Genomic DNA, 72089 nt, shown 5'->3' on the forward strand with positions numbered 1-72089 from the left:
ATTTGATTGTTTGTTTATAAGAAAAACTAGAATATTGTTCTTTGCAGCATCAAAGTTGTTACAGTTTCTCAATAAATGCTTGGTATCATATACCGATGGTTACTAAGAAATAACAAGATTATGTCTTTAGTTTTCAGATTGTATCGAAGTCTAAAGTGAGACCGTGCAATTTCATAATAGAGATTGTTAGTTTCCAAATCCTTAATGTCAGAAGGATATGCTTATTGTTTTTTCTTTTTTGTGCTTGCTTATCCTGTTTATATGTATGTCAAGTGTCCATTGTCAATAGATTTCACAAATACGTGAAATGCATTTGTGATGTGTAAAGCTACTTTTCTGCTTATAAATGGGACAAAGGTAGTACAATGATTCTGAGCAATTGAAAAATACATGATAGATACGCATGGATACTCCATCTGGCATCAAAGACTCCATTCCTGCTTGGATCAAATTTTCCGTACAGGCCCCAGGTGAAATACCATACAATGGAATATACTATGATCCACCAGAAGAGGTACATCATCTTATTTTCTGCTATTCTTCATTGGTACGAATTTTATCCTCTTTTTTTAAAAATAATTGGCACGGATCTATTTACACCAATGTGGTTGCTTCTTTGTTGCTTCTATATCATGGGATCTAAAAAGTCTTGTATGCGCATTGGTTGGCTATATATTTTTATAATAATTTAAAATGCATTTGCAGGAAAAGTATGTGTTCCAACACCCTCAACCGAAAGCTCCAAAATCATTGCGCATTTATGAGTCACATGTTGGAATGAGTAGTCCGGTATGAATGCCTCCCATTGATTGTTAATGTTTAATTTTGTAATATTTTCCTTAATGATGATCTATATAAGATGTTTCAAGTTGCACTGGTATTTTGTTTTTGATTAAAAAGAGTTCGTTCATGATATATAATCTAAGATTCTTTTGGGTTAACATAAAAATAATAATTATTTGCAAACTTTTTTTTATGATCCTTTTTGCTTTCTATAAATATGAAGTTTCTTATTCATTGCCTTCATATATTAAATGATATCTTCTCTTGTCCTAGTCACTACAGCATTTGCAAATTCAGACCATCTTATCTCTGAAATATATAATTAGTTACCAAGTCTCTAAGATAGTGGGAATCAAGGATTTAAATCTCGATTGGATATGAGTTTCGGTAAATGGTTAGATTGGGATGACACTAGTATTCTGGGTGTTAATATTGAAATGTACCATCCAATATCAAAGGAAGACATAATAAAAATTATAGGTAGTCTGGTACCAGTCATCATGGTCCAATAACAGTCCATGGTTGGGTCTATACAACTGAAATTTGATTCCTTGATGAGAATAAAAAATGCAATGGATTGTCTTTATACAAGGTTTGTCGTACTGTGACATACCGTTCAGTACGGGCAATATGTATTGATCCAACAAGAGATTGATATGAGCGATGCATCGGTATGCCCCCATGTATCATGTGTTGATACACTTGGTACAGCTCGGTATGTACCATATTGATAGCTGGGCGAAACACCGGTACGGACGGGTAAGGCAAACTATAGTCTTATATACATCTTTCCTTTGGTTATGTGATTGCTATAAGAAATTAATTCAAGATGTAACAGTTTGTAAAGATATTAAGATTGTGAGTTGCATAAAGTTTAATAAAATGAGATCAAATGGGTTGAAATGAATGGACTTTTGGATATATTTACATAGATTTTTTGTTCTGAAGGTTATTATTAGTTTCAACTGCAAGTGTTATTTAGCCATTCTTGATTTGGAACATTATTTTGGTACCTCATGGTGTATACAACATTGTTATCTTCTTCTGTGTTTCAATGAAGTCTTATAATTTTATTAAATGCACAGGACTTTTAGCAAAACTTTGGATCCTCATATCTTTCAAATGAATCAATCTTCATCAAATATAGTATGTTGGTGCATGTATAGTATACCATGTTTCTCAAAGGATGTTCAATTCTCATTATATTTCGTAATTTTGTAACCAGAAATTAGCATTCCCATGTTTAGCTAGTGTATGCATATGAACCTTTTATCATGTCAACTTTCTAACTGAGTCACTATCCTTGGTGCTGCGACATCAATTTCGTTCTAATTAGCTTGAAAGGGCTATTGAATATGCATTTAGCTTTTTATGATGTCTTTTAATTCATGATTTTATAATCTACCTTGATACAAAGATGCCTCTATACCATACCTTCTTATAAATATGCTTCTCAGATATAAAAATTATCAATATTGACATCTATAGACTGAAAAAATCTATTAAAAGAAAGGTTATAAAATTTGCAGTAGCCTATGTACTGTTTGGTTGTTGCTGCAAACATTGTCATCACCTTGCAAGGTAAGCCATTATGCCAACATAGTGGTGCCAGATCAAACAAGGAAAAGAAAATTTTGAATGAGGAAAAGAAAGGAAGAGAGAAAGGTAACAGGGGAGGAAAAAGACGAAAGAAAAGAGAAATCAAGAAATAGTAGAAAAGGTGGGGTGACTTTCCGACCTCTCAAGTGTCCCTTTCATTGAGTGTAGGACAAGGTTCACTATATTGGTCCATATCGATGTATTGTCCGATCGATGGTACGGTATATACGGTTCTGTACCAACGCATCATGTGTCATTATGGCAGGGCATATCAATAGTAAAAAAAAATGGCTGAAAATAACTCCAAGAATTCTTAAAAAATAGAAAAAGTTAGATTAGGGTTTTTAAGTTGAAAATAAATATAAATTTACTATAGTTTTACAAAAATAATCTAAATTAGAAAAGAATAGTGGCATATATCTTTTTTAGACTTTGAGGAGTAGTTTATGGCATGGTTTGCCGTACCGAACAGTACCGCCCGGTACGGGCGGTACGTACCGGTCCGACAAACTTTCGGTACGCGGACCGCCTCTTACCGTTCCGGTACTGTAGCAGTACTGTAGCAATGTAGTACTGCTACAGTGCTCGGCACACCTGGGTGTACCGCTCGGTATACCGTACCGTACCGGTACCGAGCCCGGGTCGAAACGCCGGTACGATACGGTACGGCGAACCTTGGTTTATGGTACATTCCATACCATCTTCTATTGGTATTGAATCTATAAAGAAATTATTTGAATTGTTAGATTATTAGTGAAATAACTTAAACTTTATTATTCAAATGAATCAAGTAATCGATAAATGAATATACTTGATTCTACCACAAAAAAGAACAATAGGACTCCACGAGCGGTGAATCGGAGTCCTCGATTTTATGTATCTGTATATCAATTAGATATGTTTCTCAGACCCAATCCTGAAATTGATCTGATAACATAATATACTATACACCATATGCTATTGATGCATCAAAGTGGTGATGGTCATAGTTTGATCATTATGAATCACATGTGTCCGAGGCGACTCCTAAGACAACTATTATTGTAGCATGCATTGGAGTGAAGGTTGGAGAATGCCGAAACTTCTACTTTTTCCATTGGTTAGTTGCACCGTATCTTAATATCCATCATTGTATTGCTGCTCGGAGAAGAATGACCAACTACCATTGTACTTCTGTTGGTCGTAAGATTCTTTATAATACGACAATTGTGAATTCGACAAGTTCCGCTTTGTGTCTACGTCATGTAGGCTCTGTTGCATCTGCTCAAAGTCATCCACTGCCTTCCCCTTTCCCTTCCGTATATAAACTTAACAAATACCCAGTTGAACTTTATAATCTAAATCTTGGATGTCATGCATAAAATACTGCTCCTTAATCCATGCACCACCCTCAAACTGTGTAGACGACTCCTTGATGCCATTGCATCATCGGTTGAGGCACTATTGTTCATGTTGCTACCATGTCTCCAGACTAAGCGGGTTGTTGAATGCGATTGAAAGGGTGTCTTGTCACCTGACCCGATTCTTTCCAATAGTTTGACTGATTCTACTGCCACCCACCATGTTTTGATCGAGCACAATCTTCCTCCTACTGAGGTTGTGCTTCCTCTTCTTCTATTGCCTTGGTGATAAAATATGAAGGATGTGGAGGATCTTCTATCTCATTAAGTAGAGGATTCTCTTTGTTCTCAGCTGCTTCGACCCACTTTAATAACAATTGTGAATCTTCGTTGTAGTATTGGGGGTCAATGGGATCGATTTCTAGTTCCTCTAGCTCCTTGTCCAGCTCGTCACACTGCAACTTTAGTCGAATGTTGTAGTAGATATATTTTAATTTCTCCAATCATTTATACAATAGTCTGTTGTGGACATTTGTATAAATCAATGCATATGTTAACATGTTGCGAGTTACGCTCATAACCACTCAATGTCATCGCTTGTGAAAATACATGGACAACAACCTTCCTTAAATTTGATGTGTCCCCTCCAAATTATAGCCACCACTCGACTGCAAAAAGATCTAAATAGGATTTTATTAGCATAACAAATAATTAATGTCAATTATAGTTTATAATCAACATTCTAGATTGTGTTTGCTGGTAATATGCACCAGCCTTTTAAATAAACGAGATTATGCTTTAAAAATATGAAACTTTGGCTGTGTTTGCTGGAATCATATAGAAGTTGAACCATCAAGCTATTGCCTTCCCAATGTCTCGCTTCTTTTCTTTTGTTTATACATCGTCAATCCATGTCTGCTTCACTGTTTGTGGAGGATAGGCTTGCAGATTAATATCAATAATATATGGTGCTAACCTCCTTCCAAGTCCTCTGATAAAATCGTGGGTTCTACCCTACCTCATATTATCAATCTGGCCCAATTGAAGGGGGGCAGTTAGCTACCTCATGTTGGTTGACCGTTGAAATCCTTCTGGCGCAGACCCACTATCACTGCCATGCTCCTATTGTGAGTCTGATCATCGATGCCTCATTGCTTCCTCATACATATATTAATGCTCCAGTGATGCACAAATACCAGCTCTAAGATCTTGGTCAATATCATCGCCGTGGCCTCATATTCATCGTAAACCGGTTTATGCATAGGCTTGTAATATTCTTTCTTAGCTTTTTTCTTCTTTTTAATTGTATCTTCCCTTGCCTATTATAACTTGTCTTGAAATGATTTATGGACCTCCGTCAGAAACTTCTTACATTTTGCAACATTGAGATATCCACCGACCAAATACATCTTCACTATGGTGATTCATCTATCCTTGTCGATGTAGTCACAATAAATGCACTATCAATGATGATGGTTCTCGTCTATCTTTTAGGCATGATCCCAAGCATCATCAAATGTCTATTCTTTTTGGTGTCATGTTCCTACCAAGATTGAATCAAATAAGCAAGTTGCGATTAGCCCTAATTTGAAAGAACAAGTTGCGATTATTTGTAATAAACCCTATTTTACCACTATAAATATGTCAATCAACCTATTCGGCATTAAATACATAGAATTGACTCAGTATAGGTCAAATTATGATGAATTCATAATTAAATACACTAATCATAGCATTAAAAACACCAATTACTCCTTAATTAGCCCTCTTTTACCATAATAAACATGCCAAACACTAATAATTATTAAATACATAAAATTGACCCAATAAAGGGTCAAATAATGATACATTTATCATTAAATACACTGATTACAATATTAAAAAACCTAATTAAATCCTAATTAGCCCTATTTAACCACTATAAATATGTTAAACAGCCTAAGAGGCTCTAAATACATAAATTTGATCCAATATAAGTCAAATTACAATGGAATCATCACTAAATATACTAATCCCACATTAACATAGTTAATCACTCTTTAATTATTCCTCTTTCACTACTATAAACATGTCAAACATTCTAACGAACATTAAAGACATTTAATTGACCCAATATGGATCAAATTTTGATTAAACACACTGAAAAATACATTAATCACAGAATTAACATAGTTAATTAATCCCTAATTAGTATTTTTTCACCACTATAAACATGCCCAACACTCTAATATATATTAAAGACATTGAATTGATCTAATATGGATCAAATTTTGATTAAATCATCATTAAAATCATTAATCATAGCATTAAAAAACTTAATTAAAACCTAATTAAATCTATTATAACATCACAAATATGTAAATAATCTTAATATACATGAAATATAAAGATTTGACCAATTAAATGTCTAATTAAAAAAAAGCATTAAATATACTAATCACAATATTAAAGGCCTTAATTGCTCCCTAATTAATACTATTCTATTATCATATAGACCTTAGACAACATATTAGACATTGAGAAAATAGAATAGGCTTAATCATCTCATAAATTATCAAAAATTGAGTAAAAGACGCATATATTTGAGTAGAGAGTTCTTCCTCCAACTTAACTATTAATCCTTCCTAATTTGCCTCCTAAGCTTAATCCAATCCATAAATTACAGCTTTGTGGAGTTCAAGAGACTGCAAATGAGATAATGAGAGAAGTATGTGCGTGAGAAAGTGATTGAGAGAGTAGATGGTTAGAGAGAGTGAAAGGGGAGAGGATGAGAGGTAGAAAGGATCTAAAAACCCTTAGATTTGGTTCAAACAGTCAACTCGACCATTTGAATTCAACAAATCCTAGCCATTGATTGGTTTCGATTGAAATCTGATTGTTATTGACCAGTATAGGTCGATAACAATCAGATTTTGACCGTTCCAATTGGTATAGACCCTGTATCGTGCAATATGGGATTCCTTGTTATGGATTGGTGTCGATCAGTAATTGTCGTATTCCGATTGTCCAATTGGTATAGACCCTGTATCGAGCGATACTAGGTCCCCTGTTATGGACCACTCAATATAGGGTGGTCTGTGTGCCAGTCCCTATCGAACCCATACATACTACCTGTACTGCCTGGTACATGGTGGCACAACGATCCATGGTGTAGGTTATCTGTTGGTCATTCTCTCGGCTTCATCTTAGGCTGGTGCTTGCCTGTTTGAAGAATATCAGTTCAAGCATATTGTTTAATAATTGAACCAACTTAGGTTTAAGAGATAGGGTGGGAGAAGAGGAAGAAACTGAAATGTTGAGCATAGTAAATTTACACATTTTACTCTTAATACTCCCAAATCATGTATCTAATTTCTGTCATCTTCAAAGTATCACTGAGTACAATTGAAATTGATATGTTGTTTAAAATGGTTTGGTATCGTTACTTGCTCTTTTACTTGTAAAGAATGCAGATGGCTCTGGAGGACTTCAGGCTTTTACTTGTAAAATGTAATTAATAATTGATAATTTTTTTCCCTGGTGCTTAGATTACTACTAGGCTTCTTGGATTGAAAAAGACAATATATAATATCAGAATCCTACTCTAGGTTCATATTTTATGAGTTTTTTCTTTTATTCTGATCACTGAAGTTGGAATTCATTTTAAGTGGTCAAATGAATGCTACTTCCTTGAAATAGGATGCAAAATAAGCATCTCGGATTATGGGATTCTGAACTAACAGTTATTATTTTGTCTTTTTAGTTACAACATGAAAAAAATCTTCTTGCTTGCTAATCTATGGACATATGCAGGAGCCCAAGATTAACACGTATACAAGCTTTAGGGATGATGTGCTGCCTCGAATCAAGAGGCTTGGGTACAATGCTGTTCAGATAATGGCCATACAGGAGCACTCGTATTATGCAAGCTTTGGGTACTATTTTTGTGTCTTACATTTTCTATTTCCTCATTTCTTCATATGGTTGCGTATATTGCTTCAAGGAAGAAAATATTAGTTTCAAAATTCAGTGATTGCCAAAACTGACATAATAAAATATCAACCAAATTACCTTGACGCTACCATGTGTTTAGTTAGTCTGGTATTAGTTTATTGGCTATTTATTGCGTTCGTTTTTCTTTTTGTGTAACTTCTTTTTATGTTTGAATGATGACGATTCATGTATGGGATTTTAATGCATGCAGATTTGTTCATCTGGTGTAAAATTCAAGGTCTGCCATACCGAAGCACACCGCCCGTACTGGGCGGTATGTACCGGTCCGAGAGTTACCGGTACGCGGACTGCCCGGAACCGTTACAGTGCTACAGTATTATACTGTAGCATTGCTATAGTGCTACAGTAATATACTGTAGCACTGCTACAGTATAAAAATGTATAAAATTATTCGGTACACCAAGGTGTACCGCTCGGTATGCCTTGATGTACCGCCCGGTACACCGGTACCATACCATACCGAGCCCGGGTCGAAATGCCGGTACGGTACGGTACGACGAACCTTGGTAAAATTGAAACTGTTTTGAAGGAAAGATCAGAGGTCTCCTATCCCCTTCCTTCTAATCCATCTTTTTTAGCTAAATCAATTCTTTAATAATCCTATTTAGTATATACTATATAGAGTTATTGTTAAAATTAGGGTTTATCATTTTGGGTACTGGACCCATCTCGGAGATTTGTTGGACTGGTATATACTGGTCATTGATCGGTGTACCAACACATGGTGCATCGGTAGGAGACCGGTGTTTTAGAGAAAGCGGTGGAGGAGGAAGAAGGAAGGAGGAATAGGAAGACAAAGAGGAAGAGGAAGAGAGACATTCCTGAGAAGTGATCTGGGCAAAGATCGTGTATAGTGGATTGTTAAGTATATCATACTTTTGGTTAAATTGCATATATACAACCGATGCAAGCGAACTATTAGTGGGTGATTGTGGTCCATATCATGCTATTTATATGATTCATTCCGTAAGAGTATATCATGGAAGCGTAAGATTCTGCCAAACATTAACAATTTTTGAATAAAGAACAGTATCATATTTTATAGATGCTATAATTCTGACATTAAATTGAGTTAATTATAGTTTTGAATTATACAGACAAACCTTATAAGCTAAAGATTTTAAAACAAGTAAGAATAAGATTGAATATATGAGATATAATTTTAGTAATACCAAAAGAAGAATTGAGGATATAGTTAAGATAGAGGGAATACTATTTCTAATAAAAATTTTAGGTATCTTATCTTCATTATTTAACATGATAGAGAGGTTAATGAAGACAGTGTTGTATCTGAGTCTACGAGGTGGGAGGTCAATATATTTCTTGTCTCTAGATATAGAAATAGAGGTTATTTTTGTGATGCAAATCCTGGTTCCCAGGTTACAAAGGAGTAAATTTCCACTATACTAAGGCTTGCCCTCTATTAATGAAGATATTATTCATTGAGTAAAATCTGATTAATTACAGTTGAGAGGGGTATCTTTAGATTAAAAAAATTATAAGACATTTGTTAGGTCAGCCATGGATCTGAGTTTTGGAGATAATTAAGAAGCAATATATGTAAAACTTGTATTAATGGATATATGGAGTTACTAGTAAAGATAGAAAAACAAATATTGTCTTTTGTGAACAATTAGGAATATAATAAAATATAGGAAAGATGTCTGTATTAGTATTAATGATGTAATAGCATGGAGAGAGACATAAAAAGAATTTATTAGCAACTATAAATAAAAATTTCAGTGTCTTGATTTAATTAAGGATAATTTTCTATATAGTGTCCAATGGCAGAAAAAATATCTATATAGCTGACCCCAAATCAATATGATATTATGGCTTTTTGTTGTTGTTGTTCTTGTATAATTCTGACACTCAAGATGGTCTTTTTGTCACTGGCTATGATTGTGGGAGACATCAATCTTGGTTGGTCATTTCAATGATGAGTAGCTATTGTCATATAAACGTTATGGATATTCTATATCTAGACATCTAAGCTGCTTTCTTATATCTAGTACAAGTTTGCAATACTGTTTGGTATGACAATATTTACCAGTCCAATAGGTTATTGGTACATGGACCAGGTAAACCAAATGGCACACTCGGTATGGAACGAGTACCTAGCGGTAGAGGTCTTGTATTGCGTACTACGTCCGGTACAGGCTCGGCACAAGCGAGCATTTTTTTGTTGTTCAGCCTTTTTTAGGCTTTTTCCAAAACTCGGTACGCTACACCAAACTTCAAACCGTGATTTAGCATGCAGAAAGCAACAAGATCCCTTTTAATGTTCATTTTCTGTTAAAGAAAAGAACTTTTCCCATTGAAGTTTTTATAATAATCAGAGTATCATGGAGATGACTTACATGAAAGGGGATGGTAAAGCATGGGATCGCCACAGACCATCATAAAGGATGGTATAATCTGCAACTTTAAAGAGGTTATGAATTGAACTGGAATTCTATTTGCATTGGAGATGAGCCCTTTGCTGGTCCAACTTTTGGTATTGTTTATTGAATATTATGCTAATACTAGCTTGTTGTGATGTAGCTTATGATGCACAAATTGCTGTTAATCATATTTTGGCATGAGAGAGTGTTTTATGACATGAAAGAAAACTAGAAAAGTATATATTCATTTCAGTTCAATTTGGCACGAGTGAGTGTTGTATGCCAGAAAGCAATATATTTCTTGTTGCTACTTTTATAGGAACGAAATAAAATTTGAACATCCCTCACACTTCTTTTTTTCCATCTGCAAATGTGGGACAGTGCCATATGGAGTATGGTGTCCTAAGCATATCATGTCTGTGGCTGACCAACAATACTTGGAATTATTTATCAGCTAGAATTTTAGTTCTGCAGTATAGTAGTTGCTAAGGATTCCCTTTTCACCCAGGCTTGAAAAAAGATCTTTTCATTATGCTTATATAAGAGGAAATACCAAGAAGATTGCTAGTTTTTGGTGAGATGACTAGAAACCTGTTCATGCAATACTGATTACTTCAAGCTTGAGTACATATTTGTTTATTGGTTAACACCAGTTGTCTGATTTACCACTAAAGATATTGAAATATATTTCATTATGGGGGATCTTTCTGGAAACATTTAATGCCTGTTCATTGGCCCATCCTAATGCTGAGTTTTTTCTTCCATTGGTGTCTAACAACCACATTCGCATTATTACTTGTTGCAGGTATCATGTTACCAACTTTTTTGCACCCAGCAGCCGTTTCGGAACACCAGATGAACTCAAGTCCTTGATTGACAGAGCTCATGAGCTAGGTCTTCTTGTTCTCATGGATATTGTTCACAGGTGACTCATGAAGTTTTTTTAGTGTAATTTGAAATATTCTATGAACAAAATAAATGGAATGCCATTCGTTTTTGTTCTTTACTCGTATATAACTTGTTGAGACTTACACTTGTGGATGATGTTAATTCTCAGTAAGTACTCGATATGCTCGATATGCATATGCACATTTGCTTGTCTTACCTTCCTTTAGGTTTTTTCCAATAGTATTTTATATTATTCGAATTCTAGAAGCTTAATATGTTTGTTGGCATCACAGTTTTTGCTTATTGATTTGAATTAGATTCTCATATCATTATTGGTGGTAGAATGATGATATGATACTCATGAAGATTAACCTCATTTGATCACTAGTTAAGAGAAAATCTTAAAAGATTCTGAAAGAATTGACTAAATGAAAGGTGTAAAAGTCCTCAAACAAGATGATGATTAACTTTATTGGAGAAGTCCTTGTCCGACAATTTGTTGCTGATGGCAGAATACTTACTGGAGCAGTTTCACAAAGAGCTTAGTTAGTATTTAGTTCTATGGCTTGGCTGGTAGGCACATGCAGAGTAATACATGAATTTATATACTGAATAGCTATACAAATATCAATTTGGCAGAGATTGATGAATTGCATTGAATTAATACTTAATAAGGGATGCTTAAATTGGTTCACCACCTTGTTCTTCTTTCTTCTCTCTCTCTCTCTCTCTCTCTCTCTCTCTCTCTCTCTCTCTTTATATACAAGTTGAGGTTTCGTTCTTTTTCTCTTGTGATGGGATTGTGATTTAAAGGTATAATATATGCTACCATTATTGTTGTAATTCTAAAGGTTTTGATTTTTTTCTTGTAAAAATAATTATCGTTATTGGCTTTTGACCTACTCCAGTGGTTATTTGAGGTTTTGAACCTATATTCTTCCATTGTGCACAGAGAGAAATTAAGAAATTCAGTTAACTATGAAAGTAAATAAAGTAGAAAGTTGGCCCAATTTTAAACTTAGCCAACTTTTGAGCATATTATACCAAGGATTGTCATCTCATGCCAATTGACAATGTCAGTCTTGGTACTGATTGATATGTACCGATCTGTATCATTTTTGTGAAATTCACTAAAAAATAGTCGAAATCTAAAAATTTAAAAACTTATTTTGACCTTAATCCTAATTGAGTCAATTTTGATTCAATTTCAATAAGAATAAAGTGCACATAAGGATAAGATAACGAATTTATCTTTTATGGATCGTTGAGGAACAATTTTGCCAAATGTTCCTTCATTTCCTTCGTTGATCTTGAATCATATATGAGTTCATATGCTATATTATGTGTCAAAATTTTATAATTTTAATAAATTAAGTAATAAACGGAAGCAGCTTGTACTTGCTTCTACTACCAAAATGAATGGCTGTACTCTACAATTGATGGATTGGAATCCTCAATTTTATGAATTTGTGTATTGATATGGTGTGTCTGTTGGATCCAATCTTGAAACTACTCATATAACATAGTGTATTGGTAAATTATATGTCATCAATGTATCACCGTGGTAATAATTATTGTCTGATTATCATGAATGACACATGTCCGAGGAGCCTCCTCGAACATCGGAACTTGTAGTGGTGGGGAGGTTGGAGTATATCAAAACTTCTACTAACACTGTTGATCTATTTCTTTTTATCGTAAGAATGATTGGTCAAATACAAATAAGATCAACTATCATTGTATATATATTGGTCATAGGATCCTCTATTATATGAAGGTTGCGAATTCAGTGAGCTCTTATTTGTGTCTAGATCATAGAGACTTTGTCACATCTGTTTGAAGTCGTTAACTGCCCTCTCCTTTCCTTTACCTTTGTGACTATAAACAATATGTGTGGATCCTCAGGCTTTATGATTTGTATCTTGTGTGACGTGTAAAATGCCTGAGATTAAGCAGACAGAACCATTAATTGGCCATTGTCGATCGAGGCACTACTGTTGACATCACTATTATCTTTACAAACCTCACGAAGTGCCGTGTGGAGGTGTCTCATCATTAGACTAAAATAATTGCTTGTTGATTCAGATCGCTAGATGTTATTGCCTCCCCCTTCGCTTTTGTATGCTACGCGGTTGACTGTAATTGTTGGGTATCTTAACCTCGACTAGACTGACTTGAGATTGTCCAATCACCAAGTTCTGACCAAGGGGGATCTTTCTCATATTGGGATATTTTTCTTCTTTTATAACCTTGGTGATAAAATGAGATGAATGTGGGGTCTCTTGCCTCATCAAGTATATAGGATCCCCTAGGTTCTCTATTGCTTCGATCCATTCCAACATTGATTGAGAATCTTTGTTGTGGAACTAGAAGTTAAAGAGATCAATCTCCAGCTTCTTTGATTCCTCATCAAGCTTGGCACATTGCACACCATAGCCTTAGATGCGGTGCACATATACAAGCTTCTCCAATTGTGTATGTAATAGCATATTTTGGACCTTAGTGTGAATCGAGGACCAATTACTCTCAATGCTGTAGTTTGTGAAAGCACACACGCTGTAGGCTTTCTTAGATCGAGTGTGGACCCTCCAAATGGTAGCCACCACTCTGTCACATCCTTAGTTAGAATTGCCTAACGCGTGTGACACCCAAGTGATATTCATTTGTAAGGGTCATCCTAAACCTTAACCTCGTGTAGTTCACAAAGGACTTATATAGAGAAAAAAAGGTCAGAAAAGTGAATGTATGGGTAATATACCATCGTCATATATAAAAGGACAAGATAACTGAGATCGCAAGTACCATCAAGAAACTAGCTTTTATTGGGCACAAAATGCTCTCGAAACTAGATTAAATGGTTGCATACAAAGGTGAAAGCCCAATGTTAATACTTTTGTTGTATAGAAAGTAGGCACACTAAAGATGTTGTACCACCCCTTAAACATATAACCAAGGCTCCATCCATCCCAAGGGTTCCAAGGTACTGAGACAGTTGATGTTTCGCACCATAAGGCCATCAGCCAGAAGGCCTGGTGCTATTCGAGGGTTCTAGGGTGTTGAGATAGTAGATGTTTCACATATTAAGACTGTTATGCAAAAATCAGCCCATGACACATGAGAATAGGATTGTTTTGGCTAATTTACCCTCCATGCGGCATCACACAGCCATAAATGTTTTCAAGGTTTATGACAAAAACATGAAACAAAAAATTGACAATAAATCAAAATAGGACCGGTGATGGTACTTTATACCTCGTACATGTTAACTATGATAAAACACTCGAAAACATCATGGACATATTGTCATGGACTTAGCTGGTTTTGCCTAAGTCATGCGGCACCCTTGCATGTCCGTCCACAAAGGTCAGCCTCCCCGAAGCCTCTCATGGTCCCTTAGGACCTACAAAACAGAAAACGGGTTAGAGAAGAGGCCTCACTCGGGATCCACAAGCAAACATTTCTGAAAACACTTCATAGACAATGCAAATTACAAATAGACTTTATAAGCTCTGAACGGTTGCACAACAAAGGGTCAAAATGGTCCACTATAGACCAAATATCTCTCACAAGTGTCTACATAACACGACCTTTATTTACAAGCCTAAGAAGGCCACCAAACCCAACTAAAATGGGGTTGTTAAGCCTTCAACCATTCCTCTATATGCTGTGCAAAGCATGAACAAACAGAAAGACATGGACATACATTAGTACTACATCAAACATCCTATTTAGAACTTTCACTGTGACATTCTCCCCCACTTGTTCCTTCGACGTCCTCGTCGAACCCTTTTGCCGACACTGCAACTCCTCGCCTTTGCTGAGTCTTTAATCTTCTGCTCTAGCTGTAATGCGCCTCTTGGCTCCCAACTGCTCTCCGCTGCTGTTGTTGAGTAGTCGAACTTTTGATCCGCTACACTGTTTCAACTCGCCAATAACTTTGACTCTAGTGTAGGGTTGGCTGAGTTGTGTTGATCCTTGTTGATTCCTGCGGATCCTCCAAATGAAGGAAAAGACCATCCTTATTATTCGCCAGTCTCTCAAATACCACATACTGCTTGAACTGGGTGGATGCTTGTTGGAGCTTTAACGAGCATCGCCTCACAAACTTTCGAAGTTTTGGGTCCTTCCTCCACAAAATGTCCATCGACTCTTCTTTCATTTAGTTGTCACTTCCAAGTAAATTCGCATCACTTTCGCTTTCGATTGGCATTCTGTTGGGAAATGAAGTGGATAATCTACTCTCAGTAGCACTGATCACCATTGGTGAGGATTTGATAACTATTGTCTTTCATTCATTTCGAAGGGTCTTTGAACCTGTGCAGCGCTCCTCTGTTGGATATATTAGCGAATTGGGGTACTTGGTTTCACCCATTCTTTTAAGAGTTGAGAAGGCAATGGTTACTTGACTTCGCCCGCCTCCTCAAGGGTTGTACTCCATGCATCGAGCTGGTTACTGACCTTCGCCTGCTCTTTGCTCACATTTCTGAAGCACTTGAAGTGTTTGCACTCCTTGCATTGAGTTAGCTACTATGATTCACCTTCTGAATGCCATCGAACTTCTGGAATGCAAGAAGTTTTCACCCCAACTTGAAGTAATTCTTTAATAGATTTGGTCGCCTCTGGGATTGTATCGTCTTCTCCATCAACCCTGCCGCCTACTCCACTGAGTAGCAAAGGTACAACACCGCGTACTGCCTGCTTCGTTCCTTGGTCGTGCATTCTTGCATGACCCGAAGCCCTTCACTTTAGGCTATCTTGATGAGAAACTCATTGACACCGGTCTTATGAAGTTCCTTGGCCTCTGCCCTTTAGCCTTGTCTCGGTACTTGGAGTTTGCCTCTGCATGCTCCACCTCCTCGACCCCATTTCACGGAAGTCTCGCCTCTGTGGTACCATGGCGCTACCATGCCCATGGCCATACTATCCGTCGCCTCGCATCTACATCCCTTTTCTTCACGATCAGTAGATATGTCTCTGTGACACTCCTCCGAGTCAACCTCCATTCTAACTGATGCTTGATTTTGGGTAGCTAAGTCCCTCTAGACTTGTCGCGCTTCCTCGCCCCTTTCGACCCCCTACTTCAACACTTCTGTGTTCTCCAAGCAGCTCCATTTGGTCGATGGAAAGACAAACTGCAACTCCCATGCATGGCCTCTACCATCACGTTGTAGGGTTTGCACTGATTCTGTTCTCCTTAGCTTCCTTGGTTGCAACGTTCGCTTACTCGGCCTTGTCCTCTGACTTGTCGGGCTCCCTTAAGCGAATATGGGCTCTGGAGCAGTCCAACTCTCCAACTGTTTCGTTCATACTTCTGCATGATCAAGTCCCTCCCATAAGACTCGTACTTGCATTCGAACTTTTCCCTTGGTGGGACACAACCTCCATATGCTGATGACCAAGGCTTTCATACGATGCAAAATTCGATACACGCATGGAAGACCAGCCTCTGCGGTACCATGGCCTTCACTCCTTGAATCCATAGCCCTTCTTGCTGTCGTGTTGTTCATCGAAGTGGAGCTTCCAGTAGCTCCCGATCATACCCCCATATGATCTAGTCCCTCACGGGACTATATCGTGTGTATCGCATTGCCACGAACTGTTCCACCACGATCCGCTGCACCATATCGCCTCCTGGTGACATCTCTATTGCATTCTGATCCTTATGGGATGAACTCGAATTGTGATCCCTCCATGTGTGGCCTTTGCCAATACATCGCAGGGTCTCTTTCACCTTCGATTTTGTTCGCTCCTTTGACAATCGACCTTCATCCACTCACTCTTGGGTCACACCTAGATGAAGCACTGCTCTAAGACAGTCCCTCGCCTAGTAGCTCCCGAAGTCCACCGACTTCGCTGCAATTAGTGCACCATTGTTTGGATCCTGGGCCTCTGCCCTTGCCAGCACAATCTCCGCTACGCACCGCTTCCTGCCTGACAACTTGATTGGCAACACTGTGGCATATTCTTCAAGAGTACCCGCCTCCGCGTCCTCTTGCCCCGTGCCAAGGCCGTTTGAACCCAACTTCGCCTCCGCAAGTTGAGTCACCTTAGTTTCTCCATCAAATGCTTCTCTGAGATAAGGTGCATGTGCCCAGAAGCTTCCTTCGTCTTTGGCACCATGCAAGATGAGTCCGCTCCGTCAGAATGAAGGACCCATGGAACAACATGATCTTGCTCTTGCCTCTGCAAGAGTTCATTTCCTTGACCTCTGTCCAAGGAAAGCTCTGTGCCTTCACGCCATGTTCCATCTTCTATGCTGGCTCCCTTCATGCGGCTTGGGTACTTCGCCAAGTTACACCCAAGTTGCTCCGCTCCTCGTTTTTGTATTGAATTGATGGTGGCCCTCGCGCCCACCATTCCACGGGTCAGCCCTCCCTTGAGTCCGATCTCCATATCGACTCCAAGTGTGCCTTCATTTGTGTTGCATTGGGTCGCTTCCCCACTTGATCTCGCAATGCATCCACCAATGCATTCTCTCAAGTGAGATCATGCGATGACTCCTCGCCGCTTGCTCGGTCCATTGAGCTTCGTGGAGTTGTTATTTGTTGAGGTACTCCTCAACATGTGCAGTCTGTTGCACATGATTCTCCCTCTGGAGAAACCGGGATCTATCCCTCCTGGATAACTGTCCCGTTGGAGCAACATCTCTCTTCGCTTCTTTCTCTCTTAAAGTTTCGGAGACCACCATCCCCTTCAGACTACTCCGATTTACTGAACAAACTATGCATTATTCTGCCTCCTGCAAATGCACTTGCTAGATTGCGACTCCACGTCAATATAGCTCTCGCTGTACCACTTAAGGCCTAGCAACATGCTGAACTCGCTGCACACTTCAGCCTCCTACGGACATATCCTTCAAATGCCGAAGAGAAAGTTTCAATGCTCCATGGCACCGAGTTTCGATCGCCTTGGGATGGCCGCGAACATTCCATTGTCCGCATACAAGCCCATTTATGAGTACCGAATTCTTCGAGTTAGAATTTCCCTCACCTCTATGAGCTTTGCACAACTCTTTCGGTCGCTAAGCAACTCATTCCACCTTGCATGGTCTCATCCTTTACCAAGCGCCTCGCTTGCCTTGAGCACCATCAAGTATAGTTGTCAACGTTGAGTCGTAGCTTAAACTCAGCGATCCCAACCTTTGTGCGCTCCGCATTCTTCCAAGCTTGCTTATTCTCATGGTGCCTCTTGCGCGAAGGGTTGGCCATTCCTTTGAATGCAAATCTCAGATGCCCGCTCCTTCGAGCGACTCCTTTCCCTACATCTCCATGCCCGTTTTCCCCCAAATGGTCGCGCGTGCTGACTATCCTCAACGCAGCCCCGTTAGGTCCCCCACGTTTGCATGCCAAGTGTTTCTATGAGTGCTTTTCTCGCTCTGATACCATCTGTCACGGACTTAGCTGGTTGAGAGGATATTACGGGGACATACTACTATGGATGTAGCCAATCACCCAAAGGTAAGGAGATGATAGTTGTTGACTTTTAATTAAATGATGCGGAGCTCCAATGCATAGGTGGGTTAGTTCAATTGGGTCTACCTAAATTCCTCGGGTTGTACTCCTTGCTCTGAGTTAGTTACTTGACTTCGCCCAATCTTTATCATCACACTTGGAAAATTGCAAGTGTTACTCGAACCTATGTTGGTTTCCTCTCTTGTATAGTGCTTATATAGAGGATTTGGCTATGCCTCTAGGATTGTCTATGCCCTATTTGCGGCCATAATTGTGCTCTTTCCTCCATAACACAAGTTTAGTTAGCACTCGGAAGTAGGGTTTTTGATTTCGTACTGTACAACCTGGTATGGGCTATACGTACCAGTCCTTAGCAGACTGGCACGCGAGCCACCCGCTACTAGGCGGTATCAGATTTTTGGCCCCGTATCGAGCGATACGAGGTTGTACTGAGCAGTAATGGTCGAAACCGATCATTATCAATTGATAACGGTTTTTCAACGGTCAATTTGACTGTGTATCCTAAAGAGTTTTTAAACCTTTTCTTCCCCCCTCTTTCAATCCATTTCACTCTCACTCTCTTAAACTTTCTCAAATTCATTTTTACTCACAATCTCTCTTTTATTATCATATTTTACTCTCCTAAACTCAATAAAGCAATGATTTATGGATTTAATCAAATTTAAGAGTCTAATTTGGGAGGATTAAGAGGAAAAATATTTTAATTAAGAGATATATATTCACAACCATCGTATTATGGAAAGAATCTTATGGCCAACAATAGTACGGTGATAGTTGGTCATGCTTCTCCGAGCAACAATATGATACAGAGCAGCAAATCAGTAGCAAAAGCAGAAGTTCTGACATTCACCAATATGCCTTAGGAGCCACCTCGGACACATCAGATTCACGACGATCAACCTACGACCATCACCACATTAATGCACCAATGACATATGGTGTATCAATACACTATGTCATGGGATCAATTGCAGGATTGGGTCCGACGAATATATCATATTGATATACAAATGCATAGGATTGAGGACCTCGATCCATCACCTATGGAGGCCCATCGTTCGTTTTGGTAGTAGAATCAGGTATATCTACACATGTGATTACTTAATTCATAAAGTTTATGTTGTATACAAAATAATCTAATAATTCAAATAATTTTTTTGCAGATAATTCAATATTAACGGAAAGACGATCCGGAATGGACCGAAATTACGAACCTTGCACAAGGCTACTCCTCAAAGCTCGAAAAAGATATGTAATACTCTTTTTACCTAATTTACATTGGTTTTGCTAAAACTATACTAAATGTATATTTATTTCTAACATAAAAAACCTTATTATAACTTTTTTAATATTTTTTAGGTATTTTCGGAGGGTTGTACTGTACCATGTAAAGCTTGGTACACCGGTATGGTATGAGATTAAAAACCTTGGTCGGAAGACCTATTGCTATGGTACCATTCCTCAGATGTTTATGACCTTCTGTTTGACGCTTTCTCGACCAAGTTTTGATTAGGTTACCAAGTCCTTTCTAAACTCGAGGTCATCGCAATGCCTTGCCTCTACTTATCAGTTGCTTAGGAAGCATTTCCCTTCTGATCTTCCACTAATCTGCTAATTAGACTATAACTTTTTGATATAGTCATCACCATTCGCTTTTTGTAGGGCTCCTGCCAACACTGATTCTTTAGTCGTTTCTTGACATTGATGATCGTTGGCTCGGTCTCACTCCTTGAAAGCACCAGGACACCCATGAGCGAAGATAAGTTCTGGAGTAGTCAGTTATCTAGTAGCTTGTTTAAGAGGTCATAGAGATTCTCCCACTATAGAAATAATGCTAAAGGGGATGGTTGATTGTATCTTCGACTCTTCTAAGTTTCAATTGCCATTTGTTAGGACTCTAGCTAGGAGAGTCCTAATTGAGAGGGACATTCATGTAAAACTGTTAGGACTTTAGCTAGGAGAGTCCTAATTGAGAGGGACATTCTGTTAGGACTCTAGCTAGGAGAGTCCTAATTGAGAGGGACATTCTGTTAGGACTCTAGTTAGGAGAGTCCTAATTGAGAGGGACATTCATGTAGGAGGTTTTTTCTTAGAGAAGAATTAGGAGTTGTAAGGGAATAGGAGTCTTGAGTAGGAGTCCTATTAGGAGTTGGTTAGAAGTAAGAGTCTTAAGTAGGAGTCCTATTAGGAGTTAGGGTTTAGAAGCCCTATAAATAGCCATGTATTCCTCCTCTTTTCTCAAGCAATAGATGAATCTTTTCTGCAGCCTTTGAGCAGCAACTTGGAGGGAGGAACCCCTATAGAGTTCCAAGGAGGCCGATCCCCTAAAGAGATCAACCCCAAGTTTAGAATCTGCAAGGGTTCTAACACCTGGTATCAGAGCAGCATTCTTGGCGTCTCGTTGCCCTTCCACAGCCATCCATCAACCCTCCACAACCGTCCAAAGCAATTCCCACAATTGCTTAAAAGATCATCGCCGAATTCCGCCATCATCTCCACCACCACGGATCATCCTTTGATCTCCCCGTGAATTGCAACAGGTTCTGGTTTTCTACCTTGCTGCTTCTGTAATTTAGTTATCTTTATTTGAAAATCCCAAAAAAATTATTCCTATATTGCTGCATAACTTTTCGTCATAAAGTTTTCATCTCTACGACGAAAGATACATTGCAGAATTCCAACCGTATACCACTGTCTGTTTGATCTTGCTACTATGTTTTTTCTACCCAAATCTCCACGAAATTTTATGACATCTTTGACACTTCCTAACAGCAGATTTCCCTTTGGTTTTGTCAAAAAATTCTCAATATAAACCATTGATATTTTACATCTAATCTGCTATACTTGAAAATCTGCACCGTAAAATTTCAGCCGCATAGCACTGATTGTTTGATCTTGATACTACGTTGTTTCTATCCAAATCTCTACGAAATTTTTATGATAGCTTTGACACTTCCTAATAGTGGATTTCCCTTTGGTTTCATCAAAAAATTCTCAATATAAACTTCTGATCTTTTACGTCCAATCTGCTATACTTAAAAATCTATGCTGCAGAAAATTTCAGCCGCATATTGTTGCCTTAACCCATCTATTTGCAATCTTTTTTGAATGAAATTTCTTATACACTTTATAGATCATCTTGGCTTCCATCTAAGATTGATCTATTGAGGAATTCATCTCTAAAACCGATTTTTGTGTTGCTATAAATTTTCATCGTAAACTGCTGAAATTTTTCGACGAGAATTCTGCTATCGCAACTTGCACCAATTTCCTTGCTGTTATACTGACGAAATTTTCTTGATTAAATTAGTCATCCTTGCTGTCATATAAACTGTGATTTTTCTATCAATTCCCTCCTCAATTCTCTCAAGTTTTTGGTGGAAATTACGTCGAGAAACCGCTGTTTCTTCGACGACAATTCTGCTCTTACAAGACAGCACATACTTGCTGCAACTTCCACTGATTTCTCTCAAACCTTTGCTGCCATCTACCACAGATCCAAAACTTTCATCCACATCCCTAAAACTTCACCAAACCACACCCTCAAATTGCACCCAAAACAGCCACAAAACAAGCCTAAATCGTAGCCTACATCCACCGATCTACCAACCCTTTCGACCATCACTTCTCTCAACCTATACATGCCTTTAACCTGACAACAAAAGAGAGATCTTAACATCATAGATTTGGAGGCATATACTATGGCATCTAAGGAGGCAATCGATGCTAAATTTGAAGCCTTGGAGGCGCGAATGGAGGATAAGATTCGGACGCTCTTTACCGAACTCAGATTGGGCCGACTACTAAGCCCGAAAAAATCATATCACGGAGAGAGCTTTGCCCAATCGCACCAGGCCCGAAGAGATGAGTTCCAAGGGAGGGGAGGCTCTATGATCGATCCCAACTATCCACGCATAAGGGTGGACTTCCCTAGATGGGAAGAAGGAGACCCGATTGGTTGGATCTTGCACGCGGAGCGATATTTTCGGTACCACAAAACCGCGGATGCATCTATGGTGAAAATTGCAGCTATACATCTTGAAGGGGATGCTATACAGTGGTTTGATTGGTTTGAACATACTTATGGAGTCCTTTCATGGCAACAATTCAAAGAAGGACTGCTGATCCGCTTCAGACCAACCGATTACAAGAATATTGATGGACAACTAGCAAAGATCTGACAAACCTCCACCATTCAGGAGTACCAAACCAGGTTTGAAAGGTTATCTAATCAAACTCTTGATTGGTCTCAAAAACAGCTATTGAGGACTTTTATTGAGGGCTTGAAGCCGGAGATCCGAGGAGAAGTTAAAGCGCGACAACCGTACACGCTTATGGCAGCCATCTCTTTCGCACGACATCAAGAGGAGCAATTGAACCATGAAGCTCGAAGGACTAGGGTCACTCCTCAACCAGTAATATTGAAGCCCTTAGCCCCCCCTACTGTTGACCGAGTCCCTGCACCAAAAAGGTTGACAAGAGAAGAGCTTCAGGAGCGATCTGCGAAGGGGTTATGTTGGCATTGCGACGAGCCGTGGAGCCATGAGCATCGCTGTAGTAAAGGGAGACTTTTTATCATTGAACCAGTAGAAGAAGAGGTCATTGAACATCCAGAAGAGGTCATTGAACATCCAGAAGAGAGCATTGAACATAAAGAAGAAGATGCAGAAGAAGCGCCACAACCGACCGAAGTTACAGTACATGCACTAGCCGGCTACTCAAACCCGCAAATGATGAAAGTTGGAGGCCTTCTCAAACAACAACTGATCACTGTTTTCATCGACACGGGCAGCACTAATAATATCCTAAACAGTAAGGTTGCTATCCGAATGGCATTACCTATCGAGAATCGTTGCAGGTTTGATGTTAAGGTCACCGATAGACGGATTTTGAAGTGTGATCGTAGGCGCCCGCAGGAGAAACTATTGCTGCAGGACCAAGAGATAATTGCAGATTTCTTCCTTCTCCCTCTTGATGATCATGAGGCCATGCTCAGAATTAAATGGTTGACAACATTAGGTGATTTTTCTTGGAATTTTATGAAACTAATTATGAAATTTTACAGTAAGGAGAAACAGGTGATACTGCACGGGAAACGTGGGGGCGACGTAACGATGATTTGCACACAACAAATGAAGAAGGTTTTGCATAAAGCATGCAGTGGCTTTTTGGTACAACTTGAGCAGCAAACTAAGGGAGAGCCAACAAAATTGGAAGATCCAAATCTACTTCCTTTGCTTGCTGAATTTTCAGATATATTTGACGAACTACGCAACCTACCTCTTACCCGTCGGCATGATCATTGTATAACGATTCTTCCAGGCCAATCTCCAGCAAATGCTCAGCCATATCAGTATCCACATCTCCAGAAGGATGAAATAGAAAGAATTGTAAAAGAGATACTCAAAACAGGAGTTATTCGGTCATGTTGTAGCCCCTACTCTTCACCGGTGCTCCTCATACGAAAGAAGGATGGAATATGGCGATTATGTGTTGATTACCGAACTCTCAATGGCATAACCATCAAGGATAAATACCCTATTCCAGTAGTAGATGAGTTGCATGATGAAAGGGAGCACAAATCTTCACAAAGCTGGACCTTCGATCTGGGTATCATCAAATACGAGTATGCGAAGAAGACATACCGAAAATCACCTTTTGAACACACAATAACCACTATGAATTTTTGCTTTCTTCAAAAGAAGGTGGAATATCTTGGGCATATCATATTAGAGGAAGGTGTGGCAGTAGACCCCTTCAAAATTGGAGCAATGCAAAATTGGCTGACCCCGAGGAACATAAAATTGCTACATGGCTTTCTGGGTTTAACAGGCTACTACTACAAGTTCGTGAAAAACTATGGAGAGATCAGTGCACCACTTCCTTTATGAAAAAAGATGTCTTCCAATGGTCGGACAGAGCCTCCGTTGCCTTCGACAAACTTAAGGCAGCCATGACGACGACGCCGGTGCTAACACTACCAGATTTCAACCAACCCTTCATTATTGAGGCCGACGCATCTGGAGTCGGAATTGAAGCAATTCTCATGCAAGATGGTCGACCACTCGCATACACTAGCAAGGCATTATCTCCCTCCCATCAAAATAAGTCAACATATGATAAGGAGATGCTCGCCATTGTGCGCGCAGCAACGAGGTGGAGACCCTACTTGATTGGTCGACGATTTCAAATTAAAATCGACCATAAAAGCCTCAAGTACTTTTTGGAGCGAAAGATATCATCTCTTGAGCAGCAAAACTGGGTAACAAAACTTCTTGGATTTGATTATGAAATAACTTACAAAAAGGGGAAAGAGAATCTTCTTGCAGATGCGCTTTCGCAGCTACCCGAGCAAGCTGAAGTTTTGGCCATTTCACTTCCGACCAGCGACTTCCTTGAGGATATTAAGATGGAATGGCAGGAATATTTAGAGACTAGTAAGATTATAAAAAAATTGGAGGAAGCACCAAGCTCCATAGCTCATTACAATTGGGACTCAAAAGAATTACACTATAAGAGTACTAAATTGAAAAGGAGTATGGCATATCACTCACAAACCGACGGCCAGACAGAAGTTGTAAATAGGTGCTTGGAGATAGCCCAAAGCCACCCACCAAATATGACTACCCAAGGAGGACTTCAGACTCAGCCAAGTGCCATTATTGATCGACGGATTATGACTCGACGACGACGATCCACTACTGAATTGCTAATACAGTGGGTAAACCTACTAACAGAAGATGCCACTTTGGAGAACTATGATGACTTGAAGATCAAATTCCCAAAATTCATAAATCGTCAGCCTCGAGGACAAGGCTGATTTGAAGAGGGCGGGTTTGTTAGGACTCTAGCTAGGAGAGTCCTAATTGAGAGGGACATTCATGTAAAACTGTTAGGACTTTAGCTAGGAGAGTCCTAATTGAGAGGGACATTCTGTTAGGACTCTAGCTAGGAGAGTCCTAATTGAGAGGGACATTCTGTTAGGACTCTAGTTAGGAGAGTCCTAATTGAGAGGGACATTCATGTAGGAGGTTTTTTCTTAGAGAAGAATTAGGAGTTGTAAGGGAATAGGAGTCTGAGTAGGAGTCCTATTAGGAGTTGGTTAGAAGTAAGAGTCTTAAGTAGGAGTCCTATTAGGAGTTAGGGTTTAGAAGCCCTATAAATAGCCATGTATTCCTCCTCTTTTCTCAAGCAATAGATGAATCTTTTCTGCAGCCTTTGAGCAGCAACTTGGAGGGAGGAACCCCTATAGAGTTCCAAGGAGGCCGATCCCCTAAAGAGATCAACCCCAAGTTTAGAATCTGCAAGGGTTCTAACACCATTCCACCTTATAGCCTCATAGAAAGGGCTTTGACAACTGATTTATCAACACACTGACATACTCTTCAAGAGCATTCATTGCAACATTGAGGTCGTTTAACTCTAATTGTATCGTTGTGGTCTGAGTCAGGGCTTTCTACCTCGATTCTTTCATCACTTGCATTGTTGAGAGTAAGCCTTTTGACTCCAACTACAACCTTCAAAGCTATCTTTAATAGTGTCGCTATGCTTGAGAGTCATCATCCATAAAAAAAGAGAGTGCACGAACGACATGGATGCTGCTTTCGCCTCCTGCATGAATTCCATCGGAAGAATGATGAAGAAATCGTCCAAGGGAAGCGCTATGAAGTTAGTGCTCAAGCTCAAATTTCTAATATAGATGTCGACTCCCTTTGCCAATCCAGAAATAGGCTTTGCCTACAAATTGATTGCCTTTATGCAGCTCAAACTCTTTGTCGACTTTAATCCTGATTGCTTTGCTTCTTGGTTTATTATGAAATTGTGTGTTCCTCTCATGCCCACCAATGCACACTGCTTTCCCATTCAGTTTTATGTACACAAACATCAATAGGTTCTTATTCGCCTTCACCTCCTTTAGTGTTGCGTTTGACTTCTCTCCCACTTGACCTTATAGGGCATTCAACAATTGCACTTGCCAATGCGGTATTGTTGTGGTGATCCTTCTTTGGCCTCCACTTAGGCTTTTCTTAGAATTCACCTCGTAATGCATTTAGCAAATGCACAACTCTCATTCGAGGTCTTAGTAATGAGTCATTGCTACTCGAATACGACCTATTCGAGTCAGAAGATTTTTCCTCCGCTTAGCCCTTCTCTAACTAAAAAGAAGCTCTAAGGGCATTGAGTGCCTCTTTTTGTTGCAGGCATTTCATTATTGGATGTTGTCCACCACACAAGACATTTGCTGGATAGGACGTTCCTTCTGCATCCATGGTTTGTTAGAACAGATATTTCATTTTGGAAGAGTCTTATGTATTTTAGTAGTAGGCTTTTAAGTTACTTGTAGAGAATACATTATGAATTTTGAACAAGTCGGAAGCTGCAACTTGTAGGAAACATTGTCTACTTTGTCGATGATTAGGAAGAGCCCTTCGTATTTGCGCACCAGTCCCTTGTCCACTTTCTGCCTAAAGAACCAAAGAGATACTAGTTGGAGCTTCACTAGTAATTCATTGACTTTGAACTCCAGTGGTCGCCTTCCCAAATTTTCCCACTTCATCTTTTTGGTCGTTTCTCCAAGTATGTTCATGTAATATCTATGTTTTGTGTTTTGATGTCATTCCTTTGTATAACGATATGCTAATGGACTATTGGTATAACCGATTGCTAAAGTGTAAGGAGTTGATGGTTGTTGTTTGATAATGATTTCGAAGGGGCTCTTGTGTGACGTAGAGCTCCGCTACAAGTTATAAAACAATTGGGCTATAAAGTGTTTTCTGAAATGTTTGCTTGTGGATCCCGAGTGAGGCACTTTCTCTAACCCATTTTCTCTTTTATAGGTCCTAAGGGACCATGAGAGGTTTCAGGGAGGCTGACCTTTACGGACGGATACGCAAGGGTGTCGCACAACTTAGGCAAAACCGCCTAAGTCCGTGACAGTAGTGCCGGTGATATTACTCCAGGAGTGAGTTTACTCATTTAGTTTGGTCATCCGTTTAGAGATGGAGACTTGTGGAGAAGTATAACTTGGATCCCAACAACTTGGTCCAAAACTGTTCCAAGAACCGTGCATATCGATTACTGAATATATTTGTACAAAACTCCCTAATACTTCATCACATTCTTCTTCATCAGCTTGGTCATGTCCTCCACTAACTAGTGTAGGGGAGCAGCAATGAATGTTTCATACTTTAAGAATCGATCGACCACCACATGTATCAATCCTAGTCCCTCTACTTTGATAAGCTTGATATGAAGTCTAAAGAAATGAACTTGAGAGGTGACTATTCTGGTCCATGGTACTACAGGTCCTCTTGAGGATGTCTTAGGCACATGATTTTGATTTTGTATAATCTCTTTCATATCTTTAGCCCTAACAATTTTGTAGATTTAATTCTGAACTTCTATTGGTAACTTTTTTATTTAGAACTCTTTTATGAACTGATGAGCCCCATGATTGGTGCTTAATTCCTTCTCCCTTTCATACCTCTTCCTATGCCATAATGCCTCTTTTACTAATTCGTATTGCTCTTCTCACGAACATCCACTTGGATGCATAGCTTGCATGAGTACTCACATGACACGAGCCGGCAATTCCTTATTGTATGGACTTTCTATCATCCGTTAATCTTTCGACTCGGATCTCTAGTTGGGATTCTAACCCTACTTGTGTGGACTACCCCTAGGAATCGTTCCCTGCTTTCATAGAGCTCTAACAACTTTTGATTGACAATGTTAGAGTGCAGCGCCAACTCAGCCAATCCTTCTTTGGTGTTTCAATGTCATTCAGGTTTCCCTTTTGGTTGTGCCTCTTTTGCATGAGAGAACTCTTGCTCTGTGGAAATATCGCTACAAATGTCACATTCCTTTTGAGTGGCTTTGCTCTTTTTCGTGAGAGTCCTCATCTGCTTCTTCGAAATGGTCACACATTGTTGCTGCTCCTCTTGTACAAAAGTGCTAGTTTTGCACGCTGACCTGCCATAACAATTCAATATTTGTTTAACCCGGTCCGATACCACTTCGTCACATCCTTAGCTAGGACTGCCTATGGTGTACGTGCAAGCAATATTTGTTCGTAAAGGTCAGCCTAGACCTTAACCTTGTGTAGTCCACAAAGGACTGACATAGAGAAGAAAAGATTAAAAAGATGAATGTGTGGATGATATGTCGCCAAACGCATACAAAAAAGGTAAGATAATTGAAATTGAGATCAGCATAGAGCAACCAGCTTTTATTAGGCCCAAAAGATTCCAAAACGGACTAAATGGTTGCACACAAAGGGGATTGAGGGTAGGTGTAGTACACAAAGGGGGCTGAATGGCTCCACACAAGGGGGGTTCTGAAGGTGAAAGTAGGTGCACACAAAGGGGGTTCTAAAGGTTGATCAATCACATGGTAACAGTTGATATGGACCAATATATTCATAATATAGGTATATTTAATTTCGACTTCGTTTTGAATATGAATAATCAGTATTTGTAATTTTAACATTTGTTTGCAACATATTACCTAAACCATGATAGGGTAGCCATATTGTTTTGTTATACTATGGATCTTGGTAAGACACAAACTTATTTGAATGTGTACTCAAATGATAATTAAAGATTTGCTATGCTAATAATCTGAATAATTATTTTTTGCAGTCGAGTGGTGGCTACAATTTAGATGGTCTGCACCCAATCAAAAATAGGTTGCGGTTAGCGTGCTTTTACAAACGATGACAATGAGTGGATGTGAACTTGTCAATGTTTTCCTTGATTCACACTATGGTTTGCAATAGGTTATCATATAGACGGTTGAAGAAGCTTGTATATGTATACTATAATATATGTCTATTATATAGATGGTGTGTCATGCTCGACAAGGAGTTAGAGACTGATTGCTTTGATTTCTAGTTCTACGATGAAGATTCTCAACCAATATTGGAGTGGGTCGAAGTAGAAGAGAACCTAGGAGATCCTTTGCTTGATGAGGTAGGAATTATCATGTCTATCTTGTTTTATCCTTGAGGTTATAAAGGAAGAGGAACAATGTCTCAATAGGAGGAAGATCTTCTTGGTTAGAATGTAGTAGTTGGACAACCTCGAGCCAGTCTAATTGAGGTCATGGCACCCGACAAGCATAGTTGTCTGCCCAACGTGCAAAGGCGAAAGGGAAGGAAATAGCATTGACCAATCCTTTGAAAAGGATTGACGAGCAAAAATTTTAGTCTAGTGACCAAACACCTTAATCACAATCATTGCTCTACGAGGTCCATAGAGATAGTAGCAATGTTAATGATAGTGCCTTAACCGATGATTGTCCTATCTACTCAACCTCAAGGTGGGGTATAGATGGAGAAACATTCTACATATGCTACCTAAGGTACATATCACGAAGCTCAAGGAACCACGCATAATATTTATAGTCACAACCAAGGATTGAAATTTCGTATTATACCAAAATTTTTGGACTTATTCGGTGCGGTACGATACTATATACCGAGCGGTATATTTTGGTATATCGCTCGGTATATATATATATATATATATATATATATATATATATATACAATTATATATATATATATATAAAATTCAGTAAACCACTCGGTTTACCTCTATGTGCGTGTGACGTCACCTCTCTTCTCGGGTGACGTCGTAGAAAAAAAAATGCAACGTCACCTCCCTTCTTGGGCAACTTCGCAGATTAAAAAAAAAATTGTGATGTCGCCTGAGGCTATGTCGTCTCCCTTCTTAGGCGACGTTGCCGAGGCGACATCGCAGGTTAAAAAAAAAATTGTGATGTCACCTCGCACTTCTCGGGCGACGTCGCAGATAAAAACAAAACAAATTGCAAGCGATGTTGCCCGAGAAGAGAAGAAAAAAAAAATCTTCGCCTCTCTCCGCCCCGTGACGTCGATGCCTCTTCTCTGGCGTGCGGATGAGAAGTCGCCGACAGACGAGAAGGAGAGCGGCGATCTCCAGGTTCTCCCTTTTTTTTCCTATTTCTTTCTTCCCCTTCTCCCTCTTCTTTCTTCTCCCTCGGTCACCGTCGACGATAATGCCTCAATCGACGACGATAACGCCTCAATCAACGGTACCGCTGGGTAGCGGGCGGTCCGTGTATCGATCTACTAACGGACTGGTACGTACCGCCTGGCAAGGTTCGCCGTACCATACCGTACCGGCGTTTCGACCCGGGCTCGGTACGGTACGGTGTACCGAGTGGTACACCTAATTTCACCGATTTAACCCTCCGAAAATACTTAAAAATTAAAAAAAAGTTAGGATAGAGTTTTCAAGTTACAAATATATATAGTAATAGTATAAGTTTAGCAAAATCAATGTAAATTAGCTAAGAATAGTATCACATATCTTTTTCGGGCTTTGAGGTAGTCTTGTTCGAGGTTCGTATTTCAGCTCGTTATAGATTGAAATATATACAGAAAAATCAGTTGAATTGTTAGACTATTTTATTACAATATAAACTCTAAAATTCAAATGAATTAAATAATCATATATCTAGATATACCTGATTGTTAATTCTACCACCAAAAGGAACGACGGGCCTCTACGGGTGGTGGATCGGGGTCCTCGATCCGATACATATCAATATGATACGATTGTTGGACCCAATCATGAAATTGATCCTATGACATAGTGTATTGATACACCGTATGCCATTGATGCATCAATGTGGTGCTGATCGTAGATTGATCGTCATGAATCATATTTGTCCGAGGCATCTCTTGAGGCATATATTGGTGTTGTTCTGTATCATGCTGTTGCTCATAAAAGGATGACCAATTATCACCATACTGTTGTTGCCCGTATGATTCTCCATAATACGATGGCTGTGAATACGATGAGTCTCTTTCTATGTCTATATCATGTATGCTCTGTCGTATTTGTTCATATTCATCCACTGCCATCCCCTTCCCCTTCCCCTTCTGCGCATAAACTTGACCAGTACCTTGTCGAGTTCCATGATCTGAATCTTGAGTGGCATGTGTAAAATATTGCTCCTCGGTCCATTCACCACCCTCAAGTTGTGTAGACGAGACCAACGACTGCCCGGCATCACCGCCATCATCTGTCGAGGCACTGCTGTCCGTGTTGCTGTCATGTCTCTGGATCGAGCGAGAAAGAGAATGTGATTGTGAAGGTGTCTCGTCGCCCGACTCGATTCTTTCCAACGATGCAACTAATGCTACTGCCTTCCCCTTTGCCTTTGCACGTTGGGCGGACGAGTGTGACCATTGGGTATCGGTAGTTCCTCGAGCAGTTTGACTCCTACCATGTTATAATCCAGGGGGATTTTTCACCTGTTGGGGTTATGCTTCTTCTTCTTCTATTGCCTCGGTGATAAAACGTGAAGGACGCTGAGGATCTCCCGCCTCATCAAGTATAGGATCCTCTTGGTTCTCTGCTGCTTCAACCCAATCTAACATTGGCTCTGAATCTTCGTTGTAGAATTGGAGGTCAATGAGATCAATATTTGATTCTTCTGGCTCCTTATCCAACTCAGCACATCGTAATTTTAGCCGCATGTTATAATGGACATATACTAGTTTCTCTAACTGTCTGTAGGAGAGTCTGTTGCGGACCTTCGTATGAATCAATGCAAACGTTGACCAATTACGTTCGTAACCACTAGATGTTGTTGTCTGTGAAAGTACACGAACGACAACCTTCCTTAAATGTGGTGCATCGCCTCCAAATTGTAGCCACCACTCGATTGTAAAAAGATATAAATAAGATTTTATTAGCATAACAAATAATTAACATTAAATATAATTGATAATCAATATGTATAACTTTTCCTCACCAGGATCCATAGTGTAACGGCATGATACAGCTACAACGTCGGAGAATGAACCAACTGTTTCTCGAAATAATCGACCCTCCATAAGAGCATCGGCTGCCTCGGTAGTGTTTGGCAAGAGCCGATATATAACATTTCGTAGTGTCGTTAGGAAATTATTTTACGTTCCGAGAGCATATCGATATTGAATTGTCGGGTTTAGATAATACGCTGCAAAATATAATTTTGTTAGTATGATTTTTTATTATCTAAATAATAATAAATTAAATTATTCTGAATATGAATTTACCTGCATTATGGATATCTTGATCCATATGAACTTCGGTCCGACGATCAATGATTCGTACATATTGGTCGGCCTTAAAATCATCTTTGAATGCTTTCCTGACCTCCTCTCTTGTTGAAATCAGCATATATTTAAGATACGGCATTTGTGGACGCTTGTCCATATCGACCTTACAAAAGACAATATAAAGTGGTTCCACACCTTTTATGATTTCTGCTATAGTCTCCCAAAATCTAGAGGAAAGAATGGTCTTTTCTATCTTCTTTCCATCACTCAATTTCGAATATCTGGATTCAGACTACTCTTGTGAGCTAGCCATTGCCTTCAAGCCATGCCTTTTTTGCTGTAATGACTTTAATGCAATAAAATTGGTAGCAAGCCAAGTAATTCTAGGTCGAAGTATCTCACCTTTTACATACTTTTGCATTAATGTGTGGACCCAATGATGATTATATATAAACTTTGTAATTGATTGTGCTCGAGCTACACATTTCTTGACCGCATCCAACTCACCAATATCCTTCAGCATTAGATCTATGCAATGAGCTGCACATGGAGTCCAAAACAAAGTTTTTCTTTTTTCCATCAATTGCAAACCGGCCTTTTTGAAATTCGCTCTATTGTTGGTTATTATTTGGACATCATACTGTGGTCCAATCTCCTCTATCATAGTGTCCATCAAGCTCTCAATGTAGTTTGCATCTTGGATCTTTTCAGAAGCATTAACAGACTTATGAAACACCACTCTTCTATTGCAATAAATAAGAAAGTTGATGATACTCATTCTTGTTGGTCCTGTCCAACTGTCACACATCAATGTCACCCTATATTCGTCTCATTGCCTCTTGAAGGATTTGATCCAATCCTTTAGTTCTGCCACCTCCTCATCTAAGTACACGCCGTAAATCTCCTTCAGTGTTGGAGGTTGGATCCCCGTGCTAGACTTTTGAATAGAGGAGATCATGCTCTGATAATATGGACCTTGGGCTGTGTTGGCTGGAATCCTATGAAAGTTGAACCATTTTAAGATTGCCTTCCCAATATCCCGTGTTTTTTCTTTTGTGTATGCATCGTCAATCCGTGTCTGTTTCGCTGTTTGTGGGGGATAGGCTTGCGGATCAATATCAACAATATCTGGTGCGGACCTCCTGCCAAGACCTCTCATAAAACCACGGAGTCCACCATACCTCATGCTACTAGTTCGGCCTAACTGAGAAGGAGTAGTTGGTTGCCTCATGCTGGTTGGCCTCTGGATTCCACTACCACTGCCATGCTCTAATTGTGAGTCAGGTCGTCGATGCCTCATTGCTTCATCGACCGTATACTGATGCTCCAATGATGCACGAATTCCAACTGTAAGATTCGGGTCGACTTTATCGCCGCAACCCTCATACTTATCATAAACTGGTTCCTGTGTAGCCCTATGATATTCTTCCTCAACTCTTGCCTTCTTTTTTAATGTATTTTCCTTTGCTTGTTTAAGCTTGCTTTGAAATAATTTACGGATCTCCGTTGGAACATTCTTGCATTTTGCAACATCAGGATACCCACTAGCCAAATGCATTTTCACTCGAGTTATTCCTCCTCCTTTGCCAATGTAGTCACAATAAATACATTGCCAATGATGACGGTTTCCATCTAGCTTTCGGGCATGAACCCATGCATCATCATGTGGTTGTTCCTTTGGTGCCATGATCATACCAAATTTAAATCAAATAAACTATAAAGTATAAACATATTAAATTGACCAAATATCGATCATAAATCACTAATCACAACATTAAGTAATTTTATTAAAACATAACTAATCATATTTTATTATCATAAATATGTTACATGCATAAAAGAAGTATTAAAATAATTAGATACACTAATTACACAATTAATATAGTTAATTTTTCACTAATTACTTCTCTTTCAACACTATAAACATGACAAACACCCTAATAGATATTAAAGAAATTGGATTCACATAAAATCGAACAAATTTCGATTAAATCATTATTAAAATGACTAATTATAGTATTAAATAACTTTAATAAAACATAATTAAACTTATTTTACCATCATATATATGTTAAACACATAAAAGAAACGTTAAATATGTAATTTTAATCCAATATGATTCAAATTATGATAAAATTATCATTTATCTACACTAATTATACGATTAATATAGTTAATTTTTCACTAATTATTTCTCTTTCACCACTATAAACATGACAAATACCCTAATAGGTATTAAAGACATTAAATTGATATAAAATCAAACAAATTTCGATTAAATCATCATTAAAATGACTAATCGTAGCATTAAATAACTTTAATAAAACTTAATTAAACTTATTTTACTATCGTAAATATTATTCAATATTTACTATGCATGAAAAACACTAATCATAATCTTAAATATCTTAATTACTCTCTAATTAAATAAAACGAATACATACCTCTTGATTAGAAAGTTCTTCTTCTTAATCTTCCTAAATTAACCTCGATTGAATTCACAAATCGTTGCTTTATAGAGTTTAGGAGAGAAAAAAAAAGTTTGAGAGAGAGTTTAAGAGAGTATAATGAAATATGGGAGAGAAGATTGGTTTAAATAGGAGGACACATACCGAGTGGTGTCGGGCGGTAACGGTCGATCGTTACCGCCCGATATTACTTCGTATCGTCCGATACGAGTTTTTTTTGGTGTACCGCCCGGTAGCGGGCGGTCCGCGTACCAGTCGCCTGTCGGACTGGTACGTACCGCCCGTACCGGGTGGTACGGTTCGGTATGGCAGATCTTGCCGCCTGGTACGAGCGGTATCATTTGGTATTGTAGACCTTGGTCACAATGATAGAGGAAAGGGGAAGGCAATCGATGACTTTGAGTAGATGCAAAAGTCTCTATAATGTAAACACAAATAGGAGTCCGTCGTATTCAAAGCCTTTATATTATAGAGGATCCTATAACCAACCAACAAATATGTAGTGATAGTTGGTCATTCTTTTTTAGACTGATCTTATGATACTCAACCTCCTCACCCTTGCCATAGTCATACTTGCCTTAGGAGGCTCCTCGAGCACTTGCCATTCATACGAGGAGACAAATGACATACGGTTTACCAGCACACCATGTCATGGGAGTGGTTTCAAGTTTCAAGGTTGGATCCATAGTCGTACCATATATATATACATATATACATATATATATATATACATGGTTTGCAGTACCGGTCCGTACCGCCCGGTACGAGCGGTACGTACCGGTCCGACAGGCTTCCGGTACACGGACCGCCTGTTACCGGTCCGGTACTGTAGCGGTACTGTAGCACTGCTACAGTGCTCGGCACGCTTGAATATACCGCTCGGGACACCTGGGTGTACCGAGCGATATACCGTACCGTACCGGTACCGAGCCCAGATCGAAACTCCGGTACGATACGGTATTGCGAACCTTGTATATATATATATATATACATATATATATATGCAAATTCATATTATTAAGGATCCTGATCCATCGACTATGGAGTACGTTGTTTATTTTGGTGGTTGAAGTAGGTACAAACAAGTTGCTTTTGTTTATTACTTAATTTGCTGAAATCGTAATGTTTTGACAAATAATCGAACATCTCAACTCGTATCTTTGTAGATGATTCAAAATCAATAGAAGAATGAAGGAACTCGTATCTTTGTAGATGATTCAAAATCAATAGAAGAATGAAGGAACGTACAGAAGTTGCTTCCGTTTGTTACTTAATTTGTTGAAATAGTGAAGTTTTGACACAATCTCATATCTCAACTCATATCTTTGTAGATGATTCAAAATCAATGGAAGAAACAAAAGAATGTGCAAGTTGCTCCTCAACAATCCAAAAAACATAAATTCTCTTTCTCATCCTTGTTTGCACCTTTTTAAATTTAAATTGCATTAAATTTTGATTAAAAGGGTTAAAATAGGATTTTTTTTATATTTTTCAGGTAATTTTTTTGGCCATTTTCTGGCAAATTTCTTGGAAATTGATACGTACTAACATACCTATATATGGTACATTAGTATTGATCAGTATGTACCAATCTAGGCCAGGACTGGTACCAATTTCCAAGAAATTTGATCAGTTTGCACCTTTTTAAATTTAAATTGCATTAAATTTTGATTAAAAGGGTTAAAATAGGATTTTTTTTATATTTTTCAGGTAATTTTTTTGGCCATTTTCTGGCAAATTTCTTGGAAATTGATACGTACTAACATACCTATATATGGTACATTAGTATTGATCAGTATGTACCAATCTAGGCCAGGACTGGTACCAATTTCCAAGAAATTTGATCAGTTTGCACCTTTTTAAATTTAAATTGCATTAAATTTTGATTAAAAGGGTTAAAATAGGATTTTTTTTATATTTTTCAGGTAATTTTTTTGGCCATTTTCTGGCAAATTTCTTGGAAATTGATACGTACTAACATACCTATATATGGTACATTAGTATTGATCAGTATGTACCAATCTAGGCCAGGACTGGTACCAATTTCCAAGAAATTTGATCAGTTTGCACCTTTTTAAATTTAAATTGCATTAAATTTTGATTAAAAGGGTTAAAATAGGATTTTTTTTATATTTTTCAGGTAATTTTTTTGGCCATTTTCTGGCAAATTTCTTGGAAATTGATACGTACTAACATACCTATATATGGTACATTAGTATTGATCAGTATGTACCAATCTAGGCCAGGACTGGTACCAATTTCCAAGAAATTTGATCAGTTTGCACCTTTTTAAATTTAAATTGCATTAAATTTTGATTAAAAGGGTTAAAATAGGATTTTTTTATATTTTTCAGGTAATTTTTTTGGCCATTTTCTGGCAAATTTCTTGGAAATTGATACGTACTAACATACCTATATATGGTACATTAGTATTGATCAGTATGTACCAATCCAAGCCAGGACTGGTACCGCACGTTGGCATCGGACGACGATTCTTGTGTAATATTACCATGTACTGGTCCAAGTTAGGATTGGCAACAACGGTCGACACAAGACAATAATCCTTCTGTAATATTACCTAGAATGTAACACCGATTATATTTTTACATTTTGAATAAGTTTGAAAATGCATGATAAGTGAAATGCATTGGTTGATATTTTGTATCATGATCATCAATTTATTTGTGGATTTTGAGCTCAACATTTCCTTGGTTATTTAAAGAACCTGTTTTGCCAACACTAGAAGATTATCTGACTTCTAAGAAATAAAGGGCCCAAGGTAATAGATATGTTCCTTTTTCTTGTTTTCTATGGAGTTTTAGCTGGAAATTCAATCCATCCGTGCACACGATTTCCATGGATAAGTAACTTTCATGGATTCCTTATGTTTTAGCTGGTTATTTGGATTTTACTCCTACGATTCTGTGTAATTTCTGTTTACTTAAATTTGACTTTCCTAGAATATGCTTTCAGGCTACGATTGAGAATATAACCTACCATCACATTGAAAAAGATTCTCAACTTTGTTGATTGAGATAACTGCTACCTGTTTTTTGTTCCACTGGAGTTATTTTCATATATTACAAAAGGCTGTCCCAGATCTTTTATCCAATCCTTATACTTGGATTATGGTTGGTGAATGAGAGTGTTGACTGCATTCTATTTGCTTGGTGCTTGAACCTTTCTGTTTGTTGTTTTCGTGCCCAGACATGATCATGCATGGTATGCCGATATGACTTATTTATCAATCTAAAAGAACTTTGGGATCTATTATTTGGGTACAAAGTGAACCCATATACATGTACATGTATTTGCAAATTTCTTTCATTTGTCTATCTTTGCAAGTATGCATGCATGTACCAACATAGAATGTATGGCATAAGCACAACTTTATATTTTAAATCCTTGTTTGTGATTCAGTTTAGAAAATAAACTGTACCTTCTAAACTTATTCAGTCTTATTTCCAGTCATGCATCAAAACAATGTACTTGATGGACTGAATCAATTTGATGGCACTGACACACATTATTTCCATTCTGGCCCACGGGGCCATCACTGGATGTGGGATTCTCGCCTTTTCAACTATGGGAGTTGGGAAGTATGGAAATGTTTCGATTCTAGACACCTATGTTACTTCTTTAAATTGAAAAAAATTCACCTTATTATCTTCCTTCCTCTAGGTTTTAAGATTTCTATTATCCAATGCGAGATGGTGGCTGGAGGAGTATAAGTTTGATGGCTTTAGATTTGATGGTGTGACCTCAATGATGTACACTCATCATGGACTTGCGGTTAGTTATTCTGTCAATTGTGGAAAATACTGCTTTCCATACAAGATGATTATGTTTCATTTTCTTTATGTTATGATTCTGTACATTTTGAGATAATGTTGATGTTTAAAGTTACATTTTACATATATGCATAATTCAGGAAATATGGTTTACAGCCTACTAAACGTCACTAAGTTTCTTAGGAACTAAATTTTTGTATCTATCTCTGTATAATTAGGAAAAGTTCTAGCCAGGAGTGCTCTGATATATGAATTATTTTTAACATTTATTTCTATTGTATTGTTGCTCTTGTATTCCCTGCTTATTACAGGTAGGCTTTACTGGGAATTACAGTGAATACTTTGGGTATGCTACTGATGTGGATGCAGTGGCCTTCTTGATGCTGGTAAATGACATGATACATGGGCTTTACCCAGAGGCTGTTACTATTGGTGAAGATGTAAGTGGAACTTCTGTTTATTTGGTACTTGTACTGACATGAAAAAGTTATATGAAAAGTGAACAGTGATATCTTTGAAATATGAAGCTTAAATTCCATTGGTTATCTTTGAAATATGAAAAGTGACACTGAGTCCTTAAATTTGACCCAACTCGTAAATAAAAAAGAGTATCCTAGTGCATGAGGAGAATTTTCTTGTATTTGTCCTTTGGAAATAGGAGATGTTCTATAGTTTCCTAGTTGAAGAATGGGATATTTAGATGGTGGATGAAAGTAATTTGCAAGTATTTTCATTAGATAGTTTAATGGAATAAGGTTGTTGGTACATTCAAGATACTTGAACTAGACATGTATTTTAGTGTTATGAAGTAGGAAGAAGTGGAAACCAGTTGATGGGCTTTTACTACTGAGTTTTCACAATCCCTATGGTGTGAGATTTAAGTCGTAAAAAACCTCTGTATAAGTTAATTCTAATGTTAGATCAAAGTAGATAGATATGACATCTTGAAATCCATTGCAGTATCAGGTGGAGACGAGTGTATATACGTATGTAGGTCCTTTTGTGGTTACATAAGCAGTTCATTTTTTTCAAAAGGGCAGCCCAGTACATGAGGCTGCGACCACTGTGGCTTCAGAAGGTTGGAAGTACATACCTTACCTCACATACTCAAGAGGCTATTTTCATTATATCCATTCTATTCCCTAAATACCCTTATAGCAACAGGATCATGGAAAGGTGAATGCCAGTACCTTTTGTCAATCAAGTAAAATAGTATTTAGTGTACTGTTTTCCATTTGTAAAGCTTGACTGTAAATTTGAATTCTTGAAACATTATTATTTTTTGTAGAAAAGGGCCTGTTAATAATAATATCTATTTTTATTTGGAAACTTAAGCTGTTTTAGGATGTTATGGCCTTATGGGTATTGAGGAATTTGAGCTTACTCTTATAATGCAGCAATGGTTGGAAGAAAAAGAACTTTGACCTTACATGGCAATGGTTGGAAGAAAAAAATTTTGGTACTTGTGGAATAATTGAATATCACAGATTAATTCTAATGCATCTAAGGAGTTGTTATGGTCATCCAAGATTAATCAGGCCTCAGTTTCATTAGAATTCTTCCATTCTTTAACAGTTTCCTACTTTTCAAGAATCCTCAGAGTCATACTATATTTTTGTTTTTTACCTAAAAGATCTGACATGCTGTCTACATCTGTTCTGGAATCCCAGCGGAAGTCCATTATCTTAATATTTAGATAATCAGCTTTATGCCATTCTCACATGAGAAGCCCTATATTGTTGCAAATGGTCATTGTTTGGAGCTCATTGATCCCACATCATTCACAGAGGCATAATATGATGCCTCTTTAGATTGAAGGAACTTAAATCTGAAATTTAAAACTCAGGCTGATAAATTGTGAAAGATGGATGCAGGACTGCTCTTAAATCACAGATTATTTTCCATTTTAGAGTGATGTGTCTGAATCTCATGGTATGTTGCTGAAGATGTAGAAGCTCTGGATGAAGAGGATTCTGAATAGGAATAGATGCTGACATAGGTGAAGGTTTAGGAATTGATCAAACGGGATGATTTTGTGACAAATGAAGAAATTGGAGTTCAAAAGATCAAGTCAGTGCAAGGGTTCATCATCAATGGATATCGTTAATGAAGTTCACATGATTTGTGGATCAATTTTACAGATTCTTTAGTCAGCAATATCCAACACTTACTATCACTCATAAAGGTATATTAAGTCAAAATTCAAGAAATCTGATGCATTCAATGGAGTATCAACCCAAGGAACCCTTTAATGGACTCTCATCACAATTTTGTAGTTGAAAGTTTCACAGGGAATTTCAACTTGAAACAATTTGAGAGACACACATCTTCACAGGGAATTTCTCAACTATTTCTCTTTTCTATTTGTCCTTTTGGCCTTATGTCTTTCTCTATATTCTCTCTTTAGCATATGTTTTTTATCTCTACTTTCACTTCCTCTCATCCTAGGAGCTTTGTTTTGCTGCTTTTCTATAGAACCTTGTACCTGCTTTAGATTATTTGTTATTCTTACCCATCTCTTGCCATTTATTTTTAAGCAGCAAATGGCTCTATGCTGCTTTTACACCATACCATACCTATGTTGTGCTAAATACTGAGGTGGTTGCAGCAGTTTTTTATTTTTAGCTAATGACGAATAAATTCTCTCACTAGGACTAATACTTCTTGGTGGTTGGCCAGACTGGAACGGTATTGATTGGCATACTGGTATTGATATGGCTGGTATTGGTTGGTGCCACCTGGGCTAGAGAGAGAGACAGGAGGGGAGGATGCTGCGGCAAAGCTAATGAGAGGGGGAGGTGGAGGCAGCAAGATGGAGAAATTTGTTGATAGAAGAGGGAAAGAGAGAGAAGGGAAGAAAAAAGAAGTGTTGACAGCTGTGTAATTGCTAAAAAAAATAAGTACCAGTGTCAGACAACAGGCTTACCACCTGCTGAAGTTTGGTACCAATGATGCTACCATTCTATAAGTTTGGAATGGTAAGCTTACTGGGCAGTGAGTAAAATTTCGAATTTGGCTAGGTGAAATCACATGTTTCACATACTGGTCTCAGGACATACTGATTAACCATTGGACTGATAAATATTGGTCCATATCGATTGGTCCAAACTTGAATCTATTCCATTAATCATGCTCTGGATGCATTAGCTAGACTGACTGGACTTGTCTGTCCAAGTCATGGTTCTTCATCTAGTCATTGAGAAACATATGCACTATTATTTTCTTATATTTATTTTGTTTTTTTCATGTTACTTGGGCAATCTTGTGGATATGCTAAATCATATGCAATTCTGATTTAAGACCATTCATGATATCTTTGGTGATTTATATACTTTTATTTAAGGTTCTAAATATTGTACCATACCGGTATACCGATCAGCTGTCTGTATGGTACGTATTGAGTTGTACCGAGTGTACCAACACACGGTATACTCAAGTGTACTGATGTACCACCCATACCGGTCCTCTATCAGATTGGTATGTACTACCTGTAACGAGTGGTATGGTATGATATTGCTAACCATGCTTTTATTCATAATTTAGTGAACACATGTACTATTTTTATTTAGAATTGCATAGTATTTGCATTCATTGTAACAATTTACTTAAATAGGTTAGTGGAATGCCAACTTTCTGCATCCCTGTTCAAGATGGTGGTGTTGGATTTGAGTATCGCCTTCATATGGCTATTCCAGATAAATGGATTGAAATGATGAAGTAAGTTGGTTGTGGAATTCTCTATTTAAAGACATTTGTTTATTAAGTTTGACGTTCAAGTGTTTACCTATAGTTGAGTATAAGAAAAATAATTCTTAGCATTGTTACTTCATGCTCAATTTCTCTACCCTGTTAATTTGTTAGTTGATACTGGACATTGTTGGGCTTCAAGAATAGCTTACTTCGAATCAAGTAATTTGATTCATGAAGCAGCTTAAAAGACAAATGATGGGTTATATTAAAAGACTTCACATGATGTATACATAAATTTGAAATAAAAACTAGGCAAGGTCCTCCAACCACATACACATGTTCAGCAAAACATTTTCTCTTCATGGGAGGAATAAAACTTTCTTTGTCTTCTTTAGTTGAATAATATTTTTAACATTATGGATCAATCTTTCTTGTACCCAAATAGCTTTCCAACACATGTTATACACAAATCTGAGAATGAAGCTGACTAATTTATCTTAAGAAAAGTTCACACCACAGAATGCAATAATGTTTGACAAAGGCATTGTATTTAATGTTAACACAATTATAACGTACTTACATTCACTAGCTACTAGTGTTAACTATTCAGCAATCTTTAATTCTCAAAGTCATTCCAATATGCTATATACCATATAAACTCTAGCGACTCAAATTTATACCTAGTCTTATTTTTCTGATGACTAAGATTTTGACAAGTTCAACATATGTATATGTGGACTGAAAGGGACTTCTGTTGGTGATTTTTCAGGTTAAAGGATGAAGATTGGAAGATGGGTGAAATTGTTCACAATCTCACTAATAGGAGATGGCTAGAGAAATGTGTGGCTTATGCTGAAAGCCATGACCAAGCTCTTGTTGGTGACAAGACCATCGCATTTTGGTTAATGGACAAGGTTCTTAATAGTCTTTTTCAGCAATATTGTATCATGTGTATTTTGAAAATTTGAACATAATGCATAACCAAGGTTCATCATACTGTGGCATACCGTTTGGTACGAGTGGTACATACCGGTCCAACAGGGGATCAGTACGGGAGATACATTGGAGCACCCGCACCCCCATGTACTATGTATTGGTATATTTGTACAGATCGGTATGTATCGTACCGACAGCTGGTTGGTACATCAGTATAGACGGGTAAGACGAATCATGGGTATAACAAGGACAATTTTTTTTTCCCCTGATATTAACTTGTTTTGTCTGGTTATATAACCAACTTTAGTTTATTAAAAACTTTAAATAGCGGTATGGTCCAACTGCCCCTTGGTCACCAATAAATGACTGTATAGGCTTAGTTAAGATGTCTCTTGAGCTTTTAGGAATTTTCAAAGCTGCAAAACATTGAAAGTGACAAAAATAGTAGTTAGTGCACTTGCCAATGTTTCATTAACATGCAAAGGTATAAATTCTTCCCAATACTTTAAATGTTATTTTACTCTGATTTCTGCATTTTTGATGTCATGATTTCGTTGGTGGTAAGTAGTGGACATTTTGTGACACTAAACTGAAAGTAACCTGACCAAAAATTGGCTAACTTCATCCCTTTTTAAGGTTGAGAAATTATTTGTTTTCTTTATCAGCATGAAATTTATTTGAACATCATTCTTGTGATGAACATTATGTAATCTGTCACTATGTGATGCAATTACTGTATTGTTTTTTGTTAAAATTTTCTGTATGTCACATCATACACATCATGATTTGATGCTCAAGTTCTTTATAGTATCTTGAAAGATTTCTTATTTCAGTTGTTTAACAGTTAAAGATAGTCCGTGATAATTCGTAACTTTTCTTGTTACTTTATAAAGTTGATTTCAAAATTATTTGTAATTTAACAACTAAACTGCTTCTGGTTTTTACAGTGATTATTTGTAGTTGAAGGCTGCTCTTAACTTTGATTATTTATATTAGTTAAACTCTTCATTTCATATGTGTTCATATCTTATCTTCAAGTAATAATCTCTGACATGGCGTTCTTCTTTCCAAATTGTGTTATTAATCCATGAAGCATTTCTAAGACTAGGTGACTTGTATGGCAAACTTTTCTTCTTGATAATATCTAATTTCATTCATCACTTGAGACAAACTCTACATACTCTAAATGCATTTTCCTTTATTTTTGGCAATTAAATAAAACATTATACTGCCACACATAAAATGATACAATCATGTCCCCAAGTCAAGGCTTCAAATCTTGGTACTGAATGGGTACTGGTCCTTGGATTGTTGGTGTATGGTTACCATGTATCACTACACACTTATTTGTCAGTACGAGTCCAGTTAAGGGATGAGTGGTAAATTAAAGAATAGAGAAAGAGACAGAGAGAAGAGTGGAGGAGAGTTGATGGAGGTAGGGGAGGACATAGAGAAGGAAGAAGAGAGAAGCAGAGAAAGAGATGGAGAGAGAGAGAGAAAGAGAGAGGAAAAGAAAAACGAAAAAAAGAATTGACAGTTGTGACTGCTATCATATTTAAAAAGAAAAAAGAATTGGAGCCAAACACCTCATGCCCTTCAGTACTGATCTCTTTATCGCCTGGTAAACTTGGTATAGTGAGCTTAATGAGTGATACAGCATATACCAGGCTGAATTGGACAAAATCATCCAGTCCGCATCCAATAGGCTACATACCTACTGGTACAGGCAGTATTTTAAACCATGCCCCAAACAAAAACAAGAAAAGCAGGGGTATTATCATCTCTACACAAGACTCTACCTTAATCTCTATCAGCAAAAAAAAAAGGTTGTTACATATACAATTATAAACAATCAACTAACAAGTAGAATATATTGGTATCAAACAACCATCAAAAGAAACCTGTGTGCTATACAAACTGTTCAGGAGAAGCCAACATGTAGAACAACACTGCCATGGCTATTTATATGTTAAAGGTTAGTTCCTTTCTTTCTGAATAAAGTAATTTACTTTTGTTGATTATGATCATGCAATATTGTCCTAAAGTCAAAAAAGAACAAGAGAATATTCAATACTTATTTTGAAGTACAAAATCCAAAAAATGTTGTACTGGCAACAATTTTATATATCTTTATTCTTTTTTCTGTACTTGTTAATTGTGAGCTGCTCATATTGTAAATCTTTTATTCTTCTTCTTGTTCTTGTTAGTGGGTGCATTATCTTTCACTATACTCTGTTAATTGAACAGCAGAAACAAAAGTCTGAAATTATCTTTATCGGCAATACAAAGCTGCGGTGAAATTATCTTTATGGACTGAGTTCCCCTGTCATTGCTTATGTAGGATATGTATGACTTTATGGCACTGGATAGACCATCAACTCCCAGGATTGATCGTGGAATTGCTCTGCACAAAATGATTAGACTAGTCACAATGGGTTTGGGTGGTGAAGGATATCTAAACTTCATGGGAAATGAATTTGGGCATCCAGGTACAATATGTCATGTTATGCTTAAATTATTCTAAATTTTGACCTTCATTGGCATTATTTTATTTATTAATTAAATTGTTGGCACACAGACTATTGACATGATTTTTCTTGTTAATTTCAATTTTTTTTCTTTTGCTAGAATGGATAGATTTTCCAAGAGGTGATCAACATCTTCCAAATGGGGCAGTGATACCAGGGAACAATTATAGTTATGATAAATGTCGTCGTATGTTTGATTTAGTAAGTTAGGAAGATGATGTTATTTATTTTTATTTCTATTCATGGTAGTTTATTGTGACTAGTTTGACACAAGGAAGTGGATCAAGATTTGGTAAAACTGACAAACTTAACAAGGGGAGATAGACCATGTCATGTCAATATGTTCTAGTTGGAGGTAACAGTCATTGGCCACAAATTGTGTGGTCTGTTATTACTGTAATTTCAATCATAAATGAAAATACTAGTTTGTTTTCACATATATGCATGAAGCTATGCTTTGAAAATTTCTCATCTGCCGATCTGTTGCTAACTGGATTCTCTTGAGTCTTGATTCCACTGATTGCAAAATGTCAAATCTTATAGTTTGTTACTTTTGTATCTATCAGGAAAAAACCCAATTTTGTCATGATACATCTATTTGCTTTGTCATACTTAAATATATAGCTGAATCTGATGTTACCTTTAACATAAGATCCTAGATATATGCTCTTAAAGTTTTACTTAGATATCAATTTGATGGATGCATATGATGGTTTCTCTATAAGTTACGTTAAATATGTGAGATGTCATCTAAACTCTAAAATGTTTCACTTGGAGGAAGTTAGCAGATCATATCGATTTACATTGTTTTTTTTATTGGTAGTGAGCAGGTATTGTTGGTTAATGCAGGCAGCTCTTTATACTGTTTCACCATCTTGTGAATTTACCTTGAAAATTAGTTTCCTATAGCATCTCCATATGTTAAAAAACAATTTAGAGCATTTTTTAAATTTATTTAAATTCATTATTTTTAATACTCACTTGTGTTCTGTACACAAATTTTGTCAGATTGCCCTGTTATAGTATCTGATCACTTATCATCCTTTTTAATTCTAGGGAGATGCAGATTATCTCAGGTATCGAGGAATGCACGAATTTGATCAAGCAATGCAACATCTTGAGGAGCAATATGGCGTATGTTTCCTTCTTTTTTTTTTTTTTTTTGCGGGTAGAATCTTTACAATCCTGTGGCAATGATTAGCTGGTTAAGGAAGATCCATATTGTTAACTATAAAAAAATATTTAGATATCAGCCAAAATATATTCTTATTTTGCAAACTTATTAAAATTTAATCTGTTATCACTTTCCTTTTCAAGTTTCACAATGATTTTAATGATATATGAATTTACTAAATTAGGGTAGAATATCATATCATAATCTTTCTGAGACATTAGAAAATGCCACAGATGATGTATTTTAGTTGAGCAAAAATTTGGACTGAATAATTACGTGGCATGAAATGAACAACAGATAGTCATTCATCAGAGAAAAAATTTCAATATGAACATTTTAGACTTTGATTGCAGTATTAAAATTGTGACTGTTGCTTTTTCTCCAATGTAGATCCATGGGCATTTTGTCTCAAAATTATTCACCAGAAAATATGCATAAGTCCTTTTTTTGTCATGGAAGGATATTTTTACATGTGGATGTTGTTTAAAGTGGATGTGTATTGCAGTTCATGACATCAGAGCACCAATATATTTCACGGAAAGATGAGGGGGATAAGATGATTATTTTTGAACGAGGGAATTTGGTATTTGTTTTCAATTTTCATTGGAGTAATAGCTATTTCAACTACCAAGTTGGTTGCTTAAAGCCTGGAAAATTCAAGGTATGTCAACCTTCACAAAATGCCTTCCTATGAAAAGCTACGTCTATTGTTTGGACTTCATATTTTATTTTGACAAGGCTCTTTTAGCATCAAGTTGCACGGGCTTGTTAGATCCTACTTGATATTTATGGCTTCCTTTTAGGAAGCAGTCTCTACGTGCAAAGGATAAGACTGCACATGGTGACACCCCATGCTGCCCTCATATTTTACATGTGAATTCTTGGATGCTGATTACTAGTTTTTACCTCATATTTACTTGTTGCTTTGCAACTAATTATGTCTGCTAAGTATGAGGTCCCATGGGTCTTCTCCCTCTGGTGTAAATATTGCAACTGCAGTGTAACTTCAGTTGTAAAGAAAGAGTTGTTTGTGATTCATTGCTCATCAGGCTATTTAAACCCATATTATCCATGTACAACTGCTAGGGTTGCCCATGGTGCCCAAAACTGATTACACAGTTCAGAACTCATCTGGCTTCCTCAGAAAAAGGTTGGAAATTTTCAGAAAATTCAAAGAATTCATAAAATGATTGAAGTTTAAAGAAGTAATACAAAGGTGAGGGTTTTAATATTTTAGTATCTTTTGCTGGCTACAAGATGTTGGCGTGGTGTGTGTGCCATCACAATTGATAGTTAGGCCAATTTCAATGACATGGTTCATGAACATGTTATTAGTGGTTCTTGTCCTAGCATTACCGATCCATATAATTCTCAGATGTTCCTCTACACTGAAGTGCTAATCTAACAACTCTGTGGCGACCAATACTACAACCTAAAGATTAAAGAGTTCTTCATCATAAACTTGAGCCTCAACAGTTAGAGCCTAAAATAGGATGTCATCCTAATCAGAAAATAGAATGTAGCTTCATATTAAGAAAAGGAAGATTAGTTGTAATTAAGAACCTAAGAAAATGTTCTGAATTTATTTCACATTAGGGTTTAAATAAGTGCTTGGGTGCTCACCTAAGCGCTTGGGTAAGGTGAGGTGAGGCCTGAGCCCCTCAAAGCTCGACTAAGCAATGCGGTTCAGTGAAGCATCACCTGGTCGCTCACTTGAATCTAGAGGCATTAGGCACCTCGGGCGAGCACGCTGTTAAAACAAATCACTCAAACCAGACTATCAAGTCTGGTTCAACTGAACAGTAGCTTAGTTAGTTCAATTGAACCAACTAAGCTATATAACATTACTAAACTTGTGCATACAACCCCCCCCCCCCCTCGCGACCCCTAGCCCAGTGATTTAAAAAGCGCTATGTCACGGACAAACTTCTAAACAAGATGTTTGATGTAATGCTTATGTACAACATGTAGAGGGGCGGCCCAAGGCTTAATAGTCTCATTTTAGTTGGGTTGGTGGTCTCTTTAGGCTTGTAAATAAAGGTTGTGTCATGTGGACACGTGCGAGAGATTTTCGGTCTGTAATGGACCATTTTACCCTTTGTTGTGCAACTGTTCAGAGCTTGTAAAGTCTGTTTGTAATTTGCATTGTCTATGAAATGTTTTTCGGAGATGTTTGCTTGTGGATCCCGATTGAGACGTTTTCTCTAACCCGTTCTCTCTTTCGTGGGTCCTAAGGGACATGGGAGACTTCGGGGAGGCTGACCTTTGCGGACGGACACGCAAGGGTGCCGCACGACTTAGGCAAAACCAGCTAAGTCAGTGACAACTAGGCGCCAAAAGGTGCCAAGGTTAAAAAACGCTCGAGGCATTAGGCGCTCGCCCGAGCGAAGTGAGGCGCTAAAATATAAAAATATAAAATATAATTAATAAATATAATTATTTAAAATTTTAAATAAAAATATGCTATTAAATTAAGAAAATCTAAGGTACAAAATCACAATGTCACATTAATAAAAAGTTTCAAAATTCAAAACAAAAAAAATTTACATCAAAGTCATTCATTATAATCAATATTATCGTCATTTTCACACAAATAATCGTTATTGAATTCATCCTCTTGTCACTCTTCTTCATCAAAATATGTTTCATTCTTTATGTCTTTAACAATAAGAGCCGAGCTTGATGCTTTTGTACTCATTTTTCTCTTTGTCATTTGTCTTGTATATGTTTGTAATTCTCTAGCACTTGAAGCTCTTGCCACATCTCCCCATATCAATCTATCATCTTAAAATACAAGCTCGTCTTCAGCATCTTGCAAGTTAGCACCCATTTCTCCCATCAACCACTCATTTGAATCATTAATATCTTGCAATGAGATTTGATCAATTCTATTTTACAAATCATAACGAACCTTCAAAGCTTGATTATACTTTATGTAAACAAGATCGTGTAATCGTTGATGTTCCAACCGATTTCTTCTCTTTGAGTGAATCTGTCATGTCGTATAATTTAAAAATATATTAATACATCTATCTAAATTAATTAATTAATTAAAATAAAAATATTTAGTGATCCTTATATGCTAAAAAACGTTCTAATTTCGTTTACAACCCGAAGCACTACATGTCAAAGTAAGTACTTTGATAGCAAATTACTGTAAGTTCGGGATGGAATTTCCAAATTTATGTTATTATTAGCAATAACATAGTAATATAATATAGATGAAATTAATTATATCAAATTATTAATACCTGGAGACGTAGTCCTGAATCGAACGACCATTGGAATTCCAAAAAGACATTTGATATTTTTATATAAAGAAAATTCACGAATAATCTTATCTTGCACCTCAAGGCTGGGAACTAATCTTGCAATGCACTGATATAATCCATCCAAAACTCTGCATCAAACCCAACAGATTTAATCTTATAAAAAAATTCAAGGTTCAAATAATATCCTGCTGCATGTAAGGGATGATAAAGTTGACAATTCCATCTTTCGTCAATGATTGTAAAAATTTTCTCATATTTTTCTTCATTTTCATTAAAAGATCTTTTAATCATCTCCTTTTCTCTATCCATAGCCTCATAAATATATCTTATTGCAGGCTTATTTTCATTATCCACTAACCGAAGGACTCGAACAAGAGGGTCCATTATTTTTAATATATAAACTACATGATTCCAAAAGGATGACATTAATATGATATCAGTAGCCCTATTGTCTTTTGCTTCTTTTGTCCATTTGCTTATCACCTATTTCTCAAAGGTAAACATGTTTCTTAGATTATGTTTTTGACGATGCATGCTCTGTAATGTCAAGAATGAAGTAGCAAATCGGGTGACACCATATCTCACTAATTCTTTGTTCCCTGTAAATTCTCTCATCGTATTCAAAGCCCTAATATGATTATAAAAAAATCCAACAACAAAAATTACCCTTTCTAAAGTTTTCTTGATGTCTAAGATCTTTTCAATATCCTCCAATATTAAATCAATACAATGTGCTGCACATGCAGTCCAATATAAGTGTTGTCTTTTTGTTTCAAGCAATTTACTTGAGACAAAGGATAACAAAAATGATAAGAGTTAAGAGTTTAACATATTTAATTGAAGATAAAATAATTAAAAAATTCAGCCCTAATATGATTATAAAGAAATCTAATAACAAAAATTGCCCAACCTAAGATTTTCTTGATGTCTAAGATCTTTCCAATATCTTTCAACATTAAATCAATACAATGTGCTATACATGGAGTCCAATATAAGTGTTGCCTTTTTGTTTCAAGCAATTTACCTGAGACAAAGGATAACAAAAATGATAAGACTTAAAAGTTTAACACATTTAATTGAAGAAAAAATAATTAAAAAAATTCAAAAGATGAATATTACCGGCTAATACATAGTTGCTTCCATTGTCGGCTATGATTTGAACGATATTTTGTTTTCCAATTTCTTCCACGAAGTTGTCAAGTAAATCATAAAAGATAAAGCATCTATTGACTTTATAAACATAGTCCCTAAAGAACAATTAACCATAAAATTAATTATACTCCTACGCCTCCTGTCAGTCTAAACATCTGATATAATAGAGCAACCATGTGTTGCCCATGATTTTTTATGACCCTTTAGTAAGTCATTTGGATAATTCAACTATTTTTACAACAATGAAACTCGCATCTCAGAATAACTTGAAGGTTTTAATCTCGCACCATATCTTCCAATAGCTTCAATCATTTCCTTAAAACTGTCTAAACGAGTTGTACTAAGGGGAAGACCAACCTGATAGAAGAAGTGAGCAATATGTTGAATTGTTCTTCCTCTTATTTCTTTATCACAAGCATCACTTATATTTGTTTGTCTAAATTTTGAGCCTCTTGCTTGCCCTTGTTGCTTCTGTGATCCTTGAAACATATATAGATCCATCGGTCCTTTTTTACCCTTCTTAGTACTCATAATGTCTTTTCCTTTTTTGTCGTATATTTTTCTCCCACTTAGGTTAAATACTCACAGAATAATCTTCTTCTTTATCCCTGAGATGTTCAACATTGTCTTCTGGTAAATTCTCGTAAGATTCATTCTTTTGCGTCTTCTTTTCATTCATATAACTCAGCAACTCTTCTTTTACCTCAAGTGGACACTTTTTGTAAGTTGTTGCATTCTTGAAATTTCCTACTAGATGTTTTGCACGAAAAATACCTCCTCTAGTAGTCTTGTCGCAGAACATGCAAGTCACTTAGGATCTTTCGGATCCTTTAGATAATTATACTTCCATGCAGGATCTTTTTTTGATGTCATTGGAGACTCTATTGAGTTACTCTGCACACTTGTCATTTATTCTGAAACCTAACAATAATTTCAAATAAATAAAAATTAACAGTATTAAAATCAAAATAATATATTATTAATCTAATAAATACAAATACTGTTACAGTATACTGTTAATAGTATACTTTCGAAAGAGAAGAGAATCGAAAGAGAAGAGAAGCGAAAGAGAAGAGAAGAGTGTAAGGGAAGATCGAGGGTGCTAATTGAGAAAAGCGGGAGCGGCAACGGCGAGCGATGACAATGGCAGCGGTAGCAGTGAGTAGCGGGAGCGACGACAATAGCAGCGACAGCAGGGAGCAGCGGTAGCGGGAGTGGGAGCGGCGACAGTGGCAACGGTTAAAGTGAGCAGCGGTAGCGGCAGCGGCAGTGAGAGTGGAGAGCGGCGACGGTGGCAACAACAGCGAGCAGCGGGAGCGGTGATAACGACAATAGTAGCATGAACGATGAGCAGGGTTAGGGTTGGGGAAGTCGCGTTGATATCGGTGATTTAATTGAACCAACTAAAGTACTGGAGACCAAACCAGACCTAAAATGTTGGTTCGATCGCTTGGTTTAACCCAGGCGCTCGGTCGCCCGAAGCGCCTGGGCTCGGGCCCGCGCCCAGGCGGCGCCTCTTTGAAGCGCGCCACTTGGAAATGAAGCGAGGCGCTTGGGCCTCGCCTCGCCTCGCCTTGCCCGAGCGCCTAGGCGAGCACCCGAGCGCCTATTGAAATCACTGCCCTAGCCATAAACCCTACTTTGTGCGCAACTATTGCCTCCATCATCGCTTCCTTTGCCATTGCCTCTATCGCTAATGCATAGGATTGACCGTTCCTCTATCGCTGACGAACGGGTCCGAAGGTCTAGCTTTCGTGCGTAGTTCCCTCAGTCGTCGCTGCTTCCATGTGCAGCTCCTTCCACCATCGAGGGAGAGGACCGTAGCTTCCTCCATCATCGACGGACATATATGAAGCTTCCTCTACCCATGATGTCATCATTCGCAGCTTCCATCATCGCTGCTGTCATCATCTAAAGCTTTATCTGTCACTGTTGCTATCATCCATTACTTCCTCTATCATCGCTGCTATTGTCGTACATAGTTTCCTTCGCCATCGTTGTTCGAAAGTTCCTCCATCACTACCACCCTCTCCTTCCCCACTTTCCACTATCGGTGACTCTTTCTCCCCTCTAACTATTGTTAGTAGTAGATTGTTAACTACTATTATCATATAATAGCCCTTATTTAGATTTTAACACTATTAGTTTCAAAATTCAAATTATTTAGAACTGTTATTAGGGTTTTATGATTAATGGTAAGTGTATATAGCAATTCAGAAGATTCATTAGAAAATTCAAGAAATGATCCTGCTTGAAAATATAATTATTTAAAGAATCCTAAAGATCCTAATGTAGTTACTTGTATCTTTTATGATAAGACCACTAGAGATGGTATTTTCTATGCAAAGCAGCATCAAGGAACTTCAAGAATGCATAAGCATGCAAGAAGTGTCCACCTGATGTAAAAAAAAGTTATTGGCTTATATGATTGAAAAAACGATGCAAAGAAATGAATCTAATGAGATTTTTCCCAAAGATAATGTTGAACATATTAGAGACGATGAAGAAGAAGATTACTTAGAAAGTGTCAATACAAGTGGGGAAAAGAGTATATAACAAAAAAAAAAAGAAGTCATGATTGTTAAGAAAGGTAAAAAGAGACCGATAAAATTATATATGTATCAAGGGTCATAAAAACAAGAAGGTTAAGTAGGAGCAAAACTAAGATAAACAAATATAAATGATGCTTGTGATAAGGAAATAAGGGGAAGAACAGTTTAGTATATTGCTCACTTCTTCTATCAGATTGGTCTTTCCCTTAGTACTTGTTATTTGAAAAATTTTAAAGAGATGATTGAAGTTATTGAAAGAGATGATGGTGGATTAAAACCTCCAAGTTATTATGAGTTACGAGTTATATTACTAGAAGAAGAGTTGGATTATACAAATGGCTTATTAAAGGGCCACAAAGAAATATAGGAGTTGGTCGACAAATTTGTGAAAAAAATTAGTGAATAAAATATCGTCTAAGTTATAACCGACAATAGAAGCAATTATGTGCTAGCTGGTAAGATTTATCTTTTGAATTTTTTAATCTTTTAATTGCTCTCTCTTTAATTTGAATGGAAGAACTCCTATGTCTTATCAGTTTTGTTATCTTTTGTCTTAAATAAATTACTTGAAGTAAAAAGATATCATCTATATTAGATTCCATGTGCAGCACATTGCATTGATTTAAGTTTGAAGGATATTAGAAAGATTCCTATCATCAAGAAGACTTTAGAAAGGGTAATCTTTATCGTTAAGTTTTTTTATAATCATATTAGGACTTTAAATATGATGAAAGAATTCATAGGTAGCAAGGAATTGGTAAGATATGGTGTCACTCGATTTACTACTTGACATTATAGAGCATGCATCGTCAAAATCATATCTTGAAAAACATATTTACCTCGGAGAAATGGGTGATAAGCAAATGGATAAAAGAAGCAAAAGGTAAGAGGACCAGTGGTATCAACTTAATGTCGTCCTTTTGAAATTTTATAGTTTATGCATTAAAAGTAATGGACCCTCTTGTTTGAGTTTTTCGGTTGACAGATAATGAAAAGAAACTTATGATGAGATATATTTATGAGGTAATGAAAAGTCGATCCCAATGTCTTTTGATGAAATAAAAAATAATATAAAAATAATTTATAATTATTGTCGATTATATATGCAGCTGGACAGCATATAACCAATGTCTAGTTCTGCTGCAGTTATTGCTATATAATCTTAGGACAATGTGCTAAACCTTGGTCTGACGCTAAATATAAATGCTGTCATAAAAGGTGTAACTAAAATTTAATTTATTTACTTATATGTACCTTTTGATTTGCCTGCATTATTAATTGTGATAATATGATCAAACTTCATTATCTCGATGTTGATTAAAGGCCGATTCTCTTGTTATATGAACAAATGTAGTTCCCTTCCTAGCATCTAGTGTGCCCGTTATATTCCAGCTGGCATGATGCAGCAGGAGACTTAGGTTGATTGGCACAAGCCATGTGCATGGCATAGATATGTTGGCATACACCCTTCGGTCTTGTCAACAGGGAGCTATGTGCTAGCATGGTTTGGCACAGTTGTGACATGCAAACCTTGATGCAGAGCTATAACCATATTAAGGAACTTTGTTTCGCCTGGTCCAGTTCCTGTCAATCGATATTTACCAAGGAAAAGTCCCATTTCGGACAGTCCAGTCCTTTCGGTTAATTAAAAAAAAGGATCTTTTAGTTTAAGAGTCTGAATCAGGAGCCCTCTGGTCCCCTGGTCACGCAAACATCGTCTTCCACCATCGACCTACTGCCCTGTATTTCTCCTCTCCTTCTGCTCTTCCTGCTGCCTTCTCTTCTTTCTTCCTCTCCCCTCTCCGTCCCCCTCCCAGCATATTTGGTACTGTGATCCGGGATATGTTATGTAGGTAGCTGGAATGGATTGGACCCAATACCGATCTGGCCATGGGTCCGGCACCCGAAATTGGATCTTTGAACCATATAATTAATTATATGGCTTGTTAATGTTTCACTGTAAACCTCTTTTCTTGTTATGAACTCGCTATTGGAACATATTTTATCTGCTTTATGAATTCTGTACTAATTTGGTTTTGGATTCATTGTCAATTTTTGGTGAGTGCATTTGTTTATGATCTCTCTGGAAGTTCTGATTATGATGATGGCCTTCCCAAGTCTAGATTTTGGTTCATTAATGCAATTGGTGCATGTGGTAATGAATTAATTGAGTGAACCTTCAGGTGGTTTTGGATTCCGACGATAAACTGTTTGGTGGATTCAATCGAATTGATCACACAGCAGAGTACTTCAGCACTGTAAGACTTTCGCTTATAGGCTGTTTTTTCGTGAACTCTGAGGATTTTTCAAGAATGGCCTTCAGCATCGTTTTTGGACATGCAGGAAGGGTTATTCGACAACAGGCCTCGCTCTTTCTTGGTGTATGCGCCAAGTCGAACTGCGGTAGTTTATGCTCTTTCTGAGGACTGAAGGAAGACAAGCTGCAGTGAAATGCCAAACAAAGCCATTTTTATCTATTAGTTAAGCAAACTGCTGCAGTGAAAAATGCAATTGCTGGTGATGTGTTTGGTCGTTTCCTGCATCCCAAATTGGAGCTTAAATGGCATACTTAATCACGATGATCGAGAAACTAACGTTCCAGGATAGATTGCGACGTTGGGCTGGAACAACCATTATATTCTCGATTGCTCTTTGTGCCTCTTAGCGGCATCAATTAACCGGCTGCTGATGTCACCTCGGCAGCATGTATATGGTATCCTCCTTTCTCCTTTTTCGTTCGTATTAATGAAAACCGTTGCCTACGAGGGTTTCTACTTTCTCCATTGGTTTATATGTACAAAAAATTAGGGTAAAGTTGTCTGTGAACTTGAAGTTATTCAAGAATGACCACAGGAGGTCCAGTAAGAAAGATAACTTTATTCAGAAAGAAAAAAGGCTGGGATTTTGTACTAACTTAAGAATCGCCATGCTGATAGATCTCTGAGGCTTTCTTCTATATATGCGGAGGTCTCCCGGCAGCGGTCCCCAGAGTCAGTCCTATTTGTTTGGGATCCATGTGAGTTAAAGAGCCTAGAAATAAATATAGCGAGTGGAAGAGTAATTAATATTATTTGTTCATAAAAGACTAAATGGATGGAAAAAAAAAAAAAAGTAAAGCAGAGGAGGAAGTGTGGCTTTTCCATCGACATGGTTCTCCTCCTCCTATGGATGGTCATGAGGTTTTTGATGCATTGTTTTCCCTGAGACGCGAGAATTGGTGAGTGCAAGATGTAATGTGCGGCTTTTCTCGTCCTGAGGTGGAATGGACGCAGTTGCGGATAGGCTATGGCAAGATGGACTATATAGCAAGGCAGTTGCGGACCCGATAGGCTATGGGAGAAGCTGGACCGAACGATAGGGACAGTGTGAAGTCAACTAACACTTCTTTTCATCTAATGCGCACAGCATGTAACGTATTAATGTATATAGCGTTCACAAGTATAGTAAACTCACCATTTGCTTTAAGAATTGAGTGGCAACGATACTTGGTTGGAATTGGAGTTTGGGCCTGTGTGAAGTCTTAACTAATACTGATTTCGTAGTTCATCTAGTGCAAAGAGATTGGTCATACTAAATCTAAAATTTGATATGCTATAAAAGTTTAAGATAAAAAAGTGTAAATAATATCATACATAAAAGATCTTAAGAATAATATGGTAGATGTGAAGAGGTTTGGTAATAAAATTTTACTGCTAAAATTTGTTATAGGTAAAGAGATTTTAAATGTTGTAAGTGTAACTTGAAAGATGAACAAATCAAAAAAGAACTTCAGAAAAAGTCAAATGATGTCATTCAAGCAATACCTATAATTGATAAAAATATATAACTAGAGGATATTTGAATAGTTAAGTATAAAAAATTTATGTGGAACGGTTATGGAAAAAGAAATGATGAGGGCTGACATGATGAAGTTAGATAAAATTATATGCAAGAATTGTAAAGTTGTATGTGGTCAAAACTTAAGGAATCAATAGTATTAGATATAGAAAATGATTGAAGAAAAAGATAATGAAAAAAGGTATTAGAACTAGATGATGAAATCTTTAAAAATATAAGGAATTTTTTACAAAAAGATAACTTTAGAATTTAGATAAGATAATATTAATATTATTTAGAGATAGATAGCTGGAAACTGATGCCAAATAATTGAGATTAGGTGTTTGTTGTTGTAATAGACTTTGATATTCGAACAAATGTTGATAATGGTAGCAATTTCGCTATATTTGGATATAATTGTATCGGTCAAACATTTATATTATGCCGCTCGGGTATGGAACTATAAACCCACCCAACTCCCCACCCTCTCTTTGGTACTTGTAACAAGGAACGAGGCTACTTGTTTCGTTTCACTTCTGAAGAGGATGTCGTGAGAGTCTTTAATGCAGGAACCATGATCCTTCAGTAGTGATCGGCTACATCTCCTTCCCGTAGAAATCAGACTTTCGGCTTCTCTTGGAACGATTTCAGATTGCTCTTGTGTAGGTTAGGTCGAAATATCATGGTTACCATTCGAATACTGGAAATTGGGAATATGAATTACCTTGTCCAGGTCATCGGCCCTCGGAATGAATGTTGGTGGACGGTAGATGGAAGGCTCTTCAGATAAGGTTTATGAGGGGAGGGATACCTCTGCGTCAGGACCATCTAACGGCATGGGAGCAACTGTAACAATGGCAATCCCTGAGGCTACCCGGGACACCGATGAGAACTTGTATAGCCGTGGATCTGTTCGCCGGAAAACCGCCTCCGATGGCGCCACCGAGCTCAAATGGAATAGGATGGAAGGCATGGGAAGAACGGAGACACGTGAGTTTACTGTTCCACTGGATGCTAAGGTTATTGCGTCAGCATTAATGGCCGCTAGCAAAGCTGATGCCTCAACTGCTAGACAACCTCCTCCTGCTGCTGCTGCTGCAGCAGCAGCAGATGTGCAGCGGAGAAAAAGGCTCAAGCCGAAGCAATGGACCCACCGCACCAGTCAACGAGCGTCTTGGACCGGTCGATGAACCGCATGCTGGCTTCTACGTGCCACTAGGTGAGGAGGAGCTCATGGTCCAATGAACCGGATGGTTCAGATGAAGCAACAACCGGTGGGATTCAGTCGGAAGGTCTTTGATAACCTTGGCCAGATGAGAAACCACGAAGCGGAAGCAGCAAGAACTCGTCTTTGGAGGACTCAGGCCTTCGATCAGAGAACTCAAAGGCCTTGCGAAGCCCGCTGAGAAGACGCAGCCCCTCCTGCAAGCGATGCAATTGGAAGAACACCTCCCGCCTCACAGCGATGGATTCTGCGACGAAGCAGATGACACTAACGAAGGAGACGATCAAACCCTTCAGGAATTCCTCAAGGGAAAGCACAAATTAGTCTGCAAGACGGACTCAAATTTAACTCCAACCTGATCAGGACCAAACATCCTAGAATTCTACCGAAGCAAGCTATGCTGAAGCGACAAATTATGCATATCCCGCATTAGTCTAATCAGTGGTTTTTCTTAATTGGAATTGTAGGGGGCTAGGAGAAAACTAGTTAGGGATTAGACTGCCAATCTAATATACCAGTTACGAGTGCTTCATTCTTTTATATCAGATTTATAGATCTAAAAGTTTCAGCACAGACAATCTTCAGGAGTGATAGCCAACCTTAGGGTAATTAAGTATCGATCATCTACTCTCGATTTCACAAGAGAAATATCTCATGTGTTCTTACTCAAGCAAATCTCTAGTTAGGATCTTCGGATTAAGAGAGAAAGAAGTTCTCCGGAAGAATCCGATTAGGACGAGGCTCAAGTAGATTCCGTATAGGCATCAAAACACCATGCTTAGTATATAATCTCTGGAATATTAGATAGATGAATTACTACAAATACACGGTAACTAAGGGTAGATATGTCCAATAGATTATATCCCCTTGTATTATCTGGGGACTATGTGTTGAGAAATCTTATGCGACATCACATGAACAGTAGAAGAATAAAAAATAAAATAGGTTCCAAAAAATTTAATATCGGATTGTCATGTAAAGATTGGTGCGTAAAAAATCGTAAAATTAAAAATTGCGTAACACGTGTGAGATGATTTATATATAGGAGATCGTATATCTCCAAAATCGTAAATCTAAATCTCTGGATGAAAGAGGTCGGATATCCTCCTCTTTAATGGTGATTCACAAAATAGATGACGTGACGATGCTCCTCTTTCACATCATGATCTTTCCTCTCATTTACGCACCATAAGACTATGCTAAGATTAAAAATGGGTTGGCCCTTCTTGTTGTCCATACACCCCAAATAGGGCTGTCGGTTGAGGAGGAGAGGAAGGGAGCAGAATAGGAGGCGACAACCAAAAGGAGACTAGCCTATGCCCCTTTAGTTCCCTCCTATTTATAGAGGTGCCTATCAAGTTAACCCTAATAGATCCTGCCCTATTGAGTATTGGATTTCTATCCAACTACTCAAGCCTCTTGAATTAATGGATCTTTATCAAATAATCACTATTTGGGCTTATTGGGTCTCACCCAAAGGATTCAATAATATAGGGGCTTATTGAATATCCAATAAGATAAAGACTCGACGAATATCTGATATCCATACCTCTATTCTGTTAGGACCGAAATTGATACTAAGAGAGGGGGTGAATTAGTGCTTTCAATAAAATTATTGGTTTAAAATAATTTTGTTTGATAAAGTCGTATCATAAAGATGTTTAACTTGAAAACGTTCGTAAATATAATAAGTAAGTAAACAAGTAAATCAATTAGCAATATAAACGAAAAACATGAAGGAAATGTAAACTGATTTTATAGTGGTTCGGTCGTCGTGACCTACGCCCACCCCCGATTCCTCTTCACTCGAGGCTACTGGCTTTCACCATCGATTTTCTTTCCAATGAGCGAAGATTAACTACCCTTACAACTCTTTCTCCTTTTCATAGGTTTAGGAGATAACCTTTACAAGCCTCTCTTTTTTAGACCTCACTCCTCCCTTAGAAACCTTCTAACTCTAAGAGGAAGAGACTCACTAACTTTAGAGAGATTACAATACCTTTTTTTTAAGTATACTTTTCCTCTTTTTCTACTCAATTTCGTGCTCTTCCAAGAAGAAATAACTAGGGTATTTATAGACCCCAAATGACTTCAAAAATAGAGTAAAAAAAGGTCTCATCCTGGGTTTCCTAGGTCCTAGCAGTACCACTGCTTATGTTGGGCGGTACCATCACCTGACACTGGGCGGCACCACTGCGCAGTTTGGCAGTACATGTTAGGATCAATAGGGCACTTGGGGGGGAGGGTTTGAATTAGTGCAGTGATAAAAATTATGGTTACGATTCCAAATCTTTCCAAGTTGATAAAAACATAATGAAGAAATCATATAGAGAAGATGTCAACGTGAAGTAAATAAATAATGCAGAGTGCAGCTAAGTAATGAAAGCAAGCAGTAAGGAAAGAACATACCGGATTTATAGTAGTTCGATCATTGTGACCTACGTCCACTTCCGATTCCTCCTCTGTTAAGGTCACCGGTATCCACTAATGGTCTTCCTTCAATAGGCGAAGACCAACCACTTTCTTATTACACTTTCTCCTTTTTCTGGTTTAGGAGGCAACCCTTATAAACCTCACACCTTACTTGAATGATCATAAGACTTAGAAAGGGAGGAGGATACTTAGCACTTTTACAACACTTTTATACCCTAACATTTCAAGATTTTGTTCACACTTTTGTTACTACCTCATGCAGAAAAGAGTTGGCTATTTATAGGCCCTAATGGCTTCAAAATTAAAGTAAAAAATTGTTTCATCCTAGGTTTCCGGTGTATTAGTGGTATCACTACCTAACACTCTAACACTGGGCGGTACCATCACCTAGTCTGACGGTACTACCGCTTGACAAAGCCTTGGAGATTGGGCTTTGACGGTACTACCGCTTGACAAGGCAGTACCACTACATAGCAGCATTAACTACCGATAGTACCACCGCCCATACCACCTAGGAGGCTGAGCCTCAAGGGGTTCCACCGCCCACCTTGGATAGTGCCTGTTAGGATCGAGTCAGCAATAAAAGGGTGGGGGTGAATTAGTGTAGCGGTAAAATTATATTGAGTTAGAAATTTCATTCGATAAAATTGTTTTGACAAAATGAGTTTAACTTGAAAGTGTACGGAAGTGTAGTAAAAGTAAGAATTCAGTTTGCAATATAAGGAAAATGCATGAAGGAAATACAAACTAGATTTTTATAGTGGTTTGGTTGTCGTGACCTACATCCACTCTCGAATCCTCTTTACTCGAGGCCACCGGCTTCTACTACCGATCTTCTTTTAATGGGCGAAGATCAACTACTCTTTTACACCCATCTTCTCCTTTTCATAAGTTTAGGAGACAACTTTCTACAAGCACTCACTTCTCCATAAACATAATTCTAAACTTTGAACTAGAGAAAGAGATCTCTCAAATGATTGCTATAGTGCTTTCCCACTTTTAAGCTCTCAATGCTTGTGTATATTAACCAAGGATGAGAGTGGTATTTATAGGCTTCAAGTGCATTCAAACTTAGAGCCTAAAATATCTTATCCCCAGTTTTCGGGGTACTAGCGATACCACCGCCTGTGCTACGCAGTACCATCGCCTATAGCATAGACACTAGGCAGTACCATCGCCCAGACTAGTGGTACAACCACCTAGACTGATAGTACCACCGCTTGACACAGTCTCGAAGATTGTGCCATCGACGATTCCACATGTTGGGTCATTGTTTGGGCCTTTAACTTGGCCCAAGAAAGCCTATATTTGGGCCCAATTGGACCCTATTTAAGTTGGCCCAATTTCAACCCAATTACGCCTAAAACCTACTTCGATCTAGACAATTATTACAAAGCTTGTATCAAATATTGTCCGGCATATCATTGGTTCATCGACACTTCGTTCGATTCTTCGGCGCATTGTCCTCTCTTACAGTCTATTGGTCAATCGGCTAGTTGACCTCCAAAACTTCGATTTCCTTAGCATAATTTTCGCTCTTATTGGCCCAAAGCCCGATCCCATGCCCCGAGGCCTTCTATCGATACGTCGATCGATCCTCCGGCTCGATGTCTAATCTTCTAACATATTCCACTCTAGCCCAACATGATTCTTCCTACCTTAATTGTCTCTCTCTGATCGAAGCTTCTTATGTCACTCAAAATGCAGATCAGATAAATACTATCAATTAGTTTCATCATCAAAATATGAGATTCAATAGTGCCACCGCTTGGCATGGCTCCAAGTGGTTGAGTGGGCCATCCATCCGGCCCAACTCAGCCCTGTTTTGGGCCCTAACTGAGTTAGTGGGATTATCTCACAATCCTAACTCAAGCTAAGTTTTAACTATGACAATTAAAGTATTAACTAAGTAATTTTTGTTTGGTATGCCAATTGTTCTTCCGGCGAAGTCTCGATGAACTTTTGGTGAACTCTCGACAAGCTTTTAGCGAACCCCCAATGAATTCTTGGCGAACTCCCGAAGAACTCTCAATAAACTCCCGATGAACTCTCGGTGAGCTCCCGATGAACTCTCGGCGAGCTTCTAGCATATCGTCCGAATCTTCGATGTATCATCTGATCTTTGACTCCGACCCAATATCTACTTTATGCCTTATTTATTATCGTAGTTAATCGTGCAATACTCTTCTCAACATATGGATTAGATCAATAATTTATCAATTGATTTCATCATCAAAATCTGAGATTTAACAATCTTCCCTTTGATGATGACAACTAATTTATGACGGAATTAACCTTAACTCCCCCTATCTATATGCCAAAATGAGATAAACCAAACTTGAATTTAAAAAAGGAATCATGACCTTTGAATTCAAGTGAAACAATTTTTATCACTAAGATCAAATGCAATATATCGAAGTTTCATACATTGTCTATCAGTATAGATTAAAGTCATCCAAGTATAACATGCATAATTTCATCATTTCATACATGATAATAAATCATACATCATTGTATGGTAACATTAAAGAGTACATAGAAGAATCACATTAAAAAGTACATGGAAGAATCACGTTAAAAGGTATATAGAAGAATCCCATTAAAAAGTACATAGAAGAACCCATCAATGTCTCCCCCTTTGTCATCAACAAAAAGACATACACAAGCTATTCAGGTGGTGGTAAATCGAAATGCCTGAACAAAGTATTAAGTTGTTGATGAATTTGTTGCAGCTCAGTTAAGTTTTGATCTTGATATAGTTCAATTCAATCCAATCGAGTCACTATGGTATCGGTAGATGAGGAGGGTGCTGGCTTAGTTGGAGGTACTACCTCAAAAGGACTAGTAGGAGGAGATTGACTTTCACTATATATGGGTGTTTCTAGTTCTGGTTAATGTGGGGGAGGTTCAGTCCTCTTAGGTAATATAGTCCAAACCCCATTTTTTACTATATATTTTAATATTCTTAATAGGTTTCTATTTATGACATTAAATCTATCTAGTTTAAAGGTTTCTTCGTCTAGTGGAATGACTATGTCATGTGCATGGATTAGTCTAGTAATTAAGCCACCATATGGAAGCATCATATCCTTTGTTGATAGTTCAATCATATTTTGTCATATAAGATATCCAAAACAGTTATCATTTTTTACCATAATCCAATACATAATTTCTAATTTCATTTGACTAATTTCATCATGATGGTGCTATTTTGGAAGTAAAATACTTATCATGATGTGATGAAACAATTTTGTGCTGAAAGGTAGCAAATGTTCATAATTTTTTTAGAACTATAAACAAATTTGGGTTACTAAAAAGGTATCTAAAGCCTCAGAATATGTGATCCCAACCGATTCTGTATCCCATTTTCCTCTAAAATAGCAACCTCTCCTTTTCTTTAGAATTCCAATAATATTGTAAATTACAGTATTCGTAATGGGTATCTGATACCCTAAGAGATAAATGGACACTCTATCATTTTCATATACATATAAGTTATTGTAAAACAATCGAACAAGTCTAGAATAAATGGGTTTACTTATTTGAAGAATTAGGACATTTAAGTTAGCAAATTATTGAATTGGTTCCAAATTACTCAATTCTTCTAGATCTATATATTTTCCCTTATGTACACTTATAGACCCAAAGGTTAAACATTTAAGGGCATGTTGAGAGGAATTAAAGAGTTTGGTATCATAGGTTTCATCTAATCTATTATTTCTTTGTCCCTTGAGGATCTTCTAGATGTCGTGGAGACTACATATATCACAAAGAATAAGAACAAGTAATGAATGAGAGAACTAATTGAGTTTAGGAATTACCTTTGTAGTTTAACCTTCTTGTGATCACCAAATGATGGTTTGAGATTGATCCTTAGTTTTGTAAAGGATAAGTGTTTCTTGAGTTTCTAGAGGGATAATAAGAGGAATGAGGGGTGTGGAGAGGTTTAGAGGGATGTAGAGAGGGTTAGGTGTGGTTCTACCATCGGCCCTAACTTGGGTTTTTATAGGGTAGGGTTGCGGGCGGTGGTACCGCCAATTGGGCGATGCTACCACCTACAAGCAGTGAGTACTAGCGGTGCTACCACTAGTCTAGTGGTGCCACTGTCGGTGCTTTGTTTCGGTGTTGGTTTTCTTTGTCTAGCATTTTTCTTTTGATATGTAGCAAGCAAATACTTTTGCCTCCTTTTCTTTTGAGATAAACAATATCACAATCATTATATGGTGCCAACACTTATTTGCATAAATATCATATCAACGAAGTTCTACTTTCTTAAATAGAAAGAAGAATGATAGAAATGATCAGCTCATAAAAGATCAAACATACCAATGATCCATGAATCAGATCTCTTCTTTTGTAAAAAGAAGAAATAATAGTAAATGATCTCAAAACAAAAGACTCAATTTTTAAAATTCAAGAAATCTGAAAAATATAAAAGAGGAACTCATGCATTATAAATATTTAACATACATAATTCCCTTTTAATAAAATTAAATTATTCCTCAATCAATGGTTTTATAAAAATGTCAGTTAATTGATGTTTTATATCAATAAATTCTAGAGATATGTCATGTTTGTTAATATGATCTCTTATAAAATGATACCTAATATCAATATGTCTAGTTCCAAAGTATTGAATAAGATTTTTTGTTAAATATATTGCATTAGTATTATCACATTTTATATGTATATTTTTCAAGTGAATTCCATAATCTCCTAAAGTGTTTTTCATCCTGATAACTTATGCACAACATGCACCTGTTGCTATATACTCAGCTTCAATTGTAGATAATGCAACCGAGTTTTATTTTTTGGAAGACCAAGAGATAAGTGCATGACCTAAGAGTTGATATGTTCCTAATATGCTTTTTCTATCTATTTGACAACAAGCAAAATTAGCATCGACATAAACAAGTAACTCAAAGTTTTTAGAATTTGGATATCATAATCCTAGATTAGGAATTCCTTTTAGATATCTAAAATTCCTTTTAATAACTTTTAAGTGAGTTTGCTTATAATTAGATTGAAATCTAGCACATAGTCCAATACTAAATATGATATCGGGTCTAGTTGTTGTGAGGTATAATAAATTACCTATCATACCCCTATAAGTCTTTTGATCAAAACATTCTCCATTAGTGTCCATATATAGTTTTATAGAAGTACTCATTGGTGTATTAATAGCTTTAGCACTATCCATATTAAATCGTTTCAATAGATCTAAAGCATACTTATTTTGACTAATAAAAATTCTATCACTTAGTTGTTTAATTTGCAATCCTGTGAAAAAAATTAATTCACTCATTAAGCTCATTTCAAACTCTTGACTTATACTTTTGACAAACAATTCACATAAAGATTCACTTGAAGAACTGAAAATGATATCATCAACATAAATTTGGACAATGATATTTAATAAATAATGTAGTAACTTGCTTTTCATAAAATTATTTTAAATAAGTAAAGAACTAAGCCTCTCATACTAAGCTCTAGGGGCTTGTTTTAATCTATAGAGAGCCTTTATCAATTTAAACATATGATTTGGAAAGTTAACATTCTCAAATCTAGGAGGTAGTTCAACATAAACTTCTTTGGAAATAAAATCATTAAAAAAAGCACTTTTAACATCCATTTGAAATAACTTAAAATTATTAAAACTAGCATAGGCAAGGAGAATTCTTATGGCTTTAAGTCTAGCCACAGGAGCAAATGTTTCTTCATAATTGATATATTTTTCTTGGTTGAAACTTTTGACTACTAATCTAACCTTGTTTCTAACCACGATATCTAGTTTATCTTGCTTATTTCTAAAGACCCATTTAGTACCAATTACCAAATGGTCAATAGGTTTAGGAATAAGCTTCCACATCTCATTTCTCTCAAATTGATTTAATTCCTCATGCATTGTAACAACCCATGAATTATCTTTCAGGGTCTCGTCAATGGATTTAGGTTCAATTTGAGATAAAAGGCCTATATTTGTACAAAAATTTTTAAGAGAAGAATGAGTTTGAACACCTTTTGATGTGTCTTCAATGATTAACTCTTTAGGATGAACATCTACATACTTTCAATCCTTAGGTAAGGATTATTTGGAAGAATCCAAGTTGCTAGTGGGAGGAGAGGTTTTATTCAAATTTAAAGCACCAAAATCAAAATCATTATTCAAATCATTTTTCTTAAATTCAGAAACCTTATTGAAAACAACATGAATAAATTCTTCTATGAGTAAAGTTCTTTTATTAAATACACTAAATGCTTTAGAAGTAGAAGAATATATAAGAAAAATACCTTCATCGGATTTTACATCAAATTTTCCTAAGATATCTTGTTCATTTAAAATAAAACATCTACAACTAAAAACTTTAAAATACGAAACATTAGGTTTTTTGTTATTCCATAATTCATAAGGAGTTTTGGAAATTAATGGTCTTACTAGAACCCTATTTATGACATAGTATGCCGTGTTAATAGCTTCGACCCAAAAATATTTAGGCAGGCTATGTTCATTTAATATGGTTCTTGCCATTTCTTATAAGCTCTTATTTTTTCTTTCAACTGTTAGTTGTTACGGTAAGTAACTTTTTTGCTGTGACCTCGGGGTCGACGCGGCTGGTTCAGGGCTCCAAATGGCTGGGATCAGACGCAGCTCCCCTCGAGACGTTGCTGACGCAGGGGGGCTGGCTTGGAAAGTTCTGCGGTGCCGAAGGGATCCAGCGACGGTCGGGCACCTGCACACAGGTCGGGTCGGTAGCTCGGCCCGACCCCTCCGACGATCAAGTTAGCGATAAAGGAGAGGTGTTTCTTTTTTGGGCAGATCCCCCTGCCCGTTGGGAGCCAGGGGGTATTTATAAGCGGGTTTGATGTTACCTGGTGCGCCAACCTGCCGGGGCAGGGTCGTACCTCTGACGGCGTATGTCGTCGTTGTGGACGTTGCGTGAAAGGCCGAGCTGCTGCAGGGTATGGAGGGTGTCCGACGTGGGGGTGCATTACATCAAATCCGGAGTGTTACGTCAAATCAGTTTTTTTACCCCTATCACTAGCCATAGATGCCCAATAAGCCAATCACGCGAGTGATGGCATGTGTGACTTGACACGCAGTCATTTTGCTTATTATATTTTAGCATTTATCACTTTATATTGATTATTGCATATATGCATGTATATATTATGATGTTCTTGGATCTGTGCAATAAGAATCAGATCGTAATGAGATCACGATAATGAGACCGATTCGCCTTAAAACATCGATCCTAAATAATCCCAGTCATAGGTTACTCGAGAGGGACATTGAAACAACCAAACAGACTGGTCTGAGATTTTAGATTGAGAATGAATTCACTCATTCTCGTTAGGAGTTTGAGAGTTCGTCGAAAGTTCAGACGTTCGTCAGAAGTTCAGATGTTCCTCGGAAGTTCTATCGGAATTTATCGAGAAGTCTAGGAGCTTGCTAAAGAAGCTCGTCAGAACTCACCAAGAAGATCGTCGTGAAGTCTAGGAGCTTGCCAAGAGTCTGCTGGAACATTGTCGAGAGATCGTCGGTAGTTCGTCGAAAGATCGCCGGAAGCTTGCCGGAAGAAACCTAGACTTACGGACTTATTTAGCTTAGTAAATGTCTTAAAATTTATAGTTAGCACATAATTGGATTGGAATTAGGCCAACTCAATTAGGGGCCAATTGGGCTAAGTTTAGGCTATGTTGGGCCAAGTGAAAGGCCCAAATAGTGACCTAACAAGTGAAACCGTTATGACATAGTCTCTGAGATTGTGTCAGGCGATGGTACTGCTAGACTGGGTGATGGTACCACCCAACGGTAGTGTCAGGCGGTGGTGCCACCAGTCTGGGCAGTGGTACCACCCAAACATAGTCTTCCAAGCAGTGGTAATGCCAGACTGGGAGGTGGTACCACCTAGTGTGAGTGCTACAGGCGGTGGTACCGCCCAGCATAGGCGGTGGTACCACCAAGACCCGAGAAACTCGAGATGAAACTCTTTTAGGCTCCAAGTTTGAATCCACTTGAGGCCTATAAATATCCCTCTCATCCTTGGTTAAATAACATAAGAATTGAGAGCTAAAAAGCAGAAAAATGCTATTGTAATCTTATGAGGACTCCTCTCAAAGCTTTAAATGTTAGTGTAGTTTAAGAGAGGAGTAAGGGGTGTTATAAAGGTTCTCTCTTAAACCTGACAAAAGGAGAATCAAGTTGTAAGGATAGTTGATCTTTGCCCATTGAAGGAAGATCGCTAGTAGATGCCGGTGGCCTCAATGGAAGAGGAATCAGTAGAGTGGATGTAGGTCACGATGACTGAACCATTGTAAATTGGTTTGCATTTCTATTTTGCTATTTACCTTTACTGCAATCTACTTTACATTGCAAACTGATTTCTTACTCTCACTACACTCTTATACGCTTTCAAGTTAACATCTTTCGAGATCGGTTTTTAATGAACGAAGATTTTCCGGAACCGAAAATGTTTTTATCCGCTGCACTAATTCACCCCCCATCTTAATGCCGACTCAATCCTAACATGTCTGACAATGAGGTTACATCAGCCATTAGCATTCTGTAAGCGGATCAATAAGTAAACTCATTATCCAATGAGCACCTGCATTGTATCCCTAATGGCCCTATTTGAGCAACTATGAGATCAACCGCCTCCATCATATAGATGGGTATACAGTACACTAGTATCTCTGGATATCTCTCTCGAGTAACCTATGACAATGATTATTTAGGGTCCATGTTTAAAGGTGAATCAGTCTCATTATCATGATCTTATCATGATCCGATTCCCATTGTACAAATCCATGGAATGAGGTACTCTACTACATATCTCTTAGGAGAATGGGGTACTCTACCAGACCTATATAAAGTCAGAACTTGTATATTATGTACCTAAATAGACTCGGGTTATGGAATGGTGCTTGAGCTAGGTTCTCCAACCTCACTTAATTCTATCATACTCTCACTGTCTCAGCTAAGAATGCATTCCTTTTCAAGGAACACTGCCCTCTGAGCTATAAAGACCTTTTGGTCCTCGGGGTGATAGAAATAATATTCACAAGTTTCCTTGGGGTATCTCATGAACTTGCACCGTTTTGTCATAGATTCCAACTTATCGGGGTTGTGTCTCTTAACGTGGGCATAATAGTCCTAAATCTTAACAACATTAAGATCGGGCTTCTTCTCTTTCCATATCTCATATGGTGTAGACACTATTGGCTTAGTTGAAACTCTGTTCAGAAGGCAAGCTATGGACTATAGGGTGTATTCCTAGAATGAGATGGGCAGGTTGGTGAAGCTCATAAAGGACTACATCATGTCTAATAGTGTGCGATTCCTCTTTTCAGATATACCATTGAGCTGAGGTATATAAGGAGGTGTCCATTGGGATAGAATCTTACAGTCATTGAGGAACTAGGTGAACTCTATACTTAAGTATTTACCTCCTCGATCTAATCGAAGAGTTCTGATACTTTTTCCAATCTAGTTCTTTACTTCATTCTTATACTTCTTGAATTTTTTGAAGGCTTTAGACTTGTACTTCATCAAATACATGTGTCCGTACCTAGAGAAATTATCAATGAAAATAATGAAGTAGGAGTGATCACCTATGGCCTGGGTTGATATGGGACTACATACAATGCTATGTAAGTATCCATCCTTTAGCAACTTTTGAAGTCTTCTCTCATGAATATGACCTAGCCTACAATGTCATAGATATGCATTATTCACTTCATCTTGTTTCCTCTTGGACACACTTACATTCATAATATGTAGAGTAGTGTCTAGTATAAATAAACCATTATGCAATGTTCTTCTAGTGATAATATTATCATCCAATATTACTGAATAACCATTATTTTCAAAAACTAATTTATATATATTAATTATGAAATATGAAATAAAAATAATATTTTTGATAATAGAAGGAACAAAATAACATGCATCTAATGCAATAGTAATTCCACCAAGCAGATGTAGGGTAACTTCTCCAATAGCTACTGCAGCAACTTTTGTTCCATTACCCATCTTGAGGTCTATCTCGCCTCTCGTCAATTTCCTAGGTCTTGTTAGAACTTGTAACGAATTGCAGATGTGATAAGCACTGCTAGTATCTAATACCCATGTGTTATTATAAGAATTTGACAAATGGAGACTGATCATGAATGTACCTGAAGCTTCTCCAATCTTCTGTTTTGCCTTCTTTATAAGGTACTCTTTGCAATTCCTTTTCTAGTGCCCGTTTTTGTCGTTGTAGAAGCACTTACCTTTGTCCTTTATCGAGCCCTTCTTGACAACCTTTGTTTCACCCCGTTTGCTCTTGCCCTTACTCTTCTTAAGGGACTTCTTTACCTTTCTTTTCTTTTTGGTCTCACTAGCATAGGAAACTGGCTTATTTTTCTTGAAGGTGCTCTCAGCCCGCCTTCAAATATTGAGGAGCTTAGGGAGAGTCACCTCAAGCTTATTTATTTTAAATTCATAATGAACTGTGAA

At 37.5% G+C, this 72089-nt stretch overlaps 1 protein-coding gene across 2 annotated transcripts; it reads left to right on the forward strand.

Moving 5' to 3' along the window:
- Nucleotides 1–38494: 38494 nt before the first annotated feature.
- On the forward strand, nucleotides 38495–56691 carry LOC135611753 (1,4-alpha-glucan-branching enzyme 1, chloroplastic/amyloplastic-like). Of its 2 annotated transcripts, none has more exons than XM_065107398.1 (11): nucleotides 38495–38621; nucleotides 38704–38818; nucleotides 39129–39253; nucleotides 42427–42530; nucleotides 43273–43417; nucleotides 45781–45928; nucleotides 46068–46168; nucleotides 47024–47101; nucleotides 47647–47802; nucleotides 56301–56375; nucleotides 56461–56691. In XM_065107398.1, exons 1-11 carry the CDS (start codon nucleotides 38583–38585, stop codon nucleotides 56545–56547), a joined length of 1173 nt encoding a protein of 390 aa, XP_064963470.1. In that variant the 5' UTR covers nucleotides 38495–38582; the 3' UTR covers nucleotides 56548–56691. The 2 variants fall into 2 exon arrangements, with proteins under 2 accessions (XP_064963470.1, XP_064963469.1); XM_065107397.1 differs by having other exon boundaries at nucleotides 38524–38621; nucleotides 38704–38814; nucleotides 39125–39253.
- Nucleotides 56692–72089: the final 15398 nt, after the last annotated feature.

The sequence above is a fragment of the Musa acuminata genome, chromosome BXJ2-5 (assembly GCF_036884655.1).
Source record: "Musa acuminata AAA Group cultivar baxijiao chromosome BXJ2-5, Cavendish_Baxijiao_AAA, whole genome shotgun sequence".
NCBI classification, from domain to species: Eukaryota; Viridiplantae; Streptophyta; class Magnoliopsida; order Zingiberales; family Musaceae; genus Musa; species Musa acuminata.

Excerpts from the sequence above, each read along its gene's own strand:
- LOC135611753 (XM_065107398.1), top strand. The coding sequence starts at position 38,583 with ATGTGGGATTCTCGCCTTTTCAACTATGGGAGTTGGGAA. Across the intron at positions 38,819-39,128 it reads TCATCATGGACTTGCGGTTA|GCTTTACTGGGAATTACAGT; the intron begins GTTATTCTGTCA and ends TATTACAGGTAG. Across the intron at positions 43,418-45,780 it reads CATTTTGGTTAATGGACAAG|GATATGTATGACTTTATGGC; the intron begins GTTCTTAATAGT and ends TTGCTTATGTAG.